The sequence below is a fragment of the Amblyomma maculatum genome, chromosome 3, assembly GCF_055883805.1.
Source record: "Amblyomma maculatum isolate TAMU_Amacu chromosome 3, ASM5588380v1, whole genome shotgun sequence".
Classification (NCBI taxonomy): domain Eukaryota; kingdom Metazoa; phylum Arthropoda; class Arachnida; order Ixodida; family Ixodidae; genus Amblyomma; species Amblyomma maculatum.
Window position 1 is genome coordinate 157,651,944 of NC_139346.1, and position 55,801 is coordinate 157,707,744.

Sequence of the window (55,801 nt, forward strand, 5' to 3'; positions counted from 1 at the left end):
GCTGTCGTACGTGCATGAAAAGCAGACCGCATGTATCTTTTGGTTGTCTAAGAAACGTTGTCTAAAAAAAGAGACAGGATACGAGGAAGAGAAAAATTAAAGAGCAATGCAGAATCTGCATTGAAGTAATGCGAAAAGCACGATGCTGCTGTTGGTTGTTTCTAGTTGCTTAATTTAACTTCTTGTTTACCCATTTTAGTCTTTGGTACTGTCAAATTGCGCGCCAATCCTATGCCCTTTTTCGGCTATACTTCCGATTGCGTGAAGTCACAACCTCTTATTCACATTTTTTCACTTCTTGTTTATTCATTTTAGTCTTTGGTACTTTCAAATTGCGCGCCAATCCCTTCCTATGCCTTTTTTGCCTTGACTTCAGGTTGCGTGACGTCACCCTAATTGACCGACTTAATTAACTATTTTAGTATTTGATGCATTCAAATGTGGCGCCAAGCCATTGACTAATGAGACCATTTTCTCCTTTACTTTTAAAATTTTATCTTGCAATTAATTACCTAATTAATTATTGGCCTAAATATTTTTTCGGACGCAACTTTACGTCACCCTCTATCGATTGACACCGCTCATTAACCCCTACCACTTCTCAATTACTCAACTGCTGCGAACAACTTTAACATTTCTGCCTCTAATTAATTACATAATTAACTTATTGACCTAATTATATTTTCGGACACATTACCTCTACCACTTCTCAATTACAACTGCTGCGGACACGATTTTGCGGACACGGTCTGCGGAGAAATCTGTGAACATAGCGAAGTAATGGTTTCGCGTGAATCATGTGCCGAATTTCGTTGCCTGCAATGCGCTGGTTCGGCGTTCTAGCATTATTAGTGTTAATGCAGTGAAACAACATCTACAGGGAAACATTTGATTGCGACCAGCTGCTGAGGTAAAGAGCATACGTGCATTTGCGGTAGTAGTAGTACCGTATAAAAATGCTAACCTAAGGGAAGGATTGGTTATGGCTGCCCTTGGTTAGCGGAGTCCGCTGTCTAGGACATCAATGGCTGACGCGATCTGGCACGCCCGCTCGATCAGCGATTGCTAGTCACTCAGGTCCGAGCTGAACAAGGCAGCCCCAGGAGAAGAAAGAAGGGTGCAGTACGTCCCCTGCTGGGTTCGGGCACTCCTAGACAGCACTCCCAGAGACGGTTAAGTAGGACTTCTGTTCTGTGTACGATATTAGCTAGAATATTGCCTGTCTTGTTCAGCTTAAACTCGACCGACCAGCATGTCGCTGATCGAGAGGGTGTGTCAGATTGCGTCGGCCGTTGCGGTGTTGGATAGCGGAATCCGTTAGCCTAGGGCAGCCATAACCAACCCTTTCCTTGGGTTAAAATTTTTTTTTACACCCTACTATACTACTATCTCAAATGCACGCGTATGCAGGCCTCGCGTTGAGTCAAACTGCAATCAAATGTTTCCCTGTGAATGTTGTTTCACTGCGTCAACTATAATAGTGCTAGAAAGCCGAACCAGTGCATTGTAGGCAACGAATTTTGGCGCACACGACGACTGCGACAGGCGCGGACCTGTTCTTTTCCTCACATCCTGATACTTTTTTACGCAATTTGAGCCCGCTACATGTGCACATACTGAGCCGTCGCTTGCGGTTACTGATCAAAGCAGCAAGGAATGAAAAATTAAAGAATGGATCGGGGGTGGGCAGCGCTAAGAGAAAGGGAGAAGGACCCTGGCATTCACGTTACTCCTATAGGCCACTACAAGGCCCGTTCATACGGCTTGGTTAAAGCGGGGCTTTATATTTGGGCTGAGAAAGAAGAAAAAGAGAAAAAGAACGCTCAGTCACCCACAGCTAATGCTTTCGCTCAATCTTTGGTTCAGCAGCGTTGAACCCTTGTAATTTTTTTGAAGTATGCCATGTGTACGACGTGAAAGAGAGATCGTGTGGAGAGGTCGAAGTAATAGCCTGGTGCGTTACGCAAACAAACATCAGGGTGCCATTGGAAACTATTAAATCAAATGTAATATATTTAGCTACTGGCTTTTTAGCATCCTGACTGCTGCGCTGCTAGCTTTATGTTATGTACCAACCGGACCAGATTACCACTACCTTCTTACAACTTAGTGATGCCTGTACGTGATAGCGACCGGAATAACCACTTGCTTTTGCTCTTTGCAGGCTGAGGGGAAACCACTTGGGTCGTAGGACGGGTGCCCTTCTTCATTCGATTTTGCATTTCCCACGAAATGGCTTCTGCATACCTTGCATTACGCCGAAGGCACCCATCCGTGCCATCTTCGCTGCTGAGATAAACATATATAAAAGAAATTAGCAGCGCATATTCTGCTACATGCAGGGAATGATCTACGGCGCCTTTATCATACAATGTCATGTATGTTCAGCATGCACGGCAGATATATGTCAAGAAACGTCCCTTTTGCGAATTTTAAGAATTTAGCAAGCGCCTATACTTCTATAGCATTGTGTGCGTAAAAGAAGAAAGAAATGGAGTTTAAACTTATTTTTCGCGACGAACAAGGCGAATCCAACGCTGCCGTCGTTCCGTCTCACAATGCCGCGTTAGGTGTAAAATTTTGTTCCAGCAGGCAAATTCATGTAAGTATTGATACAGCCTACAACGCAGCAGTGAGTCCGACTGTTTTTATGCGGCATTTGTGATCGAGAAAGAAGCGCAGAGCTCATTCGTGACGACGCGTACAGCACGGCCGGCACAGCACTGCGGGCGCCGTCGTCTGCCCAAGCCTTAATCATGATAGAGACGCGTTCGCCACCGCGAGTGGCGCGAATGTCGCTCCTGAGTTAGGGTCCGGAGTTAGATGCCCAGGAAGAAAGAAAAGTCGTCACCGGAAATGTCAGTAGAATGTGTCGCTGGAAGTCGTGATCTCGCAAATATGTCACGTGACGCTGTACGAAGGGGTATTGGGACATGCCACCTCATCAGTGATATACATCCTCGTTAATAATGCAGTCATATGTAATCATGACTACTCCCCTCGCACGCATGCTTCGAATTGTTACATCGATCTTCCCCTTTCCGCATGCGCCCACTTTCTTCGTACTACTGTCGACGAACAACTTGTACTGTGAAGTGGCAATCCCGCCGACGGATCCTTCGATCAATGGGGCCGTTAATGCAGATATTTGGGGAGAAGGCTCGCTTGCCGCTTCCACACACACACACACACACACACACACACACACACACACACACACACACACACACACACACACACACACACACACACACACACACACACACACACACACACACACACACACACACACACACACACACACACACACACACACACACACACACACACACACGCACGCACGCACGCACGCACACGCACGCACGCACGCACGCACACGCACGCACGCACGCACGCACACGCATATATATATAACGCCTATTGTATCATATTACCAAAGAAAAGATATATTATTTATTTATTAATTAGTAATTGATCACTGATTGGCACATGGCCATATAAAGCACGCATTCACGCATACTGTGGGGGTGCTCTGTGATTGGTCGAGACGGGATGACGTCATGTGAAGGTCTCGACCAATCAGAGCCGCCACAAAAGCGTGACACTTTTGCTGACGACAATGATGAGGCAATAAAGGTTTTCGCCTTAAAAAAGTCACTGTGCACATGAGACCGTCAATCCATTCCCCAATTGCCGAGTCATCCATAAATCCACTAAGCATATATGATCCATGTGTCGTCACCCCGTTCCGTGAATTATAACACCGGGTAAAACGTACCAGAGGCGATCAATACAAATTATTTCTTGCAGTCCTAAAAAATTAAACGCAGCAATTTTTAGGAGTGTAAGAAATACTGAACACGCCGACCTATTTACTAAATTTGCCTTACCTAACTTCGGGAAGTTTGTCCGTCAGGTTTCGACAAGACCAGAATATTTATTTGTGATATATTACATAAACCTGACTCCCAATAAGGAGCTTGCATGAAGCGATGCATGCTGGGTAATCCGCCATGATGTGTCGCTGGCAGCATACGGCGGGCAGCGCAGCCAGGCTAGTGCACGCTGAATTGAGCAAGTGCCTTGTCGTTTTCGAGGGTTCACCGAGCAAACAAGCGGCTGTTCGTGCGCTGCTACTCTGTCATCAGTGGAGCTTTCACCGTCGAGCTCAAGAAAGTGACGACCACTTGGGACAGCCCGCTAATCCGCTCCGCTTATTACACCGTCGGGGCAATGCACCGCAGCGGTTACAGTAAATGGACGTGCAATTGTCGGCAAATTCCTGAGGAACGTACGCGTCGACTGACGTCGACGCTCTGCCCGAAAAATCGGGCGTGCATGAAGAAATGCAAAACAGTGCGACGCGGACCTGTTCAAGGTACGCGCAGACGACCAACGTTGGAGACAACTGACTGCACTTTGCGTCGGGACCTGTGGCTATTCATCGACATCGCCGACATTCATAATTTCTAGTTCTGGCGAGTAGTTTTATATTTTCCCGGATTGACGTATATCTCGCGTGTGTGGCCCGTGCGAACCATTCGCGTCAGCGTCGCTGGGTGAATGCTCAGCCGTTTGCATTTCAAATGGGACCGCAGCAGCTTTCCCATCCTTATCGACGTCTTTCAAGTCTCCTTCAACGCGTACGCGTACGTCGCCGGCTTGGTTGCACGCAACTTGAAAACGAATCGAGGAAGTAGTCAGGACTCGCAACACCATTGCGTAGCTGTGCCTGACTTACAAGCTCAGCTTCGCTTCAAGAATACTCTGCTGTAACGGGTTTTTATAATATACGGTTTATGGCAAGCTTGCCTTAAAAAAAAAAAAAAAAAAAAAAAGAAAAAAAAAATCTACTTTGGGCAAATTAACGTGTCCACACCTGCAGCCGGTAAGCAAGAACTAGGAAGCTCCAGTAGAGCATGGATTCGGGCAAAACTGAAATGAAACTAACTTCTTTAAAAGCCCCAAAGCACTCGATTGGTCAGCGTTATTCCTCAAGTTGTTCTGGTTGTTCGTCAAAAGCAAAAAAACAAAAAAGCAAAAAAAAAAAACTTATAAACTTTTTAGAACGTATTTGTAGTTTTAGTTATTATATATATAATCGTGTAAAGTTCACAAATTTAGCTTTAATTTACTTTGCCTTCTAATCTACCGCTTTTTTTTTTCTCATGCTTCTCATCGGCATGTTGGTTAGTTGAGTATTAAAAACAAAATGCTGTAAAACTCTGTCTCAAAATTCTTCCTAATCTGACCTATCTCGATTCTGCCCACTCAGGAAAAAAGAAAAATTACGCAAGACAAGCGAAACTACGCCGACTACGCGACTACGCGGCTAACTGGCACCTGCTCTTTTAACATTAGCTGTTGGCATCGCTGCGCGCGCTTTTTCGTTGTTTTTAGCACGACAGTAGACAGCCCGCTACAGCGACCAGCGAAATCACTGCTAGGCTTCAAGTCTGCGCAGGGAATTCATCTCTGGCATACCGCTGCTGCGAAATGTATGTACTACTACGCCCATTTCTTCAGTGGCAATTGTGTGTCTTCCTGTAAGGAATGGGTTTGACTGGTTTGACCTTGCTATGGAGTTTGAGGGCTGAGATAATCGGTATAGTCGCCGAGTAAAATAGCTGTTAGACATAATTGAGTGTTAGAGACTATTCTGTCGTTTAGGCTTGCTTGTTTACTCCGAACTGTGCATGCATATGTCTAACTTGTATGCCTTTACCTTCTATTGTGATCAAGAAGATGCGGTTTACATCACGCCAGGTGCCGCTACATTGCCGGCATTCATGCGTTTTCCACGCTCCGGTTTTTATTGCCAGAGCATGTTCTCATTCTCACGAGGAGCATTCAAGGAGCATCCTGGTAAATTCATAAGTCTTGTGCACCGGAGGAAACTCCACGCGAGGTAGTTACAGGTGATTTCAGTGAGGCAAATTGATCTATAGTCGATGACCTGCAAAGAGTTGTATGTACACGTTAAACAAAGCAGGGCCTGTGTTTTGAACATATAAGAACGCCACATACTAACTCCATCTTAGCCTTTCTGCTAATGCATGCAGCTTTCAAGGAGCCCTCAGCATTTTATTCTTCTGAGCAAAGCAAATTTGCATGACTTCCATTCTTCACTGACAAAACATGTGTACTGCTCTGTGCACAGAATTAAAGCACCCAGCGTTTCAAAAATCAGTGTGTATTTCAAATCTAGAGGATGAATAAATGTAGTGCTTACAATCCCGAATAATATTTCTGAAAGAAAATAATCCAATATTTCTTGCATGCCATGAACAAAACCGAGCATTCTGCTCGTCCACCATCACTGATGCGAATACCATAGACAGTCTAGAAAGTGGTGCTGAAAGCTAGAAGTGCACTATTGAGAGAAAACGCAAGTTATGAGTAACCTGGTCTACGGGTTGCACAGTAACGAGGTAGTCAGGGCAAAAACATTGAAAAGCAGGGAGAATGACGAGGTCAAGCAGAACAAAGGAACCTGCGACAAGGCCCTAAAGGAAAAGAAAAGAAACAGAAGAGGGAATGGCAGTAATTGTGCAACCGGTGATCTGCAGTGTGAGACCCTCGATAACAAATTACATTGACCAGTTTACAAGCTAAGAATTAGCTTGAAGCATTTCTCATGGGAACAGAATAGTGTCTGCAAGGACTAGGAGGCAGTGGCAGGTGCCTCAAAATTGAAGAAGTACAGAGCCTGCTCTATGCATTTGAAAAGGTTCCCAGAATAAGCAAAAACTTGAGTGTTTTGAAATTTTGGGAAGAGAAGTGGCGCCCAGAACTGTATTCACTAGCTACAGTAGTGCTTGCTGGGCCGTCTGCATAATCTAGAGAAAACTTGTGGTGCAACCTGAAGGTTCGGGGTTCTGCACGACCTAGCCGACATGAGCATTCCTGGCAGAATGCTGGAAGTTTTGAGCGATTTGCTATCTAACTGTGCATTTCAAGTACATCTTGGTACTACTACCTTGTCAGGAAAACTTTACTCATGAAAATGATGTTCCTCAGGCGTGTATTTTAGGCACATTTTATGTAGGAGCAGCGAGCATACGGACATAGAAAATTGGACAGGAGCACATCTCTAGCACCAATGATTGTATTTGCCAATTTTTTTTTCTAGTTGGCGTCTGCAAGTATATATGTCATTCACATGTATATAAACTTAACAATATCATCAACTAGTCCGTTTACCTTCTCACCCTGAATTTTTGTTAAGTTCTGGAAGACCTTATTGCCCTTTTTACCATTGATCCCAGTCATATAAGTGAAAAATATATAAATACCTAGTATAAATCCATTGGCACTACGATCATCTCCTCATTGAGGTTGCTAGGGCCCAATGGTAGTGGGTTCCTCACACAACACAAATGTGATCGTGCGTGCAGACCCTGAACAGAGTGAAGCCTATGGCAGTGATTAGCTTGTATGAAAAGCCGTGAGGTGTTTATATTTTTTGGTCACTGATCTATATGTTTTCTTCAAGTTGATGTCAAGTGTCCTGGCACAATACTTTAACTTGAATTGGCAGTGGCCCATTCTGTGGAAGCAATATTGCTTCCACAGAGGCCCGCTCAGGATGGCCTTTTCGGTAGGCGCAGTGCAGAACATGTTTGCCTTCTGCTGTTTCTTGACAGGCATTGATCAGTGGGTCCACTATGCTCACACTGAATGAGAACTAACCCAGTTTTTGACCTTTTCTTTCTTTACTACATCTACCACATAATATTAATTTGCCACTGCTCCTGCTGCTTCTTTTATTTTACTAACATTGCATGTTGCGAAAGTACTAGATCTGAGAACTCGCATTATAATGTTTTCAGGCGGAGAAAAAAAAAAATCTATAATAATTGGTTCACAGGAAGGGAAAGGCGCAGTATCTGTCACACTTGTTTCTGTGGACACCTGAACTGTGTGTAGGGAGGAAGGTGGGAGTTGAAGTGGAAAGAGAGAAAGAGGAGCCATAGTTGAGGGCTAGGTAGTAATTTCGACCACCTGGCAATCTTTAACTTGCGCTGACATCCCACAACACATGGACGCCTCTTCTAAGGTGCAAATTTCCGTTTTGCAAACATTGAACGAAAGTTACTTTATGAACAAGCTTATCGTTGCTTCACTTGTGTGACATGCTAACCACCTAGCTGCGATGCCCTCACAAGAATACAAAAGCACAAAACTGCACTAAGTTTCAGTGCAAGGGACAAATAAGTGCAATAATAGACTCCAGTAAAGCTGAGAGCATGCACACAATTGTCAGCATGTCCAAGCAAGTAGTTAGAGGTGAAGTTGTGAGACATATGAGTAAAAGTTTACATGATCTTTGCCTCCAGGCCAACCAGAGCTGATGTAACTTGCCGCTGTCCCAAGTGGCGGAGCTGTTGCACCAGAGGAGAGACGGAATTCACCAGAGGCAGAGAAATCTTGGATACGAAGGGACTAAACAGCTTAATGACGAGCTTATTTACAGAGAATGGTATAATAACTACTGTAAAGAGGGCAGAACCTAGAAATTCTCATTCTGTCAAGGTTGGTGAGGCAGAGACCGAACCGTATTGTCTAACTATTTTACTGTGTGCTGAAGCATCACTTTGTTATCTTCATTTGGAACCCACTAGCTTGTTGCAGTGTGGCAGCATGTGTAGTGTCCAGCAGTACAGGTGGGTTGCACCATGTTATTTGCTCAGGTCAGTGGAAGATGCTGCTTACAGATCTATACAGTAGCCGAAGTAGTCAGGACAGTTGGCAGTAGCGAGGAGCAATCAGACGTTCTGCCAGTAATGAAGGATGAGGTTAAGAAAGTTTTAGAAACTGTGTAAAGGGTGAAAGGAAACTTGGGAGGATCGAGTAACTACAGATTTGTTGAAGGATGAAGGGGATATCGTGGCCACTCTTTATATGCGATACCTGATGACACTGAAGATACCGGCATCATGGAATAAAGCTAACATTATTTTAATTCACAAGAAAAGGGACGCTAAGGATTTGAAAAATTATAGACCAATCAGCTTACTATCGGTTACATATGAGGTATTCGCTAATAAAATGAAGATAACCTTGGACTTCAATCAGCCAAAGTATCAGGAAGGTTTTCGGAAAGGGTTGTCTACCATCGATAATATCCATACTATCAACCAGGTGATAGAAAGGTACTCAGAATACAACCGGCCCTTATACATAACATTCATTGGCTAAGACTAAGAGCATTTGACTCACTCGAAACCTCAGCAGTCATGCAGGCTTTGCGAGATTAAAGTGTAGGTGAGCCATAAGGGTAAGTACTGGAAGATATCTATAGTGTTTGCACAGCAGCCATAGTTCTGTATAAAAAAAGTAATCAAATTCTTATTAAAGAAGGTGTTAGGCAAGGAGGCATGATCTCTCCGATGATATTTACAACTTGCTTAGAGGGCATATTCAAAGACATGGAATGGGAGCAGTTAGGCATCAGGGTTGATGGAGAATATCTCAGTAACCTGCTTTTCACTGAAGACATTGCCTTGCTAAGTAACTCAGGAGACCAATTGCAATGAATGGCCAATGACTTAGGGGAAGCAGAAAGGTAGGCCTGAAGATTAATATGTAGAAGACTAAAGTAATATTGAACAGCCTGGGAAAGGAGCAGCAGTTTAGAACAGGTAGCGAAGCATAGGAAGTGGTAGGCGGATATGTCTGCTTAGGACAGGTAGTAACTGCAGATCTGAACCACGAATGGGAAATAACTAGGAGAATTATACTGGAACAGAGCATTTTTGGAGAGTGCTCTCACATTATGACTAGCAGCTTGTCGGCATTGCTCAGGAGGAAAGCATATAAAAGTTGCATCTTACCAGTACTCACCTATGGGGCTGAAACATGGAGGCTAAGGAAAAGGTTCTACTTAAGTCTAGGGCAACACAGAGGGCTATGAAACAGAAAATGGTAGGTGTAACGCCGAGACAAGAAGCGTGCAGAATGGATCAGAGAAATAACTCGAGTTACCGACAATCTAATTGCAATCAAGAAGTGGGCATGGGCAGGACCGGGTTAATTGGATGAAAATGGGAGAGGCCTTTGCCCTGCAGTGGGAGTGTCTGGATGTTGCTGATAATGAGGATATTCCTTTGTATTTTCTAGTTCTAGATGACCGCGGAACGCAGTGGACCATAGGGGTAGAATACAGGAGCTGAAGATCCTGAAACCTACCAGCAAAGAGTTTTCATTTCAATCCTTCAGTTATTCTTTGAAGATCTGTGGTTGGGTTTTCCTTTAATGAACCCTTTTCGTTTACGACCTCGCTCCTTGTGCCTGTGACAGGTGTCAGAGCAACGATGCAAGAATCGAAAGGCTTTCATGCCGGTATCATGTACCAGTTACAACCCAGTAATCGGGTTGCAAAAGCAAGGACGCTTGCTGGAAATCAAAATGGACGCAGCTTAGGAGTGGCCCCCATCTGCAGTCTATTGCCCTTGATGCTTGCTATGAATAAGTGTACCCGAATTTATGAGCTCTACGGCAGGTTCTGGCTTTGCTGCCAGTCTGCTTTGCCTCGGAAGAGCGCGTTTTCAACACTGTTGTTTGAAGACATGACCTCTGGCAAATGTGACCAAGGATAATTTGACCGGGTTTGCCTTGCTGAACATTCACAGGGTTTTTAGTGTTGATACATTTCCTTTCATAGACTGCAGAAAAAGGAAACCGGAGGACTGATTTTTTTGTGAAATTAGCATCTGCGGAAAGCAGTACACTTGTATATGTTGAGTTCTTCAAAGCAAAAGCTATATTAAAAAAGACGTCTGCTTTATTTACTTTTCACTTAGTTTTGCACTGGCACTGTCATTCAAATTACAATATTGTAAGACAAAAAATAATTAAGTGTTAATATTGCTGAGTTGGTAAAACATAGTTACTGTAACATATGTGTTGTTCGCCGTTTATTATTCAGCGACAAAGTGCACGAAAATTGTTCCTAAATGAAAAAATGCATTATTTCTATTTTGTTTTTGGTATAAGGAAGTAATTCTTCCCCTCTAGGAGCAGTCCCTGGGCATGCCACTGCTGTCAGTGGGTCTTGAAAGACAAGGTCCATGTCCATATTGTTATCAAAAGTGTCCCTGTATTCATGACCTTGAGTCATCTAGTTGGTGGCAACACTGGAACTGGATGTTTCCACCTATCAGATGACACAGTGTTGGGGAGATAGTGACACTTATAGGCTAGAGCATGCCTGCCTAGCAGCAAGTCATACCACGGCCGGTCCCGAGGGAGAGAGCGCGCGCTCTTTCTTACGGCCTTCTCAATCGCCGCGTGAACAATGGGAACTTTTCTCCTTGAGTCACGCTCTCCGCCGCCGCAAGGGGCGCGACCTGCTCACTGTTCGCTCCGCATCTGCTTCAGTGGCGGCGGGTGGCATTTGCCTGGTTTCGCGCTGTCGCCCGCGGGTTTCGTGGTGAGTGCAGCCCCTAAACGAACGATTACAGAAGGTAGATGCTGCAGCGGCATCCTGTCAGCGTGCTACACACGTGAATGGAGTCTTTATATTAAAAAACACTGTCGCTCAGCAAACGCTCGACAAGCATATGACATGTATTGCGGCATGGTATCTACTTTTGTTCATCTTAATCTGAATTTTTTCCCAAGCCTGTACAAGAAGATGAATAAAAAAAGTGATTGAGCAGTGAACACATAGAAGCTTCCTAATTCAAGGCAAACATAACAACAACAATGGTAAAACCGTCTTTCAGCGCTAGATGAGAAACCATCGAGGTAGCACCGAAGATGAAAATAATTTTATAAAAATGTAATGTAAGTTGCACAATGCTTACATGACATAAAGTATCAGTATAACGTCAGAGTAAACGCTTTTAAGTTTTGTTTTCAATTTTGCTATAATTTATAGACCAGCAAATGTTTTATGTTGTATTATAAACATTATTTTAATTTTGCAAATAAACGTTGGTTTAATGAAATGTTTACATGATATTATGATTATTTCATGAAAAAATAGGAAATCTATTTCAAGCCCTAATTCCTAGCAATATTTTCTTTCTTTTTCTAGTATGTTTTTGAACTAATAGTTCCTTGTAACTATCTGTGCAGTAATGCCTGCCTTAGAGAGCAATCGCTGCCCCATTATTTCGGTAGAATGCTTTGCTTATTACACATTTGCCACTGTTACTCAAGGGACACTCCTCAATAATGAATATAAAAGCTTTTCTCTGTGCTATTTATTCAGAGGTGACTATAGGAGTTGTATGTCGCGCTGTATTGCGCGCCTAGGAACCTAGTGTCGACACCGACGAAATCATTTCAGCTCTGCCGCAATCAGTGACCGAGGAACTGAAAGAATTGATGGTATCTCCTGTCATCCCATTACCCACTGTCAAGTATTCTGGTTTAGCTTACGTCGCTGGATACATCAATTGTGAAGTTAATCAGTGACTTCGGGTGAGACGCTTGTGCTATCCTTCTTGAAACCAGCGAAAGAAGCAGCCCCATGTACACTATTCTGCGAGGACAAGATTCTAGCGGGCTGCATTATCCAAAACCAGAGATTGTAGCCCTCTTGGACAAAGTTGTGTCTTTTTTTAAAAAAGCTGTCGTGCACCTACCACACACAAATGTCCTTGAAGTCCTTCAAATCTTAATCCAGCCAGCACTTGAGCACTCACCTTTGCTGAGTTGCTTGGAAGGCATTGACAATAGCCATGCTATAAGTTCCGCTTCTTTAATATGTGAGAAATTTCTCAGAATCCTTCTTGTCAATTATGCTAAGAAAGTGACAGGCAGGAACGAAAGGCCAGCTCCTTATGTGCACGAACCGTCCAGAAAGATTTAGAGACTTTAATTTTCTAGCCGCATGTACCGTTTTGATGAATGAGTGCAATGTGTTAACTTTGAAGGACATTTTTTTATTGCTTGCTGCTCTTTTCAATTATGCATATCTGCATAATTGAAAAGAATTCCTTGATGTAATGTTTTTTTTTTTTTTTTTTATCACTGGTATTCAACTGACTACGACTGTCTACGTGTGCGTCAGTCGCGAGATTACGTATACATCTGCTGACTTTCAACCTACTGATTTGTTTTAAACGAAGCTAGAACAGCCCACTTCACTAGACAACTGAAATTTTAACTGTATGCGTAAATTTTTGTTCCTTACTCTGAATCTGAGACGTGCTATGAATTTTCGTCAGTGCCTCTTTTGCTCTAAACGAAAACGGCCTGGTGCCGCCGGGTACCCACCGGTTATAAAATGGGTACAAGCTATCCCCCGGCCTGGTGCTCGGCTCTTCTGGGGTGAAATGCCTGGGAAAAAGGGTCACGGCCCAAATAGTTGCGCCGATGTGGCAGTGATTCGTTCCGCCATCGGACAACAATAAGTCCGCCTTGCGCGGCAAGCGGTTGACAGAATATCCACTGAACAGTTAGCCATGCACTAGCGTCAGGTCGCGCTATACCTGCTTACAGCTTTCAAAGGCACACTGCATAAAATGGTACATATAGTTTTGTGAAAAATGTGGGGCAAAAAGTGTTGATGTAAGTGCACCCGAAACTTAATTCGACCGTGCGCGACAGCACTGACGAAGGCGCGCGCGCTCTCGCGCGCATGCGCATTATTGACTATTTTATTGCTCATACACGATAAATCAGAAGCTGATTACGGCTTCTTCCTATAAGCCATAAGGGGTGAAATATCAGGACCTGCCGGTTGCAACCGATGCGGGCGGAGCGAAGAGCGAGCTGAACGGCTGTAGCGGAGGAGCAGCAGTGGGGCGGTGGCGACCCCACCGAGGCGCGGCGGGCGGTGGAAACACCCCATTGGAGAGGCCGTAAGAGAAGAGAGAAACGCTCTCTCCCTCGAGACCGGCCGTGGTCATACATGCTGCTGCTATAGACCGCTTGACTAATTGACTGCATTACTAATTTTGTTCCATAATTATGATTAATTAGCTTATTTAATATTTATGTTACAGCATCATCTTATATTGGATAATTTTGTTCAGTATAATTGCACTGGACTAAGTGCACGTCTAATTCTTGTAATTAGATATTCGGAATTCAAAATTAAAATTTGTGCTATACCATCAAGTCATACACTATTGGATAGCTTATATTGAGTATAGTTGCACTGCACTAATGGCATGTCTTGCCTAACTACTATCGTCATATGTCTTCACAAAAGTCTGGACGTGTAGAACCCAAAATCAAACGAAACACACAAAACCATGCAAAAACCACTTAACGCTCATCTGACTCATTTAACGGTACTGAAGCTGCTACCAATCTTTTATTACTTTATCATCAGTGCACGTCCCAAACGCACGTTAGTGAGGCATACGCACCATAACACATTTACTATAGGTGCTTTTCAATAGGCTTGGTAACAACTATAATTCGTGTCTTATGCATGGCACGCAGGTGGCCTGGCTTAGAGCCCCGAATTTATTTCATTGAATTGTCTTCTGAAATAACCCCATCAGAAGAAATTGCTTGGAAATTTATGCTTCATTCCGACTGTTTCCTAATTAGCTTTATTGGAATGCGGGGTGTTTGACATTTCCGGGCGAAGTCATGTAGTTACTTCATGACCCTGTCGATCAATCGGGATTTTTCCCGACCGCCGTCTGCGCCGGCAGTTTTTAGGCGGAACGAGCTGTATATACGTTATCCCGTAAAACCTAATGATATTGTTTAGGAAAGAACACAGCGGTAAACGCTAGTTCACTCTTAGACGCACACCACACACCGCACACCACAGAACGAAGTTAGCTAGGCTTGAGCGTCGTCTTCTTCACTACTTCACATCAGCACGTCGTCGTCGTCTCGATATACTGTGCTCCGTAACAGTTTTCCCCGCGGTCAGTGTGCGATTGAGGCGCTCAGTAAGACCATTCGTTTGCGGATGGTAGGCCGTGGTGAACTGGTGACGAGTAGCGCATGAGCGGAGAAGGTCATGAACCACTTGAGAGAGGAAACAGCGGCCACGATCTGTGAGCAGTTGACGTGGAGCGCCATGAATCAAGATGACATCATGCAGAAGAAAGTCGGCAACGTCGGAGGCGCAGCTGGTAGGGATAGCCCTGGTTACAGCATATCGGGTGGTATAATCAGTCGCCACAGCAATCCACTTGTTTCCAAAAGTCGATGTCGGAAAAGGCCCAAGAAGATTGAGGCCCACACGAGAAAACGGCTCTGTCGGCACTGGAATTGGTTGCAAGGGCCCGCTAGGTTGAAGCGAGGGTATCTTGCGGCGCTGACACAGCTCACAAGCGGCGACGTAGCGACGGACAGAACGGTAAAGACCAGGCCAGAAAAATCTGCCTCGCACACTGTCATAAGTGCGTGTGACTCCCAAGTGTCCTGCTGTAGGAACGTCGTGAAGTTGGGCGAGGACACTAGAGCGCAGATGAGCCGGAACGACTAGTAAAAGGTCCGCGCCATCTGGACGCATATTGCGTCTGTATAATATCTCGTTATGGAGTACAAACATGCTGGCGGAAGAATCGGGGATGTTGCGCAGCTGGTCAATAATTGGTTGCAGGGCAGGATCACGACGCTGTTCGGAGCCGATATTGATAAAGTCCGAGATGGACAAAACATAGTCGTCAGCAGTATGGTCGGACAAATCAGGAGGATCTACGGGATGGTGGGACAAGCAGTCAGCGTCTTGGTGTAAGTGGCCGGACTTGTACACCACAGTACACCACAAACTTGTACACAGACTTGTACACCACAAATTCATACTCTTGTATTCGTAAGGCCCAGCGACCTAAGCGGCCAGTGGGGTCCTTAAGTGAGGACAGCCAACACAAAGCATGATGATCAGTCACTACACAGAAGGACCGCCCAAACAAATAAGGGCGGAATTTGGTCAGCGCCCAAACAAGTGCAAGGCATTCCCGCTCTGTGATTGAATAATTGCGCTCAGAGGGCGAAAGCAGGCGGCTAGCATAAGCAATGACGCGGGAGGAACCATGCTGGGACTGGGCAAGGATAGCACCAATACCATGTCCGCTAGCGTCGGTGCGCAGTTCGGTAGGTGCAGAAGGATCGAAGTGCGCCAGAACAGGTGGGATGGTGAGGGCGGAAATAAGTGTCGTGAAGGCATAGGCTTGGTCAGAACCCCATGTGAAAGGTACGTTTTTTTTTGCAGAAGAGAGGTAAGTGGGCGAGCGATGTCTGCGAAGTTCCGAATGAAGCGCCGGAAGTAGGAACAAAGGCCAAGGAAGCTTCGCACGTCACTTGAGCTACGTGGGGTAGGGAAGTCGCGCACGGCTCGATGTGGTCGGTGCCGCAAAAGGTGCCTGGATCGCGAGGCTGCGTCATGACGACGGTGGGAGCTGATGGTGCCGCTGAAGAAGGTGTCGCGTCGGATTGCATAGTGATTGTACCAATCTGGCGGCCACTACGGAGATCCAGGTTTGGCGACTTACGTACTTCCAGCAATCCTCCACCTAATGTTAAGGAAAGAACACAGCGGTAAACGCTAGTTCACTCTTAGACGCACACCGCACACCACAGAACGAAGTTAGCTAGGCTTGAGCGTCGTCTTCTTCACTACTTCACATCAGCACGTCGTCGTCGTCTCGATATACTGTGCTCCGTAACAATATCATCGCCTACGACATAGTGTCACGGCCGCTGGATGGAAACGCATTAAGTGCGGCCTGCTGCGTCGCCCCGCCGTCAATGGGCAGGCGCGTCTTTGGGCAGTTTACAGTTGCGCCCGCTATTTCTTCTGAGGGCGCCACTGTTCGGGGAGACGTCGCCGCCGCGGTTTGCTTCCTTTCTGGACACATTCGCATCGTGTTTGCGTGGTCAACGCAAACTTTATTGTGTGCGCGTGTGCAAGCACGTTAACGTCGAGAGGGGATGCGTTCGCTTTTTGAGGCGAAAACCTTTCTAAGGCAATGGAGCGAAGATCTGCGTCGCATCTGTGCACTGATGTGTCAGTCGCAAAAAGCGGGCGTGTGAGGAGGGAGATTAATGAAAATGATTGATGGTGATAGGTAATGAATAAAAGTTATAAACATCGATAGGGGTAATAACTAATGCTAACGACTAATAATGATGATTAATAATGGCTAAAATGACTGTAATGACCAATATGTCGAACTACGACTTGTAATGACCGCAATTGTTCGGAAATTAGTAAAAGTGTTTAGCGATGTGTGATAATGACTACAATGACTAGGCATGACTCATCATTACTGCTAATGATTACGAAACGACCAGTATGTCAAACGATTGTAGAAACAAGTTATAAATCAGTTGATAGTTCGCGCTCTTTCTGCCTACCTGTGTTTATTTTTCCTGTGTGGGTCCTTCTGTGCTCAACTTGTTTCTACAATAGTATGCACCAACTCGCCCAACAAGAAATTCTTCTAAACTACATGACAAACGTTGACTAATGACCACAACTGATTGGAAATGAGTAAACCTGCTTGTCTATGAGTGGTAAGGACTACAGTGACTAAGCAGGCATGACTCATTATGACTACGAAATGACCAATATATCAAACGACTTGAAATGTCTGCAACTCAGGCAAACGATAGGAAAATTAAGGATAGACTTTCACCGTTCTGCTCTTAAGAGACATCTAAGAGATCCTCTAAATTTTTGTGCTGTGTCCGCGGACACATGTACCACGCCGTAAAGGGAAGGGAGGAAGGCGGGAGTGAACGAAGAGAGCGAGATAGAGTTGCCGTAGTGAAGTAATACGATCCATCGCTCTATAATGGCTTTCGCCTCATCGCACTTTAGTGGTCCAAAGTGCCCTCTAGAATTTTTTATTTCCGTTGTTTTGTTTTAATGTATTTGAGTTGGAAATTTCTCATGACACCTTTTTTCTGAAGCACCGGCGTGCCCTAAAATGACTCGCAGTTCTCCTCGTGCCGCTCTACAATTTTTTTTTTTTTCCAGCTACACACTCGGCATAAGTCGTTTTTAATGGCCAAAATAATCGACCCCTTGGGACTCGGGGCGGGTAATGAAGTACAGGCCTGTAGCTGTCGCGCAGGCTGGTGCTTGCAGATCATTATGGGCTATATTGAGTAAACTATACTGAAACTTCGTTTGTCATCAGGAGGCGGCGATAAATGTTGGCGACAGGTTAACAGCGATAAGCGACAGCTGACTAACCGAATTGGCGCACTTGGAATGCATGACGCGTGTATAAACGAAATTAGTATCAAATGCATCAGGCAAACCCGATGTCTACCCACTACTTTCGAGGCTGCGGTCTCGGCAGCTTCTCCCTCTTGCGGTAAGTATGCGATAACAACAAATAAGCGCTTTGGTCGAACTACTGGTAACTACAAAACGACGCTTCACTTGCGCTTCTGTGTTTGGGCAGCAGCAGCAGTCCGTGGGTAGAAGAAAAGGTGTGGCATTTCATCACTAGGCTTGTGTGGCGCAAGTCGCTGTGCAATTGACGGCGCGCCGTCTGCTCACGCGTACGAGCACCGTTGTCTGCTTGCATTATCTGCGCTGCCGCTTTCCGACCGTTTTTGAGGGTGTGTGTCGGCGCGGTTGTAGGTAAAAATGTCCCTGGAAAAAGTCCGCTGCAAAAGCGGTCACTAAAATAACTACCCCAAGGCAAAAATTCTACTGAAGAATGAATTTTTCCGGAATGCACATCGCAACAAATGCAGATTTTAATCCGTTCTTTCACCTAATATAACCTGGGTCCTCTGGGCGTCCTTCGTGTCTACATGCACTGCGAAAAAGCATGGTGAAAAAACCATCTGACCCTTTAGAAGTTACGTGGATCCGAGCTCTGCAGCTCGTTCAGAATTCATAAGACAAGTTTAATCAGCTCTGTAATATTACCAGCTGAGAAAGGTACAAGCGTCTCGGAACGTGGTAGTCTTTTGGGAGCCACCCAAAACAAGGCTTCTCCGGAATTACTTCGAATGCCTTCCGGTAACGAGGTTCAACCCTTCTGATGATGGTGTAGAACCTTATGGAGATGCTGTATTGGGGAAGGCAGGCCGAGGCTTAACCTGTCGTTGACCAATAATACAGTAGAAAGTTTAGTTAGTTGGTCAAACATGACGAAACACGCTTGTGCAGAAAAAAATGTCAATAGGATGATTCGTTAATTAATGGGAGCCAGAAATGTAAAAGTAAAATCAATTGAAAGTCGAAATAGCCATACGACTAATGTAGACGTCTTAGGGATGTGACGTCACGCCAACCGAAAGTGGATGTGTTTCTGACTTAATGAGCCAAATGAATGCGTGATAGTGATCAGAAGTGTACGTTATGATGATTGTCAAAATCTCGCGTCGGCGAGATTTTCCCGCGAGACATACTGCGCATTTCCTTTCCTGTGAACCAAGTATAGAACGCCTTTGAACTTTGATGCGGTTAATGGAATGCTGGTTGTGTTCTACAAGGAGCGCGCGGTGCATACCGTGTGCAGAAGCGACGCTCAGGCTTTCGCATTTGCATTTCTCCTCTGCTGATTCTGCAGCGCTCTCGGAACCTTTTTTAGAAACAGGGGTTCTTTGCGCGATTATAATTCTTAACATTAGGACAATTTGGCTGCGCTATGTTTCAGGCAAATGCTCAAGATGAGTGAGCGAGCGAAACATTTTAATTAACTTCCCATGCGGCAGAACCGTAATAAGACGAGCATCTCATGTGAAGATAAATGCCACTTAGCGTTAAGCAGATGTCTTCAAGAAAGCAGGGATCAGCTAGCATAAAAATGGCCGAAAAGGAGTGCTCGTTAACACAGCCGCGCAGCACATGTATGGAACCTGCGAAGGCACCCAGAAAGAACAAGCGTCAACAGCTCGCTCGTTAGTCGCCTTCTCTCGCAAAAGCTGCGGGGCACGTCTCTGGTATGAGCCTCTTGTTAGCGCCATCACCGACACGAGAAGGTTGGTACTGCTTTGCGCGGCGCTAAAGGATTCGTTATTCTAATGACGATGCACGAGGCGTTCGTTTCCTTTTATTCTGCTGCTGCACAGCCACCCTGCGATTTCCAACATTGCGATTCCCTTTCACAGCCGACGAAACTCAAGTTCGTCTCATCAAAACCGTTGTAGAACGGTGTCGTCGAGTGGTTGTTATGCTCACGCACAGCGTTATTCTGTGGTACATTGCACGTATCATACGGAACACTACATCTCTGCAGAGTATGCATCGAAGCGGCGATATGTGCTGCACGTCGTGCGACCGTATAATGCTCAACAAACGAGTGCCACGTGCCGTCAGAAATACTTGTTCTTGCGCATTCGTAGTAATCATGGGCCTTAGCTTTCCTGCTTGCCTAGCCAGGGAACGCTAATAGTTTTTTACACAGTAAAGCAGCGCGCGCACACACACACACACACACACACACACACACACACACACACACACACACACACACACACACACACACGCACACACGCACACACGCACACACGCACACACGCACACACACACACGCACGCGCACACGCGCACACACACACACACACACACGCGCGCGCACACGCGCGCACGCACACACGCGCACACGCACACACACACGCACACACACACACACACACGCACACACACACACGCACACACACCCACACACGCACGCGCACACGCGCGCACACACGCACACACACACGCGCGCACGCACACACACACACACACACACACACACACACACACACACACACACACACACACACACACACACACACACACACACACACACACACACACACACACACACCACTTAACCTGTAGCCCCCACCGGGGTGGCGCAGTGGTTACGGCGCTCGACTACTGTTCCCAAGGATGCGGGATCGAATCCCGGCCTCGGCGGCCGCTTTTCGATGGCAGTAAACAGCAAGGTGCCCGTGTGCTGTGCGATGTCACTGCACGTTAAAGAGCGCCAGGTGGTCCAAATTTCCGGAGTCCTCCACTACGGCGTCTCTCATAGCCTGAGTCGCTTTAGGACGTTAAACCCCACAAGCCAAACCAACCGCTTAACCTGTACTCCAGACTATAGGTATTAGCCGCTTTGTTCTCAGGGGCTGATGATGCGTGCGCACTGCTAAGAATCGAATCAATTGAGCAGGAAGTGTGCCTTGGCGACACCGGGGTAGACACAGGGAATCACCTACGTGTATAATGGGGCTAGTCTGCACACAGCCGGCCGGGAAAACGAGCTGCCGTGCCGGCGTTTTACTTGTACTCGACACGTTTTCCCAACTTGTGGTGCATAATTCAGCCACTAAAGATTCTGACGAAATAGGGAAAGGGGGAGCATGGTATAGGTCCACCGCGGTGATGCAGTGGCTAGGGCGCTGAACGGCTGTGCCCGAGAATATGCGGGATGGAACCCCGGCCACGGCGGCCACTTTTCGAGGGAGGCGAAAGGCAAGGCGCCCGTGTGCATGTGCGATGTCAGTGCACGTTAAAGGACAACTCTGGCTATTTTTCCACCGTACTGAGCAAATTATTGATTTATATTAGAAGGCTTGGTCATCACAGTAGGCGATTACACTTTTTACAATACTCTAGCAAATTTCCCTAAATATTTGACCAACTTGAATCAAAATTGAAACTCCCGCGCGTGGCCCGGAGAGCAATGCCTTGTGTGACGTCAAGTAATGATGACACAGGCGTACAGCCGCGCCGCACGCTGTAACTCAACACGACACCTAGCACTACCCACTCCCTATGTATGGAGGACACCCCAATGAACAGTTGGACAATGACTTTACAGAAGCGGAGATGGGGTGCGCGATAAGACAACTCCGGACGATCTCGGCGGCGGGACTGGACGGCGTCTCAAACAAAATCCTCAGGAACCTAGACATCGGCTCAGTGTCTGCCCTAACAGACGTCATGAACACCTACTGGAGGAAATGAGAGGTACCACAGGAATGGAAACGCGCCAGCGACATTCATACCGAAACCAGGGAAGGAGCTTAACATGTAAAAGACATGAGCTTTCATGGCAGATCGAAGAGCAAAGGCAACAACGCCTTCAAAACCGACGACGAGAGCTTTGAACCTCAAAGAGCAACGCGAACAAGAACGCCTTTGGAAGCAACGAGCGAGAGCGTCTACTTCGGATGTCGATGGGCAGGGAGATCGAGAATGTCTTCGCAAGGTGTGAGCGAGAAACTTTGACAGGCAGCTATTCGAGTGTGCACACAAGCACTGCGCAGGCACCTGATGCTCCTCCCCTCAGCTCATCCCGTCATCATTTGCGACGTCTTTAATTAACGTCGATGCTAAATTCGCAGTGGTTGCCAATGTTCATGGGCTAACTGTCGGGGTTACAATTGTTAATAACCGCCCCGTCGGAGTGGTGCAGTGGTTAGGGCGTTCGACTACTGTGCCCAAGGATGCAGAATCGAATCCCGGCCTCGGCTGCCGCTTTTCGATGGAGGCGAAAAGCAAGGCGTGCCCGTGTGCTGTGCGATGTCGGTGCACGTTAAAGAACCCGAGGTGGTCGAAATTTTCGGAGCCCTCTACTAGGCGTCTCTAATAGGCTGAGTCGTTTTGGGACGTTAAACCCCTTAAGCCGTAAAACAAAACAGTTGTTAATAACCCATTCCTGCCACTACCAGAAGTGCATCTTGCGTTGATTACATCATCGCACGAAGCGTCGATGTAACCAGCTGGAATTATATGTGTTACTTCAGTTCCCATCATGCCGTTACTCGCTGTCCTGCCCACAACATCACACAGCACACGCATCATTAAAACTAGTTTCTCAAAATGTTGCTTTGTGGCGACCGAACATATGGGTCAGCACGCATGCATTTCTGCAGTGGAATAATCTATGCCTAGCACGGATTAGACCACCAATTTATTTTCCCCTTTCTGCCTTGAATGTTTTTATTTATTCAACTATTTCGTATTTTTATTTACAAAATTTTTACTTCTACCCTTCTACTTTTGTGTCATCTGTCTGCTTTTCAGCACCCAATCTTCCAGTCGCTCTTTGCTAATTTGCACCGTAGATACATTCACCCGACCTCTGGTGTCTGTTAACCGTAGGGTTTCGGCGATAGTGACTGCGCCTGCATCGACATCCGGACGGATAGCATCACATTCCGGTATAAGATGTCCTATATATTTACAGCATTCATATGTTTTCTTCTTGGTTAAATTTCTTTTGGTGGTTGCGTGTTCTAATCAAGGCACCCAGATCTAGCTTCAAAATTTAGGGCACTCCCTATTATGTTATCAAAGAAAAATTCCTTCCTGATCTGCTTTTTAAGTTTCGATACATTTCTACACTCTGCTACTTTTCTGTAGAATTTATCGTTTTTACCTTGTGTGTTTTTTACCATGTTGTTTAATTCTCTTCTCCGTTTTTGTGCCTTGCTTCCTAATTATTTTCCTCCCTTTTGAGTCAATTACGTATAGGTATTAAAATACTTTAGCTGCCCACCTGTTAGTGTCCATTTTTCTCAGGCGTTCCTAATATAGTATTTTACTTTTACTCTTAAGCTTTCTGTGCTTTGAAAGATGCCCAACCCATATCTCCCTGTACCGCCTCGTTCGTGGTTTTTCCACAGGGATCTAGTACTAATTAAATCGTCCAACAGCTCTGATTTACTCCTAACCTCCACTGTATCTCGGCCTTTAGGCCCACAGCCACATTCCCAAAATTAAGCCCTGGCACCGTAATTCCTTTCCACATACCCTTCAGCGCCTCATACCTGCTGTATCCCCACAGTGTCCTATATGCTTCTTTATCCTGGCATCTTTTCGTCTTTTTCCTGTTCGTGCCTTTGCATCTGCGTCAGTCCTTCGTTTATCCATACCCCGAGGTTTAAGTGGTGTCACTAGGTATTTCATGGCCTTGTGCTTCCAGCACCTGATCGGTTGAAGCATTGAAAACCATCAGGCCTGATTTAATTGCGCTAAAAAAGGCCTAGAGTGTCCCCTTCGCCTCCACGAGAATTAACTAGTGTTTACAAGTCTTCCTGTCAATCTAAGGACAGTGCGTTATCGTCCGCATACATTAAACCGGGGAGGCGTGGCTCTACGATTTTCCCGCCTAATCTATACTGCACATTAAAACCAATATTACTCTCTTATAGCCTTCTTTCTGTATTAACCATATAAAGTATGAACAGTAGTGGTTATAGAGAATAATTCTGCTGTCTTAATCCTTTGCATACCTCGATGGTTTCCGTATTTATAACGGCACACGTCCGCACTCTCGTCTGTCTCGGGGAGTTTTCTATCCTCACCCGTCTTACGCGTGCGTGCCCAGATAGGAACTGGCGTCAGGTGCCGCTTAGATTGCTCGCGCGTCTACCCACTGTATTATAAGGTATGCGCCAGCCACTGTGATCGATGTCAGCGCAGTGTCGCGGGACATTAGGTATGTATTCAATTTCTGTGTACGCTTTTGTATGCCGCTTTTTTTTTCCCTTTCCTTGGCAAGTCATGCAGTACTTATGTATCATTTCCTTCTATTCCAAGCATGACTGTTAGCATGTCGATATTTTACACCGGAGCTGATTGCTGAGGCCGCAGTTAAACTTCCGTTATTTGACACAGCAGCTCTCAGATGGAGCCACGCGCGGCTTACGGGGCCTATAGTGACAAAGTTTTCAAAGTTTGTATCAGGTAGTATCATGTAAAAAATAGGAGTTCCACTGAGTTAATACGAGCTCAAGACGTAAAAAGCCCATGCTTTCGGTCTAATCGGTTGAACAGAGATAACCAAGCAAATTTTCTGTCGTTCCATTCACAAGTAAAATAATTTGCACGTTTTCTTTGGTTCTTCGCTTTCCTTGGTACTTGAGTCGTCTTTGCGATCATTTCTACCATTTAGTCTACCGCCTATTAAGAGCACAAGAGCAAGCAGAACGCGAAAAATGCGTGATCACGCGCGCTTTTCCCCTTTTGCGGAAATCGCTGCCACATGAAATGTGGCACGTGGCCTGCCTCTGTGATCACAATGGCTGACACAAATGCTCAACGGAGGGATCTCGATGCGCAAGTTATTGGAGCAACACCTGATGCCGGTTTCTGTCAACGACTGACGTACGACAGGAGTGAGGGTAAAGAGCTGCCTAGATCGAAGGGAGTGGGCGTGTGCCGTTAGGCGGTGTCGAACACAGGTCTGGCACTCTCTCCCATGTCCCGCATTCTTGGGGTCACGACAGTGCATATGGAATGCAAGCGCGTTTCTGCCAATGGCATGTGCTTGGGTCGAAGGTGGAAATAATTTTGTTTAAAAAAAAAAAGCAAAAGCTGTGCCATCCCGATTGATCGAAAGAACCGTCCGCATGCTCAGTACGGAGAGCGGGCGCATGTGGAACAGGATTTGAAGGACTCGAACCTCCTGGGCGCGCGGCGGTGCGCCCACTACAAACGCTGGGTCGACGTGTGATGTTTTGAAGAAGCGTGCGCGTTCTTAGAGGTTTCAGTATGTGAGTGCTTGCACTGGTACGGGGATCGAGTGACGGACGTGTCGCCGCCGTAGGGTGCAATGTGAAAAGGCTCCTGTAACCTTTGCGACCATGTAAGGTGATCTACTTCTAGGTATAACACGGCCACTGCTTTCAAAGCAGCATTGCGTCGGATGCAGGCGCTTATCGAAGCAAAGCGATATATGCACAGTGGGACGCGGAGCTGATGCTTAGCATGGCCTGCCGCCTAGCTTTATGGAATGACCTGGTCGGACGCAATGATACATTGAAAGCAGTGGCCGTGTTATAGCTATAGAAGTGGATCACCCTGTATACGTTTTCGCATTATCACATACCTAAGCAGTCTTAAATGTCCTTTTATCTGGTTTTGGATGATTTGTGGAGGTCATAGCTAACTTGGTTGCTATCGCTGCTTTTTTTTTTCTTGTGGAGAGGAAAGGGTGATGTCAGTTCTCTTCAATAAAGTTCTCACAACAGATGCCTTATGAGGAGTGGGGTGGTTATGGATGGACTGATGTACCGCAGCCCCGTGTTAGTTGGCTTTCCGCACATTGAGAGCCGTAAGCCTTATTTGTGGCTCATGAGTAGAATGGCGAAAAACTGAGACAGTTCGCACTTGACGTACGGTAAACTGCATGTCTATTCGTGAAGTTTTTGACACACACAAACGATCGTCTACGTAACATATAGGTACAACTTCGGGTGGGGCCTGATGGTGCAAAGCGCCCGACGTTCTCTATTTAAACCAGCCATTGTTACGCAAATGGTCGCCTCAATATATTTCCTGTGGTTTGTATGAAACATTGTCTTTGAAAAGTGAAACATGCTCAGCGGTGTTTGTCTTTTTGCAACGCAGTGCTTTGGACGAACGACCACCTGCAGAGGGAAGGATTGCTGCACGTTTTCTTTGTTCGGGCGTCACCAAATTCCTGAAATGACATCGTTCAAAGTCAGGAACGCCGTACGCGAAGACTGTCCCGTCATAATGCGCCTGATTCAAGAGCTCGCCGACTACGAACGGATGTTGGATCAGGTCAAGTTGAGCGCCGCCGACTTGGAGGAGCACTTATTCCCAAAAGACGGCGGACAGCAGTGGGCCCACGTCAACGTCGCCACGGTGCCGTCAGAAGGGGGAGATAGCGTGATTGGCTTCACCCTCTACTTCTTCGTCTTCAACCCGCTGACTCTGGAGCGCGTGGCCTACATGGAGGATCTGTACGTGCTCCCCGACCACAGAGGACGTGGCATCGGCCTGGCCCTTTGGCGCTCTGTAGCGCAGCACGGGCTTCGACGCTCTTGTGACGTGTTAAACTTCGAGGTGCTCGATTGGAACGAGCCGTCACTTGCCTTCTATGCCAAGCGCGGTGCCACCAACATCAGTAACTCGCAGGGATATCAGCACTTCAGGTTCTCCGGCTGTGACCGCCTCGACGTACCTGCTTAGCGCTTTAGATGTGGGTTACAGAACAACTTCGTGTGCTCGTGTTTTCTGCCGTTTGTGATCCTTTGTTGCCGGCATTTGTGTTCTTTATTTGTTTTTCTTGTCGTCTGTGGGGGTTCCGTGTGTGCTTTGTCTTGTCTTTTACAGCGTTTTCATTCGTTGCCTTTGAACATAGTTAATTCATTTCTGATGTAAGCACTGAGGAGCTCGATAACATAGTTTTGAACCGCTCAAGAGTTCAGTGTATTCACAAGTTGTTCCTTTATTTAGTTATTGTGTTAACACTCGATCCTGCTTTGACCCTGCCCGCAGTATAAATCAATGAATAAATAAGGCTGAGTCAGTTGCTTGTGTGTGCGTTTTAATTTTCATGGGAATAGTGGTGCCTTTGCATGTTTACACTTTGCAGCTTTGAACGCAGCTGGTGAATGAATGAATGAATGAATGAATGAATGAATGAATGAAAACTTTATTTCCACCGAAAAGGAGTCCTTCATCTCCCGCCCCCGGCACGCAGGCCGGGGAGCGGGTCAGGAGGGCCCCGCAGGCTGAGGTCAGGTGAGGTTACAAGCACTCTTCACGACCTCAGCCGCCAGGCGGGTCGCGTGCCGCTGAACGGTGGGATCTCCGCTCCGCAGCCAAACCTCCCAGGCTTCTCTACTATCAATGTTAATGCCGGCGCCTGGGGAATCGGCGCATTGCCATATTATATGATCTAGCGTGCCTTTTTGTCCGCAATTTTTACATTTAGAATCTTCTTCCTCCCCGGTCTGTGTTAAGAAAACCCAGACAGGGCAGATGTAGTTATCGGCTTGCAATCGCCTCCAGATGCGTGCTTCATTGTTAGTGAGAGACCGATCTGGGGGAGGGTATACTTTTCGATCTAATTTGTAAGATTCTGTTATCTCATTGTATGTGATAGCGCAATCTTTAATTCCCTTGCATTCGGGCTGTTCTACCGCTGCCCGGTGGTAGAGATCTCGGGCCAGCAGGTGCGCAGCTTCGTTGCCAGGGACAGATTCGTGTGCTGGTATCCATATGATGGATATGGTTCTAGTAATGGGATTTGTGAGAAGAATCTTTTTGGCCTCCTCTGAGATCCGTCCTTTTGCAAAATTCCAGACAGCCGTTTTGCTGTCGCTGATTATAGTTTTGGCCTGTGTACCAGTGCATGCGAGCGCTATTACGACCTCTTCAGCTGTACTAATGCTAATGTCACGGGTGCGTGTTGAGGCCGCAATTTTAGGTGCACCTTCTCCGTTTACTACTGCCGAGACAGCTGCTCCGTGTCGTCCGCAAGCAACTTCATCGACTGCTTTGCGTTTCATTCTTTTAGCGATGGCTTTGGCTCTGTGTTCGCAGCTGGTGAGGTTAAGAAATGATGACGTCATTCATGACGTGGCGATTCTTCGAGCTTGTGGTAATTTTGCTGAGAGTAGAAGGTGGAAGTAATAAAGAAAACTTTTAATCGGTTCGCCGAATTCTTTTCCAGCTGTTCTAAGGCTTTTAGCGAACTGTGTTATACTAATGACGCGCCTGCATTTATACATATGCATTTGCGCTCTGCCCATAAATTTTGGACAGAATAGTTGCTCGAGACCCTCCGGATCTGGGAATCGGGGGCCTTCGCCGTTCGCGCTGGGGCTATTTGCCACTGGTGTATCTGTATCTATTATGTATGCCGTTAGTGCACTCGCTTCGGTGAAGGTCGACGACTATTATGACATGCGTCTCGACTTTTCTTTTAAGGCGAAAGCCTCTTTAGGCTCATGGAACGAAATCCCGTGCGCGAGGTTTGTGCTCGAGATCTGTCATATTCCACAAGATTCCGCGAGATTCGTTCTTGTCTAGCGCTCCTGCCATCTGCAATGCCATACTTCAATGCGCGCCAAGGAACGCCACGCGACAGGAGCGATGGCGTCCCTTCCAAACTCGCACTTACCGGAGAAAATGTGACAGATACTGTGCCTTTCCTGTAAACCAATTATATGTAGCACTGCAACAAACGCCGATAAAAGGCAAACGACAGGAGATGATGAATAGGCCTTCGCCCTTCTCCTCTTAAGAGACATCTAAGAGACCCTCCAATTCTTTTTTAAATTTTCATTCTCAGTTCTGCTCTGCCTGCACGAGGAAGCTGTGGCGGCTCAGCTAAAGCTAGTTGGCAGGCCAGCGCATTTTCTCTGCTTCCTTCCTACAGTAGCAACAACACACATGCTTTTTGGCGGTAAGAAAAATTCATTTCAAGGATCCGTACGATAAACAAAAAACTAGATGTCGTTGTCACCATCGCTTGCCGTGACCGAAAAATTTCGACGTGACAAATTCACGAACAGGAGAAAAATGTTCGCACTGACGTCGATTTTCTCACGGGGGTCCTTGTAATCAATGTAAATAATAAGAGGGGTGAGGGGGGGGGGGGGGGGGGCATTGAACAGGCGGTGCTGAAGGTTATATCGCATCTTAAGGCGAATGTTTAGCGTTGCCCTAATCTCTCTGTCGGGCGGTGTTATGCGTGAGATAGCATAGAGGCACCGATTAATAGACAATAGGTTAAACTAAGTGCATGCACGTGATATATATGAACGAGGACCCGCAACAGGAGCAGCAGGTTGCAGCCAATAACACTGTCGCGTAATGCCCTTAAAGGCGGAGTTTAAGTTTTTCACAGTTTAGCCGCTGTGCTACTGCTCTGAAAAATGCCTTGATGGTAGCATATCCCTCGTTTGTAATCGGGAAGTATTCGCGGTAATTTTAGCTGTTGCAAGCGAGCTGCATTATTTCTTCAAAAGCAAGTTTTTTTGTTTTTTTTTTTTAATCGAGAGCACAGCGTGTATTCGGCGAAGAAGTTACGCCAGTTAGCCGCACAAACGCGCCAGGAAACGGCATGAACAGCCCGAAGACAAATAGGACGCTTTCTTAATGCCGCTTCTGCGCTAAGCGAAAGCGGCGGGGCTTGAGATTTCAGGGTCTTTATTTACGCTTCAGATTACTTGCTCCTGAGAAGGTTGCCATGACAGCTCTTTAGGTCGTGTATAATCCTACGCACCTATTAATACCCGTCAAAAAGTGCACTGTGTAGCCTGACAGGCCTTTTTTGTGTCCTAAAGAGGTAGAAAGTGTTGACGTCAGCATACCAGAAGGCTCGTACGACGATGCTGTCACACTAAAGGTGAGCGCATACTGAATATTATTTACATCTTACGTGGCAAATCTTAGACGTTGATTACGCGGTCTTTGCATAAACAATCCATAAGGGGTGAAAATATCGGTATTGGTGGATGCAACTTATGCGAACGGGGCGAGGAACGAGCGCGCGCTTTCCTTGTGCATGAACGGCGGTAGCAGAAGCGGTGCAGTAAGCAAGCAGCTGGCGCGCCCAGTGATGTGCGGCGGTAGGTGGAAATGGAATGCCGTCATAAGGTCGCGCTTCCTTTGAGACCGGCTGTGCCACATTAAGGGATGACTCGCCGATGCGCAATACAATTCTTTCTCGATTTGCATTTTGAAACGGAAGCTTCGCTACGCCAGCCAGCTCGAGCCTTCAGCGTCAGTGTCGGTGGGTACCTGAAAGAGCGCCACCTCGGGTCTCTCCTTTCATGTGGGAGGGTGACATTAGAATCATCCTGCCATGACATTTGAATTCACGTTACCCCTATGCCCCGGGCAGGAGCTGCCAACTCGGGTCGCTCCTTTCCTATGGGAGGGTGATATCAGAATCAGCCCGCAAGAACCCTTCCCACTGAGCACAGAATATCTTGTAGCTGTCTTGATATGTCTATATTGGTCACATATATCTTGAGCTATCAAAGACATCTACAAGACGTCGCTTGGTGCTAGTCTAGAAGACATCATCGGCAAGATGTCTGGAATCTGTCTAGTGAAGAATTTTTATGTCTTCAGCTACGCAAGATAGTTATTAGCCGGCTAACGCCAGATGTCTTCTAGAGTTCTGCTTCAGAAGTCTACCATACTTCCTAACAAGACGTTTCAGGGTCACATATGCGCCTATAGTGCAATATGTACACAATTTAACTGGACGACACTGTTCTGCATACTCTAAGTATAAATTGTCGAAGGTTTGTTCTAGCAATTTTTCAGCTTGCAAAATACTGTATCCAAAGTGCCTGCGCTTTTGAATTAAGCATGCAATTTGGGCTGTTTCCAGCATGCAGGACCAATATGGCACCAAGAAATGCTGTTTAGGCGATGGGTATCTGAACATAATGTACAAAAGCCGCTGACACCTTCATTTCTGCAGCCGACAGCCACACGCGTACTGTGTTCGACCTCACTCGGCGCAGTCCAGTCCGCCGGAAGACTCCAAACTCCGAGTGTTCACAACGACAAAGTAAGCTAGCGATGTATCCGTGTGTGATAAAAGCCAGTAGTTCGCACAGAGGAAAGATTTGCTGCGCCGATGTTAATACGGAACGCCAGCTATGCACGATCCGCCATTCCCAAACTTCGCGCGCCGTGGCCTTTTCGCACCCCTCCTCTTTACAGCGAGATAGAAAATAGTGCGCCAAAATAATTACGCGAGACGCAGGTTGTATTTACCGTTTTGAAACAAATACGTCATAAGCAACAGTTACATTTTACTTGTATAGCTTGTTTTATGAAATATATTTCAGATTTCTATTGTTTTTAAAGTTATTGTATCAATGCGCTGCTCGGAGCTGGCCATTTCAAATTTTCGTCGTGTCTAGTCGTGTCTGCACGACTAGGCCGTTTGTTTGTGACCGCGTTGAAAATGTATCCCGCACAGCGGCTGCTACTTCTGGCTGCAAGGCAAGCTTCGCTGGGTGAGTAAGAAATTGTTTCTTCTAAATGAGTCACTTAATGGAGCAGTAAAGTGACTGAGTGTTTTCTTTTTACGATAAAAATGCTGCAAGGACCGTTGTTTGCATCCGCCGGCGCAGGCTGTATGGGCGAGCAAGATAGCGCGCGCGGACCGTTTAGTCAGTACGAAAGGCGGTGTTTTATGGCGCATCTATAGTTTTGTGCATGCAGGAAGGTTTTTCGCTTGTAATTCTACTCGCCGCGTTTCGTGAACTGCCATTGGTGGCGGAACCTCGCGATGTAATTCTTCAAAATGAGCTTGGCGATCCGACGTCTTTCGTTGATTGCCGCTGGTTCTAACACTTTCCCAGGAAACACAACTGAGCACGAAAGTCTGCATGCTTAGTGTGGCCTTCACTCTGCAGCAAGATACAGAAAATACGCACCGTCGAGTGGAAGCCGTGCATTGTTTCTCAGCCTGCAGAGCTTACGCGCTAAGTTATGCCGCGGTTGCGAAAAAGAAAGAGAACGATCTCAATAAGCCGCCTTAGAGGGGAGGGTAAGGTGCATTCTGGCCACAGCGACTCTCCCAACTGCTAGCAAAATACTCTCGGCCTGTTCACAGGCACAAGTTGAAACACATAGCGAGATAGGAACGGCGTACGAACATTCTGCAGTGATTTAATTTTAATAGTTCATAAAATGTTTATAGTCAGCCATTACATTGCCGTGATTAAGTGGTTTTACATTTTCATATAGTCAGAAAGCACAATTTAGTTCTTTTTAAGTTCCTGAACTGCATGCTGTGTGATGTGCTGGTGCTCTATTTGCTTTGGTCCTCAGTTTTTTTTTTTTTTTTATTCGCGGAAATGTTTTAAGAAATTAAGCTTCAGTTGAATTGGTACAGAAAGAAATCGAAAGCAAATCTTTCAGACGGACCTCATATAACGAAAAGCCTATTATAATACACAAAAACATATCAATTTCATTTGTTTTCTTGCTTCAGGGCCAATAGACTCTTCCTATCCAGAACTGGGAAAAGAAAAGAGAGTACTGAATCATAACTTACTTTTAAGGCGTATAGAATGTAGCCATGTTATAAATGGGTTCAGTGTATGCCTTCTGGCTGTCCTCAACAACAAAGCTGTGACTCCACGCAAACCTTTTGATAGCATATGGACTCCTCCCGAAGTGAAGGTGTTTGGCATCAAAGGTGAAATACCTTCATTTAATTTCAGTTCAGTTCAGTCATGTCCGACTCTTCGTGACCCTATGGACCATGTCACGCCACGCTTTCCGGTCTCTCACTATCTTCCTAGCATCACATAACTTCCTCTGCAGTGCCTCGAGGATGCCATCTAACCATCGCGTTCGCTGCCTACCCCTTCTCCGGCGACCCTCAACCTTTTCCAGCATCAAATCTTTCTCCAGCGACTCCTCTCTTCTCATCAGATGACCAAAGTAGCTGAGCTTTAACTTTAGAATTAATTAACTTAGAATTAACTTTAGAATTTAGAATTTAATGCTCTTTTTCACATTGTGCTGTTGTGTCTGTGTTTGGTGCTCTTGTTATTTTGTGTCTGCGGGAATTTTCATGTAAACAAAACACTTACCCAACAGCTCAAGCAAGTGAGCTATGCATTCTTTTTTTTTTTTTTTTGCTCTGGGTGCATGCTCACTGTTTAAAATATTGCCTTCATTTGTTCTAGGAAAACCTGGTGATGCATACATACGTAGGTACCTACATATATACATGCATAGATACATACATAGGTAATGCATCCATACATAGATACATGATACATAGATTTATTTCTTCTCTACATATGTCGAATGAAACACTTAGTAAACTCAGAGGCAGGAACCTTACCCAGCATAGAAAGTGACTCTCAATAAAAAAAGAAATGTATAAATCAGGAAAATGGTGGTTCTCTTCAGGTGTGTCTGTTGGTGAAGACAAGAAAATGTTTTAGCCTTCGAGGTCGTCAAGGAGTTATTAATATACATATATTATACTCAGCACTATTTTGTGCTGCTAGTGCGTGTCTTGGTTAAACATATTTCTATTGTGTACTCAGTACTCTCAACCTTGTGTGACATATTTTGAGGTTAAATTCTTATCCTATGTTTTGTAGTCAGTGATTTGCTTTATTAAACTTCACAAGAAATCTTTAAAGCATTGCAACACCTTGCAGGTTGCCACCACCTCCACGGCTGCCTAGCAACTATCCTTTTCCTGTCTGTGCTGCAAACACAACTTAGCAATGAGGGCCACTGGACTGACATCTCACTGGGCAGTCGCGGGCTACTGACTGAATACACAGGTATGGTTTGACTGTGCCAAAAACTTAGAGTTGCCAACAGTGGGACTTTTTCCTTCTGTTTGGGAGCTCATATATCTAAATCGTGCTTTTGATTTTAATCCTGGCAGGTGTGACATGGAAAGCCTTCAACACCAATGAAACTTAGTTTTGCCGACGTCACAAAAGAGTGGTTGGTGTTTGCCTTGTGACAAAGACCAAGTCCACATCTAAAGGCGCTGCACAGCCACCATGAACAGTGCCACAATAGCAAGCAGCTGGGATCAAGGCACCTTCTGTGCTCATTTACAACTCAAGTTTGAAGCTTTGTAATTTTGCAAAGGTAGGCCTCCAACAATTGACAGAGAGGAGCCTCCCAATCAATTGAGCCACAAAGGAATTCCCCCTTTCATGGCAGTAGGTGACAAAAAGAGGCAGTGCAGCTGGTGTTCAGTACCGATAAAGAAAAAGCTGCCCAGCCTAGTTAGCTGTGGACAAGGGCTGAAGTGGTACCAGTGTTGAGAACGATCTGATTGGCAGAAAAGCCTCCTTTGAGGGATATTCGCCCCTTCATTCTTAATTTGTAACTGACTGCAGTGGATCTGATAGCCCCGGAAGTTTTCTTTTTTTTTTTTTTCAATTTTCTCTGCCCTCTAGGGTTGTACAGAATAACAGATGCACAACCCATGCCAGCTCCCTCATTTTACGATGCTTTCATGCCAGAATGTTGGCAGTGGTATTCAGACCTTGTTTTTTTTTCAATGCCTTTTCTCCATGCATAATAACAGGCTATTTAGCGTAACACAGTCGCACACAAGACAGAGGACACCATCAGCACTTACAACTGTTCAGCGGAAAGCAGCCGATATACATAGCCTACTCAGGTGATGCGCACGGGTACAAGGCAACATGGAAACAGCACCATTTTGTCAAACTATGCGTGAGAAATTTTTCTTCAGTCTCATAAGAAAAACCAATTTGCTGCTGACACAGCTGTAACCTGCTTTTTTATATGAAGGGCTTCTAGTGTTTCATGAGCCGTTACCCACAGTTTTCACAATTGGTGCAAACCCTACGGTGCAAGAGAAGTCGCTCACCTTCATTGTTAATGTCTTTTGCATGTTCCCTAAGTTGGCCATTGACGCAGAATCCTGCTTGTGCAAAATAAGATTTTTCTACATGACAGTAGAACTTTATAGACGGTGGTGCACTTTACGAAATGCTGGCCATGTCTCTTCTGACAGCCGACCTGTTTGCTTTCGTAGCTTATGTGATGGCTTAGGTGAGCAAGCTTTCAGGGAGCAGAGGATACCATCTATACATTAAACAGGTTTGAGCTGTGTCAGTGACACTTCAGCTTTTCTTTGAGGCTGAACAGATATTGCTCATACCCGATTTGATAAGATTGGTGCTGTTTTCCTGTTGCCTTGTACATGTGCACATCAGCAGTGAAAGCTATGCATCGACTGCTTTCCCCTAAATAAACAGTTGTAGTAAGTACACGTGGTGTCTTCTTTCTTGTGTGTGTCTGTGTTATGCTAAATACCTTTTTTATTTCTGAAAACCAACTATCTCAGCAGTTAACTTCCTTCTTTTTATACCAGCAGAATGTGAAGAGCAGCACCGTGTGCAACACTGAATTTTATTCTCTTTTTTTTTTTTTTTTTGCTGTGTCTTCTGTACTCCTCGCAAGCTGTTTGCTGCACTACAAAAGGTAAGGGCAGTTGGTGCCATCATGGCTGGTTCATGCTGCCCTTATCTTTTGTAGTGCTGCAAACAGCTTTTGATATGGAATATAGTGGTTGGTATGTACAATGACAGGGATGCGAAACTTTTGCTCCTTCCTTTTTTTTTCCTTATGGTGCCTTCTAGTGTTTCTTGTAGAGTGATGTATGACCCTTACCTGCTACCTTTTCCTTAGTACTTTTTAGTTATGATAGTAGAATGTAACTATGACAGGCATGCAGCCATTGCATTTTTTTTTCAGTGCATTCTAGTCATGCTAATAGGAACAGCAGCAGTGAAGCAGTCTTGGCTTCTTTTTTTTTTTGCAGTGTAGATTTTTTAATGGAATTGATGTCGTGCCTATTGCTCAAGTGTTTGTGCAGTTTCTACAAGATGTATGTATGACCAGCATTCAGTTGGTGACATGCATGCACATATAGTATGAAATGCAACACGTGATGATGGTCCTTTGTGAAAGCGCCTTTTTCTGTATACTGAAGCTTTTTCATTCGAATTTATTGCTTTGTTTTATTTTGTACAAACATTATGCAGATAGTTCGTTCGACCACTCAACCAGTTTTGTACACTTTTGCATACCTATCCCTGTTTATTTCTAGTCATTTCCTGTTCTTGTTTGGAGTATGGATGTTGTCATTCTTTTGTAAAAAGATCATTTTAAGCTTGGAGAGAACTGCATTATTATTTTGTCATTTTCATACCACTTGTAGTGTCTAGTTTCTGTGCTTGTAACTTCGTAGCGCATTGTTTAAAAAAAATCAAATATATGATTTTCACATTTTGTTTCCTAGCACCTTTTGTAGTTATTGCCGAATCTCCCAAAGAGCACCCAACCATGGCTGTCCACCGTACAGTGTGGCATGTTTTGTAACAAAGAATGTGTACAGTTCTCACTTACTGTTTGCAGTTTTAATGTCTGTGAGAATGAATGGCAATGTGCATCATTCTTTACGTGTCATGTGTTCATGAGTTGGCTCTTTCTGGTGTTTTCTTCCTTAGTACAATATTAGGCTTCAGAGAACCACATTTTTTCATTTGCATACTGTTGCTTGTGGCTTTCCTTGCTTTTAACATGCATGAGATTAAGTTGCCTATTTGCAATGTATAATGTTGAGGAAATTAAAGAGTTCTGTAGTTTACTCATCTCATTTTCTAGCATTGGGTGCAGTTACAGCACCTGATGGCCATTAACAGTGAAATGTGGCACGCTTTGTAATAAAAACATACAGTTCTCATTACTAGACAACAGTTGTAGTGCGTGAGTATTAATGATTTACAATTCAGTTTAGCTTGCATCATAACTGAATGTGTGAAAGAGCACTGTGGGTGTGTGACGGCAATGCAGCTTTAGTTGTAGTAGCATCTGGTGAGACTATATTTTTTGTCTGGCAGTGGTGTTGAAAACCTCTACAAATACATAAGCATTTCAGACAGTTTTGCGAGAAATAGCAGGGAATAAATAATTTAGAGCATTGCAGGAGATTCTAGAGCTCATTTTAGACATTCAGAATCTATTTTAATGATCTCTAGATGATGACTTGCAAGACGTCTTGCAGCTTAAAAAAGTGGGTGCATTAGTTGAGCTAGAAGGCAGCTACAAGAAGTACCAAGACATATAAAAACATCTTTCATATCTCGTCAAAGCATCTTTTAAATGTCTATCAGCTGTCTTGGGTGCCACTTCAGATGTCTATAAGGTGACTTGTTTATCTTGGGCAAGATGCCTTATAGCTATCTGCTAGACTGACTTACGTTTAGTAAGTTATTTGTCTTCCAGATTTCTAGGAGATATCTTGCAAGACGTCTTGTAGCCTAAAAAAGTGGGTGCATTAGCTAAGCTACAAGATCACTACAAGAAATATCAAGACATCTGGCAATGTCTTGCATATCTTGTCGAGACATATTATATACGTTTAGTAGCAATCTCAGAGGTCTACTGAGACATCTATCGGGCATCTTGCTTGTCTTGGCAAGACAGTTTATAGCCGTCTCATAGATGGGTTGGTGTTTACTGGGTTTGCATTCACGTAGGCACGCCCATATGGCTTGGTTAAAGCGGGACTATATAGGTGGGTTGGTAGCATACGCTCTCGCGTCATGCCTTTAAAGGATGAGCTTAAGTGTCCCCAATAACGTAGCGCCCTGCACTGATAGGGCGTGATAAGGGAATAATGTAGCAGACAAAATAAGCTTCCGCTTCCATTCACGTTTAACCGAGCTAACCCAAAGCTAATTTTTTTTTTCGCCGATGTGCCGTAAAATCGAGGCTCTGTTTAATCTCGCGGTCAGTGGGTTGCGGCCGCTTTTGCTTCTCAACTGTCTTCACGGGGTTCTTTTCAGTATTGAGGTCATGGCCTTTAATTGACGCCAGGAAAAAAAAAATCATTTTTAAATCAAATTCACTCGGCAACAACAACAACAACAAAAAAAGAGTATATTTCCGCCGAACAAGCACCAGCAAGCCGGAAACAACCACGTATTTCTACTGAAAACAAAAATCAGATGTAGTGGTCCTTCATTTAAGCCTTATTTATATAACTCCCGCAATAAGATGTGTGGCGCTGAAGTCGCAATGGTCGACACGACAGGCCAAGAGACCGGCGGAAGGCTGCGCCTGTATGATCGGCGCGGCGTGCACTGGGGAATCTACGTGCGGACCACGGTGTCCGTGACGTCACGTGCATTCATAGAAGTGAGAGTCTCTTGTGACAAAGCGTCCTGGAAACCCTTTCCAAGTTTCCCTCTGCAGATGTCGTGGAGAGGAAAGCCGATATAGTCTGAAGCTGCTAAGTACGGCCAACATACCGAGCCTTCGCTTTCCTCTGTCAGTACCTATTAGCCCCGAGAGCGAACACTGGCGCCGCTGCGATCGCCGCAGTCTGACGTCACGGCAAGGACTCCGCCAGCCGGGCTGCTGCTCCTCCCGGCCGATGCCGGCTCCTTTCGTTCGTTTTCGCTCACGAATAATCATGATGGTAACTTATTGCTCAGTGCGCAGTGAAAATCACTGAAGAAAGCCGGTGTAAGCTTCCACTTTACCCAAAGTTGTTCAAAATGAAGGATATTGGATTGATAAAGTTAAGAATGGGGAATCAACCGTCGGCATTGCCACTAGTGTGCAGTAAGCACTTCAAAAAGGAAAACTGTGTAGCCGGTGTACAAGATACTAGGTGAGCCGCACGTGTAGCGACGCTTTTACGGGCTGTTTGTCAACTAGCCCTTTTTTTTTTTAATTATTAGTGTACCAGAACAAAACTATTGCCAGACGCTGTTCCATCCGTCAACATTCCCGTGCGTCCTAGCGATGCAAGGCGATCGCTCCCGGGATCGACGAAGCGGCGGCGTAAGTAAATCAGCCATTGCTCAAGCTTTCGTTCCCTCGATCTTTGTGTCAGTGAGTGCTCAGACATTTTGCTCAGTAGCGGAATGTCCAAGCTGAATCAACTGTGACCCTGCTTAAGTTTTTGTTTAAAATGTGTCTCACGGCAGTGGTGTTCTCGTGTTCATTCATGCCGCGAAATTTGACACAGTCCGCACAGCTGTGCTGGTCTTTTTGTTTGAATGCTGATATTTTCCAAATTTCCAAGACATGGGGAGCAGATTCAATGCAACGCGTCCCTAAAAACAGCACTTCGGTAACGGTTGTGATAGGGAATGGTTTTTCTTTTTTTTTTTTCCCCGGGCTCCGTGAAGCCCTGCCTTAGCTACGTCTCAGACTTGTGTGCTATGCAACAAGCGTGGCTTTAAAGTGCACGTGATGTGCAGCTGCTCTGCGCTTTTCTGAGGTAATGCCCAAACTTCGTTAAGGCCTTGTTTCAGTGTTTTTTGAGGTTGTAGCCTGAATCACTCTGATTCCAGGTGAAAGAGGCGTTCCCGCAAAGTCGTACCAGTTCTGCGCACACGCAGAGGCTTTGACAACACACAAGAATGGGGACAGTAGTGAAAATTCGAGCGCCGTTCCCATGGACGATGCTGCACAACTAGAAGAGGAGGTGGAAGTTATAGATTGAGACGGTATGTCTACCTATGGATACGCTATGCGGCCACTATTCCTTTGTGATGATTCACATTGACGTGAATGATTTTTATCAAGCATTCAGCAAAAAGAAAAACATTTATATATCCCGCATTGTCTTTAGTTCTGACCATGAAACTGAAATACACGAGTAAGCTAGAATCGTGATAAATTATCGGCTTTTGCTTCCTCAGCACTACTGTTGATCAAAACAAACAATTAATACCTTAAACAATCTCTATATTACTGCAGTAAATTCGAGTGGAGAGCTTGATACAACATAAAAATGAAGTAATGAAACCACAAGTCATCCGTAGATACACGAGGAATTTTCTTTTATCTAGCCACGTCACCAAATGTACAGGAAAATACTGCATTTCAACCTTATCACTCTAAGCATAATGTCACCCTAAGAACAGAGAAGGACTGGCCTGTTTAAACAAGACCCATTTTTCATCCTCTTCACATATGGATTTAATAAGCTGTTTGTAGTATTTAACAAAACGAAAAAAAGTTTTCAATGCGTGACGGAAATTTAGTGATATCTCTGTATTGTAAAGAGTGGTTTAGATGGCATAATAATTCTGTCGTTTTTTTTTTTCTTCTTTTCTGAAGGACCAACACACAGCGCTAACCAAAGCACAGGAAGTTCTGAAGGTATGTAATACAGTTTTATACACTGTTTGCCTGTTTCACCTGCAGCTGTTTTTTTTTTTTTTTTTTTTTTTACCGAGTTTGCGCTTTTCTCTTTTTAGGAGTTACCGTGAAGGTTCAGAAGCTTTTCAAGGACGCTGGGATTCAGCTTAGCGCGAATGACATCTTCAAGCAAAAACAGCTAATAACGGTTGCAAAAATCATTGATGAAAGTATTTCTCTGCTTCACTAAGGCAGCGACTTGTTTCGCACGCTTTGTCCACATAGGAATTTATGCTCCTCAGTGAAAGGGAGACTGGAAAGAAATTTCAAATTAGCAGTGCCCCCAAGACATCCCATGCGCGCACGGCTGCGGCGCAATAGGCAGAGGCGAACGGAATGACGGAAATGTTTACGACGACACGGTTAATAACTCATATTTCTGGCCATCAAAATGTATGTTGCTCTTGGCAAATCATGCGTAATTGCTTCTCAAAAATGCTCGACAAGTAAGATGATTCTAATAAAGTTTTAATCAGTAGCCTTTTTTAAATAAAAATCCGTGCACAAATTTCACAGCGTGCAGTCCATAATGCGCGCTCTAAGCAACGTCCACAGCAAAACGGTACAAATTTATCGCGTCGCAGACATATAGACCTATCTTCATGGTTGTATTACATTCGTAATACAATCATGAAGATAGTGACTCCACGCACATCACCAGTTTCAAGGGACGACGCACGAAAGGCTCCTGCCGCGGCGACGGCACCAGCTGCGCCCGTCGCGGCGAGCGCTCGGGCAGTCGCGAGACTTGCGCTCACCGCGACGAGCCCATGTTTCGTGTTTTGAAAGCAAGAGGAATCATTATTAAATACTTTTTTTTTCCTGACACTCGATCGGTGCTGCCTGCGTTGTTCACAACGCTTTGTTATGAGAACAACCGAGGCCGCAGACTCGAAGCTACGCGGCAACCCGGAGAAGCCAGAGCGATCGGCGCAGGCAGTCCTTGCCGTGACGTCACGTCGGGCTGACCGCCAGAGGGCGCCACTCAAACTTCTCGGGGCTAATAGGGAAAACCCTTTCAAAGCCATCTAGTTTTGTGCCTTTTGTTGCCATTGCTTTCCCCGAAGAATCTGGTTGCAGCCGAGCACTGCAGTTCTCACTAATTAGGCCACGACCGGGCGCCGGCACTGCGTCGCGGAGACATCAATCAAACGGACTCAGGCGCGACCGTCGTCGCACAAAAGCCTCGCTTAAGCAGCTTTGGATGTATTCTCAGCAAAAAAGCAAGATCGCGAGACGAAAAAGAAAACAAACTCCCCGTCCTCGAACATTTGCTGGGAGCTTTCACCGGGAACCAGTGTAAAGGACACGGAATAAGGACGGGGGAGGAGTCTGCTAAAGCTTGCGCACCGATATAAATTGTGTGCGGGGGCAAGTAAATCCGTTTCTCGCGCCCCGTCATCTGTCGGCGACACTCGTACCCAAATCCCTGCCGCCTCCTCTCGGTCGCTTGGAATCAATTTGTGCCAGAACGTGTGGACCTAATCATCGGTTCTCCGGAGCAGGAGTTACGCACGCTTTGTTGTTGTTCAGCACGTAACCGAGCAATCGCAAAGTCTGGTCTGGAGCGGGCACGAGGTCAGGCGACGGGGAAGGGAGCGAAGCGATGACGCCTATAACCAAAGTTTACGACGAGACTTCGTCTCTATCGGAAAAGCAGTGTAGCGAACAAGGAGGACAGAGGAAAACAGAATACTGTGCGCACTGGCCTCCCCCTCCCCGCTTCTCCTCGACAGAACACATAAGCCTGTATACTAGAGAAGAAAACAAAGGTCTTCGCGACTTGGCTATATCTTGTTGCTCGGATAGAACAGAGACGTTCAAAGCGAAGGATGCTACTTATAACCGGGGTAGACTAAGCTTCGCAAAATGATTCAGAAAACCATAACGACCAACCAAGTTGTGCATGTATGTGCGTGTTTGTGTGTGTGTTTCGGCGCAGTTTAATACGTGTTAGCTGTAAGCGCACTGTCGTGTCTTTCCCCCCTTTTAGTTCGGCGTTCTCCACGTGCTCCAGGACAGGAGGAGGAGGAAAATTTATTCAACGCACTATTAAGCGTCGAGAATGTCCTGGGCCAGAGTCACCAAGGCCAACTGGTCCTTCAGCTGGTCAGAGGCTAACCAAGCCCGCCAGGTTTGGGGAGGAGGGTGTGGAAAGTGAGATGACTTTATTGCAACAGGGCAGGAAAACATGTAGCGTTCTAAGTTTGCATAATGTTCGGAGCGATTTGGGCATGTGGGGGAATGTATGATTTGATATAGAAATGATCGCGCAGGAGTAAGGATTGTATTTAGTTGTATGCGTCTAAGTATGCGTATTTGCGTGGTAGTGAGGGATTTATCAGGAAGAGGAAGTGTACGAAGAGTTTTTCTGATGTTGTCATAGTGTTGATTTCTTTTTTGTAGTCAAGAGTAGCGCCCCACGTGGGTTGATAAGGCCAGGGAATCCCAGGCGCCCGCTGCTGAAGTTCGCGGGCGAGGCGATGGACTACCTCATTGCCTGGGATTCCAGCGTGACCAGGAATCCACCTCAGTGTTACAGTGTGGGGACGTAGTTTGGTAAGAGCTCTGTGTAGATCATCGTGTAGTTCTTCAGGAATGCGACCCGTGTGAATGGCGCGTATAGCCTGTACTGAATCAATGTATATTGTATATCCTGAAGGGTTAGGGGGTGCTTGTGCGAGGTCTTGAATACTGGCGACTATTGGTAGGGTCTCGAGAGTCGCTGTAGGAGGAGGATCAATGTAAGGACCGAGGGTATGCGTCACTACTTCGCTGAAGCTCTCAATCGAGTAAGCAGCTGCTCCGATGTCAGTTCGTGCGGAGGCTGGTAGAGCGCGTTTGAGAGGCATGCTGCTGTGAAAAAATGAAAGATCTCTGCAGAAACTCTATTGGGAGAACATGCGGAGGCTGACGTAGGACGTTTGAGTGGTATGCTGGTGTGGAAACCTTTATGGCCACTGTAGAAACAGCATTAGTAAATGCACGGAGACTGGCATAGCACGTTTCAGTGCTATGCTGGCTTAAAACGATAAATGCAAGGTCACTGCAGAAGTTGCATCGGGAGAATGCGCGGAGGCTGCATAGTACGTTGGTGTGGCATGCTGCCGTAAACACTTTCAGGTCACTGCAGAAACTGCACTGGGAGAATTTGCGGAGGCTGGCATAACGCGGTTGAGTAGCATTCTGGCGTAAAAAGTTAAGATCCCTGCAGAAACTGCATTGGGGATTGTGCGGAGGCTGGCATAGCGCGTTTGAGCGGCATGCTATTATTATTAATGACCAATGAGTCGATAAGACATATAAGACATCATCAGGTGATGACGTTACATTTGGTAACACATTTTGGTGTCACATTTTGCGGACGGGTTTTGCTGACACAACATACCCTTGTAAGGCTCTAGCCTTAATAATGCGCTCAGCTGGTTTGTTTCAGGCATCTCTCCTGTGCTAAAGCACATACATTTTCAAGAAAGCAGACCGAGTATAAGCTTAATTAATTTTCTTTTTTAAAGCATAAAACGCTCTATGACAACCTCCTCGCATGTTCGTGTACTCGATCATCAAATAACCTTACGGGCACATTATTTGCAGCTCTGAAAATGATGAATAAATGCACTCAGCCGAAAATCATGGGATACACAAACTCCGCCTTTAAGAGTATGATGCGATAGCGTAGGCTACCAACGCACATATAAATCCGCGCTGTAATCATCGTGTACGAACCCGCCTGTGGGATCTATAGGGGCAAATTGAATGCAAAATACCTCGGTTATGCTCGGTGTTATCCAAGCACTGAATGTGGTACGTGACGTGGTTTTTCCGATGTGGGGGTAACAGGGCAGTTCCATAGCATGTGTTGCACCGTTGGGCGGGCTTCCACGTTGCATTTTCTGCATATAACTGCGACCGCATGTTCGTCGTCATATTCTTGCTGATCTTCTGGTTCAGCTGCAAGGTCATGGTGTCTGGGCTTTGAAATCGACTGAATTCGACAAGAGGAAAAAACTGTCACCATTAGCCTCACATAACACGACGCCGTTCAATGTACAGTCGTGAGCAAAAGTGGTACAGAACACATAGACTGGGGTGGACCTCTGGAAAACTGCATTGTAACTTCATCTAGGCACATCTATTGGGGATTGAGATAATATAGGCGCAGTGCCTCATTTTATCCACATGCATGTGTTGCTGTCACTGTCCCTGTCGCTATCGCTAGGTATCGTTTTGATGCAGGTTTCCCGAGCATCGCCACCGTCGGACTCTTGTATACCACTTTTTCTAACGACTGTACATCTACGAAGATTTTGTCTACTGTATTGTTTCTTCGAGCACTCTACGCATTGTCTGAGTGCCGTGGGCCCTTTTGTCGTTCGCTGTGCCAGCGTGTCCTCAAATACACATATGCGCAAAACATTTGTTGACGTATCGGCAGACAGCATATCGGCAAACATTTTCCAACCGCCAAAATCTCGGCCCGCCTACTTGCGTCCGGCCGCTTACTTGCGGCCGGACGCAAGTACTCATGTTTGTCTCATGTACTCATGTTTGTCTTTGAACCGATGAGAAACCACGTGGTAGTTATGACGTGACTCAGCCACCGCCGGCGAGTAACCGCATACTCCCCTCTGCATAGTCATGTGACTAGCCGGTGCCAACGGATCGCAACAGTTCTCGATAATTTAACGGCAGCAGTCGTCATGGATGATCCTGGCGAGACGCTTCGTGAACTGTATGCGTCTCAGAGGTTACGAAGACGACAGGCCGATTACGATCATGCAGTGGACGTAGCTCGCCGAAAGGCTGCCACACAGAGACGAAGAGGTCGAACGAAGCGTGCCGCCGAGACATTGGAAGAACGTGAAGCCCGTCTTGCCAAAGTCGCAATGACGCTGCCGAACGGTGCCGAAGACGAGCCGAATCAGGTCAACCAAGTCTAGTCAAGCTTTACCAGGCTTGACTTTCAGCCTTCGCTTTGGTTACTTATGACGGTTACACTTTTGCCTAATTCTTTTTGCAGTCGGGTCGGTGCTCAATTCGGCCGCGGTTGCCCACAAAAACGCCTCGTGGCAGTCTTGTGGAAGCTCACGGAACCCCGCGGTTCCGCGAGACCCAGTTTGAGTGCCCCTTGCCTACGGCAAGCACATCTTTTGGTTTGCGTTTCTCTTCACTTTGTGTTTTTCGGTACTTCTGGTGCCCACTGCGCTTTTTAGGGTTTCTTGAGTAGCCTTCCCATGGGCAGTGCATGATGCTAATGTGTCGTGTTGAATTCAACAATGTTATGAGCTTTTAGGCTATTTGCCTTGTGGGGAACGATCTGCCATCGTCCCGTTTAAGATCGGATTTTCTCAGTGGTAGTTACCCTAGCTATCACAAGGTGGTGCCAGCGTGGATAGTTAACGTTAACTAACTATCGAGAGATGGCGCCAGTGTCGCGGTAGCACGAGTGCCAAGGAAGGCCTCGTCCCTTAGCACGCGGGGAAAGCCAAGTGTCTTGGGCATCGGGAACTAGACACGAGCGGTCGCATCTTCACGGCCTTCCGCTGTCGCTAGCGAGGCGAAGCCTCGCGTGACTTTTCCCGCCTGCTCGCATTGTCCGGCCTCGGAGCTTATCCCCTGCCCTAGCGTGCGCGAACAGTCGCCCGTAACCTTGTTGGTGAGCCGGACGACCTAGATTCATTAGAAAGTTCTTTGCTAGCTGGCATTGTTGTTATTGCAGCAATACATGCCTGTTTGTTGTCGGCACATGTTCTTCCTTTGTTCCCAAGGGCACGGCCCGCAGTGGTCGGCGTGCGTTCGGTCGCGCACGCGAACACTGGGTGGGGTCGGGGATTTGGACTGTCAGCCGCGATGCATTTATTCCTTTATTACAACCCCACATCTAGTTTCTGCAATGGCGCCTTTACGCTAGGTATAGGGCGCCAGATGTGGGGTTTTAATAGTGGGATAAATGCGTTTTCCCCGCTTAGTCGCGGCTGACAGTCCAAACCGCCGACCCCACCCAGTGATTGCGTGCTCTACTGAGCGCGCGCCGACCACTGCGGGCCGTGTTCTTGGGAACAAAAAAAGAACACGTGCTGACAAAAAACGCGTTTATTGCTGCAATAACAACAATGCCAACTAGCAAAGAAGATGTTAATCAGGCTAGGTCGTCCGACTCACCAGCACAGCCTGCGCACTGCATTGCAGAACACGTATGCATGTACGCGAACACAACGAACGTGCATCACGAAAACCTTCAGCTAGACGTTTTATTGCAAGTTGCACGAAACTGGCGTTTGGAAAGGCTTTGAGGCGCATTGATTAGCTTGATTAATCAGCCCTCCGACTCCTTTTTGAAGTCTTCACTGATATAAGCAACTAGCCTAGGCAATAATTTAGAGCTGTGCTGTCGTGTGTGTTTGACGCGCTCGTTTCACCGCTTCAAGCGTCCGTTCTTGCGCGTTTCTGCCCATACAGCGACAAGAAAAAGACAGCCCATTGAAATGTGCATTTAATAGTTGATTGGAATGTCTAGCGCTGGCAGTAATTCGGGCACAACAGGATCGGAATACCAGCCGCAGGGCACAGCTTCAGCGCGAGAGAGATGGGCGCCGGAGACAAGCGATGGTGATGGCGATGCCGCAGCGTTGTTTCTTCTTCGTCTTCTTTACACCATCTATAATATCATAGCCACACCTAATACATCAATGTTATTGAAAAAACAACAACAAAATACTTAACCTTTATCAAAGTGTGACAGCAGTTTTAGCACCGCCTGTGTGTCAGACAGAAGCGGCAGAAATAACGGTAATACGAGAATAGCGGGTTGCAAGGCAGTTTCTGTCATGTATATGTCGCCCATTTATATATGGGGTTGTGAATTATTCTAATGGTAACGACGACCACGCGTTCTTGCGGGTGCCTGGTGACAACAACTTAAAGGCCTGAAAGAGTGAGCGGGAAAATACTGGATGTTTGTACGCACCGTTGACTTCTCGCTGGTTGCGGGGCTTCCCAGCTGCCGTTAAAGATGGCGTGAACGTTATTTTCATTCCACATAGAATTCCTCCATTTGTGCTCTTCTCACGCTAATAGGCCTGGTTTAGCCATACAATTCCTTTCTTTATTCTTGCTTGCGCATCAAGTGCGTTGCGCGGACGCGTCCCTTGAAAACATACGCGATCATCGCTATCGCCATCATCAGAATTCTTCCAGCGATGGCTAAAGACTCGGACGCCACTGGCCTTGTACGAGGCACAGAGTGGAAGTAATTTTTTTGTTAACGACCTCGTAGCCGGGCTGGCCCCAGAACGTCTTTGCTATCTTGCTGCGACACCTACGTTGCCAGATCATTTTTTTTTTTTAAATTTTACTGGAAGGGTGCTCGTTAAGCTGCTTAGCATTGTGGTATGCTCGCCTCGAAAGCCTTTTACAGTGGGTCCATATAGTTATGATCAGGCTTCTTCTACGCATTACGTGATCAGCACATTTGTTTCCAAACTGAGTAATTAAAATGAGAAATGTGTTAGTTTAAAGGCACACTTACGACAGCTGGAGCACAATCGTTGCGTTAATCACTTGTCCGGCAGCAAAAAAGGCGTTTACTTTTTTACTCAGTTGCTTCGATTCGAAGTTGAAGAGGTTTTTTTTTCTGTCGATGGGATTCAAACTGTTTTCCCAATCTACGTAAATGGGCAAAATGATGCAAACCATGACGCAAACGTGGATTCCCTGATTGCTGGCGCACTGTGAGCGATGCGCCCTATTAGCAGCCGAAGTTCCAGGTACCGCTGGCCGGAGCCTTTGTTTCCACCGGTTTACACCAGACATAAAATCCCGTTCCTGGGCTTGAAAACGCAGCTCTGGCAGCGAACACCGACCTGCACTTCAGTGACCTCGGCGCCTCATAAGTGTGATGCTTTTGTAGCGAAAGATACACTGCGCTAGGTTTTCAAGCCATCGGCGTGGCACCATGGTATCATGCCACGTGACCGTTGCCTAGCAACTGTCATGTGGTATAGACCGAGAGCTGGGCCAGGAGTTGGAGGAGGAACGAAGAAGAAAATAAAGAATGAAAAGAAGAAGAAGACGGATAACTCTGCAGTTGGTAGAGGCGAACGACAGCAGCGAGTTGCTAGGACAGAAGGTTCGTCCGAACGTTCTAACGGCGGCACATTAAATCTAGGTGTGCGCAGCGAAAAATTCGCTGCACCATAGCTTTCGCTCTATCACTAGGTTCAAGCCACGTTTAAACCCTCACAATTTATTTTAAAGCTGAGGCGGGTTGACTATATAGCAAGACTATATATACATACATAGCAGGACTATCGTAGCATTCATTTACTATAAGAAAACATTTGATTCGGCCGTAACCTCAGCGGTCATGAAGGCATTGCGAGATCAGGGTGTAGGTGAGCCATATGCGAACGTATTGCAAGATATCTATAGTGGCTGCATAGCAACCACAGTTCTGCATAAAGAAAGTGATAAAATTCCAATTAAGAAAGTTGTTAGGCAATGAGACACGATCGCCCCAGTGTCATTTGCAGCTTGCTTAAAGAGTGTGTTCAAAGACCTGGAAGGGAGCAATTGACATCAGGGTCGATGAAGAATATCTCACTAATCTGCGATTAGCTGATGACATTGCCTCAGGGGACCAACTGCAACTAATGATAAATGATCTACACAGGAGAATCAGAAAGGTAAGCCTAAAGGTTAATATATAGAAGACAAAGGTAATGCTGAATAGCCTGGGAAAGGAACATCAGTTTAATATAGGTAGCAAAGCGTTGGGTGGTAGACGAATATATCTACTTAGGACGGGTAGTAACTGCAGATCCGGACTACGAATGGGAAATAACTAGGAGAATAAGATTGGGATGGAGCGCATTTGGTAGGTGCTGAAACGTTATGACTAGCAGCTTACCGGTATAACTCCAGAGGAAAGTGTATAACAGTTGCATCCTGCCGGTACTCACCTATGGGGCTGAAACATATGGATGTTAACGAAAAGGGTTCTACTTGAGTTGAAGACAACGCTGGCGGCCATGGAATGGAAAATGGTAAGGGTAACGTTAAGAGATAGGAAGCATGCTGAGTGGTTTAGAGAAATAAGTTACCGATATTCAAGTTTAAATTGAGAAGAAGAAATGGGCATGGGCAGGACATGTAGTTCGAAGAGAGGATAGCCGATGGTCTCTTAAAGTAACCAATTGTATTCCAAGGGAAGGTAAGCGTAGCAGGGGGTGGCAGAAAATTAGGTTGGTGGATGAGATTAAGAAATTCGCAAGGGTCAAGTGAATGTAGATAGTACAGAACCGGATTAATTGGAAGAAAATGGGAAAGGCCTTTGCCCTGCAGTGGGTGTAGTCCGGCTGATGATGATGATGAGGAAACTTGGAAGAGCGGGCAGAGGCTTACGGAGAAGAAGCCATTGCAGGATATTTATCTAAATATTTGCAAGAATGTAGGAAGGCCAATCGAGAGGCATATATTGGAAGCATGCTGAAAGTCGACTCGATATAGCTGGAGAATTCAACTGCTTTATGATCATACAATGGACTTCGAGCCACTTCTTCGGCTTCCACCCAACACGTGACTCATCATACACATCCTCTCGCATGGTCAGTGCAGAGTGCAGACCTCTCCAGAAGCCCCACGTTCGACCAGGTCGTTGATCTCGAAGAGTGGACGTAGGGGCTTTATGTAATGGCGAGCTGCAATTCTCACTGTATTGGCGTCCGCTGGGTGAGACGGATTCACAGGCCACTGCCATCAGAATCAGAGTCTGGCAGTACATCACTTTGGCTTGAGAAAATGCACGAGTGAAATTTCTTTTTCGGACGTCGGGTCCTCGTTCTCATCGCACAATAACAACAGCTCGCCCACTCAACTTTCGTTATGTCAATCATGAAAACAGGTTCATTAGACTCGACCCTCGATCCACGTCGTGAGTACCAAAGACCCGACCGGCGGACACGTAGATTTGCATGTCTTGCGGGCTGTAAAAGATAGAGGTGTTGGTTTACACCGCCGTGTTCCGCCTATTTAGAAGCTGGCCATGGAGCTGCCGCAGCCGCCGCATCTTCGCCGCTTGACTGGTCTATTCTGTCGCGTGAAAGGGCGCTGACCTTCCATCTTGGCAGCGGGTGTGAGGTTGTGTGTATTCCTTATGCCACAAACTGAAGCGCCAGATGGATCTGTCCGTGTGTGGTGCGACGACGACACAACAGCGAACATTGAGAAATTAAAATCTTCTGAGATACAACGACAAACTCGGATGATTATTATAGGTGCGGGACAACGGTGACGTCACCTAACAGCTAGCCAAAAGTTTAAAGAATTGTTTAGCGGCGATAGCAATTTCAACCCTCAGAAAAAATATCAGTAAAAAAGCGCAGTTACGATAACAATTAACAGAAAAGCGAAACGTTGCAGCAGGTTTCATGAAGCACTAGTAGAGCATCGATTATTTTATCAATGGGATAGAAAAAAAAAAGCTTAGTATACCTATATTTGATTCATTGTTCCCTACATCATTGAATAGGACATAATACCACGTGCAGTGCATGTCGTGCTCAATATATTAGTTGTGTCAATTTAAATCTTGTAACTCTTTTTTTAGCATTCTTTTTTTCCTCCAAGCAACCAGGGCCGGCGAGTAACGTAATTAGCCTGTATGCCAACTCCACCTGGTTTCGTGCAGGTTAATCTTGCACAGAAAACAAATATACGCTATCCGTATACTTATTACCAGATTTTGTAAGAGGGAAGCGCTTGCCGAAGCACGAACTTTGTCCTAAGAGAACTTGGACTTTCCCTGCTGCTGCGCGCTTTTAAACCGATGCACGTCTAAAACGAAACAACGTTGGCATGCAGTGTACATGTTTGGGATTGCGAAGAACTGAAACCGACACACCAAGACCGGCCGCGCGTAGCGCTGCCAAATGAAGGCTCTTCCAACGTTCAGAGTTTTTTTTTTTTTCTGTCTTCTTTGCGTGATAAATGTGCGCATGCAGTTTCGAAACAAATATTACAGGATTGCACTTAGCGCCACTAAAGAGTTGAATGGCAAAGCCTTACCTCCTCCTTTTGTTCTTCCTCTTCTCTGTTCTGTTCCTCTATCTTTCCTATTTTTGTACTCGTTATCATTTCATTAATTTCTTTTCTTTGACTTCGTCGCCAGAACATACTGCGACGTCCTTATCGGGGACGTTATGTTGACGTCAGAACCTATTGCAACGTCTCGCTGACCCATCTCGCGGAGTCTCGCAGATTCTTGCTGACACATCTCGCAGACGAAAGGTATTCACCATGAGTCCGGAAAGACTTTCGCCTTAAAGCTTATTTAACAATACATACAAGTAACCATAATGCACATTAGACAGCCTCCGTGATCCCTTGCGCATCATGTGTCTTGTACTTGCCAGAATAGACTGTTGCGGCGATACCTGTATTTCTGTTTTCTGTCTTTTGTATTTTATAAGAACTCCGCTTTCAGTAAGGATGGTGTGTTTTTGTTATCAGGAGCTGGTATGATACGGACACTAACCAACTTCATTATCTTCAGTGTCCATTTAAAGCATGGCGTCCAGAAACGCGCTGAAGCTCAGTAAACTGAGCTTGATAACCTTGGCCGTGTTATTTATTCGAAAGTTTTTTTTTTTTTATGCTCAGCATTCTAAAGCCTTCACTTTGATTAAATTTCAGTTGCAAAGGAATGGCTCATACTTCAGCTTTCTACCCGCTCGCTATTATTGAAAACTAGGCGTCTTCGAAATCAGTTTAGCCAAGATATATATGCCATACCGCTGAGAAGCGTACAAAAACCTAAACACGCGTATCTGTTCTCTTAAAGACTGCTCAGTTTCTTATTTATCTTCAGTTTCTCGTTTAATCATTACACTCTATTTTTCCTTCACTGATCGTAGTGACGGACCGAATTTCCTTGCCGGCACTGCTGTTTTTCCAAGTGTCCATGAAATGTATTTACGTCGTTTTATTGTAACCACTCCTACTTAGGCCTGAAAAGTTCTGCAGTGTAGGTATAATAAAAAGTAATAAAAATTATCGTGGAGTACGCAGAAGTTTATCTGAAAGAGCGGTACTGAGTGAAGTTAACTATTTTCCCCTAATATTGGGCGCGAAGACACACCGTGGCGCCACCTCTCGGCAGAGCTGCGTGACTCAGTGTGTGGGATAACGCGCTTTGAACCGCTGCTGTGCGACGCTCTATTTATTTAATGCGTTAATGCTGAATTTATTTATTTATTTCATGTACACTTCGGTCTAAGCCTGTTTAAGACTAGGTATTTGAGGTATTAGGCCAACTCTATTCGGCAAGAAGGCATTTCACAAAGTCCGTGAGCTGTCGAAGCGTAGCCCGTCGCGTTTGAACTACTGCTAGGATGCTGCACAACTGCAGGGTTGTTGTCGCTGTTGTTAAAGAAAGGGGACATATGACAGATATAGTCAGAAATAAGCGGTCTTAAATTACGCAATCATTCTGAGAAAATTACTCGCTGCCCCGCTACGTCTATGCTTTGCTCGGCAATAATGTTTCGTCGATAGAGGAAATGACCTCTCAGGTGATGAGAGATGCGAGGCACTTAGCACAGTGCCGACAGAAGCGGCGCCATTAGGGTGATCCTTGAATAGACAAATTTTAAGGCGAAAACCTTTAATGGCTCATGCTGTCGTGGACAAAATGTGTCCCTCTTTTGCGGCGGCTCTGATTGGCCGAGGAGGGATGACGTCATAGAGGTCTCGGCCAATCGCAGAGCACCAGTACAGTATGCGCAAATGCGTGCCTATATGGCCACGCGTAAATCAACGATCAATTACGAATTAATTATTAGTTAATTATTCACTTATTGATGAATAATAAAAAAATCATTAATTAATGAATTAGTGAATGATCCATCACCTATTTAATGACAAACTGAGTGAATGAAAACTGATGTCTAATTATTTAATTAATTACTTATTAGTGCCAGTTGTGTAGCAGAATGCAGCACTCAGGCTTTCGCCTTTCCATACTTTAGTTGCTTTTGTCGTTGAAGTCCCTCGTAATTATTTTACAGTGGGGATGGCGTACAGGTTTGTTCCTTCTGTGCAGAGGTGTGTTTCTTCTTGTACACTGACCGCGATCGTTGCCATTCAAGCTTCGGGTGATATTTGTTTTTCCGCGTAGTTTCGTTGACCCTTACGTGAGCAGATCATGGTATGCATGGTTATTATTTTTTTTTTTTTGGTCGTTTGGTTTGAGGGGTTTAACGTCCCAAAGCAACTAAGGCTATGAGAGACGCCGTAGGGGAGGACTTCGGGAATTTCGACCACCTGGGGTTCTTTAACGTGCACTGACATCGCACAGCACACGGGCGTCTTGCTTTCCACCTCCATTGAAAAGTTGCCGCCGAGGCCGGGATTCGATCCCGCAACCTTGGGAACAGTAGTCGAGCGCCGTAACCACTGCGCCACCCCGGCGGGGTTTTGGTCATTTGAAATTACTACTGAAGCTGCCTAAGGTGAATCGCAACGCGGACCGCTGTGCGCGGCAGCAGAAACGCTTAGTTTCGGAAATCACTACCTTCACTGAGAAGAAAGTTGACCCCTCCCCACTTTCAGACGATTACTTGCTCCGGGTAGGTACTCCCGCCAGCAGTCAGACTTCATTAGCTTCACAAGTGATAAGCGCAAGAGCATAAACTCTAATTAGTGTCAGTCCTTCGGCCGCAGCTCACGGAACTTTCCAACTGCATATTGATGAAATCTTGCTCGGTGAAACGCATGTAGCATACGCAACAATGACCACTCACTTCTTTACACATTGACAACTTGTTTAACCAAGCTTCCTTCAGCAAATTTTTCTGGTAGAAATGGGAGTATGCGCCTGGTTTCGTCGCGTATACAGACCAGTGACCGGATCATGTAAACAGCCTAAAAAAACAAAAGCAACAACATCGATGACGCAAGACGCGAGTGTGTGATGCTGGTACACGTCAAAAAGCAAAGCTGCACAGAAAATTGCGTCTTTTAGCTTGTAATGCGCACAGATTCAATCCAGCGCCTACTTCAGCTGCAATAAGCGGAGCCACGTGATCCCACCTGCTCCCCTAGATCGACACTAGCGTCGCCCGCTCCAGTGGTGGAGCTCGCGCCCTATATGTTTATCTGCATGAATAGATACAGAGAGAAATATTAGAGGTAGGTATATGAATATGGATAATTACTTGGGTGGTTGCACTATAAAATGTCATGATTAAAAACCCCCCGCGTTCGCCTTTTGACCTTACACAAGGATGCGCACGTCTCCCTGAACTGCGTGTTACTGAAGGAGGCTCCTCCTGCCTTGTACGTTCCATACGGCCACCGGAGCGCGTTTAGAAAGCAGCGTAGTGTAATTAGGGATATGACCTTAGCACTTTGTGGCTGAACGATAAGTTTGGAAGGTCGTTTGTTTTCATAACCCAGCTGCACAGCGCATGCATAGCAACCACCGTCGGCATATTAGGACGCAATGACTGCGAAATCTCCAGTTTATTAGCGATGACAATGAATATCTTACTGCTTGTTGCGTTGTCCAGGGTGCTTGCTCACACTCAAGTTAGGAATAAGCTTTACTCTCAAAGCGCCCGCATATACGCACCCGCTCTCTCTCTCTCTCACACACACACACACACACGCGCCCACACACACGCACACATACACGCACGCACGCACATACATATGCGCACACACCCACACACGCACGCACACGCACACGCAAACACATACATATGCGCACACGCACACACATGCGCACACGCGCACACACGCACAAACCAAACAAATGCAAATCCCTGTTCGTTACCCAAAGTTTTTGGTCAACGCCAGCACTGTCGACCACTGGTATAGCAATCTCTGTATGTGCTTCGTGTGGGAGATCGTTAGGCAAGGGTGGGGAAAACTTTTTAACTCGTTCCGAGCAGCACCGTCCATTCCGCCCCATGCACCGCAATCACCATCTCGTTACCTGCATTTTCGTGACCGCCGGGCGAATGCTGGAATGAAGGAAGATCAAGCGAGGAGCACGACGGGAAGGATAGTTCGGTGGTTTTCCTCCGGCCTGCGAGGTTGATGCGAGGGTTATGCGGAGAAAAGGAAAGCAACCACACCACCTCTAGGAACCCGCCTCCTCTTTTCCCTCCACTCGTTCTGCGGGAGACCCCGTTCTCGCGCATATCCCCAACCTGCTTACGCATTCGGATTTTTCAGGCAGGTAAATAACATGCCGCATATACCTTCCATACCTTTCCATCCGCCCCCAATTCGTCCGTTCACCCGTCTCTCTCTTTCCTCCTACACGGCTTCATTTACGTACGGCTGCACTTCCCTTTCCTCATTTCAATCTTCACCCCCGTTGAGCCTTTCATTTGCGATGGCCGCGCTGTTTTCCGCGCCGCCGACTCGC

The 55,801-nt window shown here is 45.9% G+C and overlaps 1 protein-coding gene and 1 long non-coding RNA gene across 2 annotated transcripts; both read left to right on the forward strand.

Annotated features, from left to right (window-relative positions):
• The first annotated feature begins 5,241 nt into the window (after positions 1 to 5,241).
• On the forward strand, positions 5,242 to 27,254 carry LOC146196606 (diamine acetyltransferase 1-like). The gene is made up of 2 exons (XM_084598374.1): positions 5,242 to 5,498; positions 26,248 to 27,254. Exon 2 carries the CDS (start codon positions 26,326 to 26,328, stop codon positions 26,833 to 26,835), a length of 510 nt encoding a protein of 169 aa, XP_084454500.1. The 5' UTR covers positions 5,242 to 5,498; positions 26,248 to 26,325; the 3' UTR covers positions 26,836 to 27,254.
• Positions 27,255 to 31,427: 4,173 nt separating this feature from the next.
• On the forward strand, positions 31,428 to 36,805 carry LOC146196607 (uncharacterized). Its single transcript, XR_014706130.1, has 3 exons — positions 31,428 to 31,637; positions 33,810 to 33,938; positions 34,046 to 36,805. It is a non-coding gene; the product is annotated as an uncharacterized LOC146196607 (long non-coding RNA).
• Positions 36,806 to 55,801: the final 18,996 nt, after the last annotated feature.

Excerpts from the sequence above, each read along its gene's own strand:
- LOC146196606 (XM_084598374.1), top strand. The coding sequence starts at position 26,326 with ATGACATCGTTCAAAGTCAGGAACGCCGTACGCGAAGACTGTCCCGTC.